At 41.3% G+C, this 72,089-nt stretch overlaps 2 protein-coding genes across 3 annotated transcripts; both read left to right on the forward strand.

Moving 5' to 3' along the window:
* The first annotated feature begins 2,721 nt into the window (after positions 1-2,721).
* On the forward strand, positions 2,722-18,249 carry LOC102296957 (arginine and glutamate-rich protein 1-B). Of its 2 annotated transcripts, XM_005919361.3 has the most exons (4): positions 2,724-3,279; positions 11,201-11,426; positions 15,324-15,407; positions 16,961-18,249. In XM_005919361.3, exons 1-4 carry the CDS (start codon positions 2,948-2,950, stop codon positions 17,123-17,125), a joined length of 807 nt encoding a protein of 268 aa, XP_005919423.1. In that variant the 5' UTR covers positions 2,724-2,947; the 3' UTR covers positions 17,126-18,249. The 2 variants fall into 2 exon arrangements, with proteins under 2 accessions (XP_005919422.1, XP_005919423.1); XM_005919360.3 differs by lacking the exons at positions 15,324-15,407; positions 16,961-18,249 and having other exon boundaries at positions 2,722-3,279; positions 11,201-11,789.
* Positions 18,250-23,252: 5,003 nt separating this feature from the next.
* Positions 23,253-47,197, forward strand: efnb2a (ephrin-B2a). The gene is made up of 6 exons (XM_042218578.1): positions 23,253-23,385; positions 23,570-24,124; positions 35,427-35,710; positions 42,377-42,469; positions 43,670-43,777; positions 45,464-47,197. The coding sequence occupies exons 2-6, from the start codon at positions 24,012-24,014 to the stop codon at positions 45,871-45,873; spliced, it is 1,008 nt and encodes a 335-aa protein (XP_042074512.1). The 5' UTR covers positions 23,253-23,385; positions 23,570-24,011; the 3' UTR covers positions 45,874-47,197.
* Positions 47,198-72,089: the final 24,892 nt, after the last annotated feature.

A 72,089-nucleotide genomic window follows, 5' to 3' on the forward strand; every position in this document is an offset into this window, starting at 1 on the left:
TGGGACAGAACGCCGCGGATCATTAAAACAAAAGTTAAAGAAAATCGATTATTTGGCTTCAAGCAGAGGCACGAGGAGCAGAGAGGGAGGGAGGAGATGCTGTTCCTGGACGGATCAACTGCGACTTGCCCTCAATTTGTGGCAGTAAAATCACCTCATTTCTGACTTTGCTTTAATTCAGAGGAAATTTGTATTTCTGAGGAAGTGCTCATACTCAATGTGACACCACAGGCTCACGGATGAATGCACAGCAGCTCAACACAAAGGCCCTTTTCCATCTGTGTGGGTATATAAGTGAGTCATCTGACAACTCAGTTCACAACAAGTAAAAGTGCTTTTGATGTGCAATCGAGGCAGCACGCAGTGTGACTCCCTGTGAACAAATTATTTCTTTCTACTAAAATTAGATGCCGCTGCAGGTAATTAGAAAAAACAAAAACAGAGAAAACCCTCTGAAGTAAGAACACTTTCATTTTGAGCTTGAGCGGTGTGACCTTTTTGAAGCTGGGCTGGTGAGTTATGTGTTTTTAAATATAGTAATGGCAGTTTATTTTGAGCGCAGCACTCCGGGGAGAGTTATCACAATGGCCTCATTTTGCCAGAGTGTGATGGCAAACGTTGCGTGCAGGATTGTGTCATTGTCAAGTTGGGTTTCTCTTTTTCCTCCCTCGTTCTGTCTGTTATCTGATGTTCGTGTCTCTATATTTACAAGCTTGGATAAAAGCGTCATTTTCAGCTCTGATAGTGCATGAAAACAGCTTTTAAAAATGGACACGGCGACGTTAAAGATAGGTCAAACAGGGACAAAACTTCAAAATCGCTGTCGAGCCCCTGCAGCAGAGCAACACGTCCAGTCAACTCTTTATAATTTTTACTGTTTAAACTTAATTTTTGTCTAAAATGAGATCACCTGCCAAGTTGGTCCCATATGATGTGGTTTGGGATTTTGTGTCAACCCCATATTATAACAGTAGCTTCACAAAAGGTATTGAATGACATTTAAATGTACTAACCTAATAGAGATTAAAGGCCCTGAATGACAGTGAGGGTAACATTTATGGAAAAAACCTCACATAACCACATGAAGAAAATAAACTGAGGAGAAATGAGTGAAAAGTGCCTGGGTTGGGAGTTCAGCTGGACTGGGTCTTTAAAGGCCCCAAAGCACCGTTTAATTATAAAAAAGAATGAAAACTAGTTTATCTCAAAAATTTAAAATGACTGAAAATCAACACTTGGAAATAACAACCTAGCTTATTAAAATAAACATAATATCACAGAACTAAATAGTTCAAAAAGCTAAAGGAGCTCAAGTAAACAGAAATTACAAAAAAGTGAAGAACTCAGAAAATTAGAGGCAAATATGACATGACAATGAGTTTCAAATGAATCTAAGTATTGTGTATGAGGTGATGAAAATTTGAAAATATGTTTTGAGCTAAGTGAGAAAGAGTTCAGCTGCATGTCCAGTAAATGGTGCAGAAGATGGTCTGGTTCCATTGCTTCAGTTCAGTTGTATTTACATAGAGCCAAATCACAACAACAGTCAGCTCAGGGCACTCAATATTGTAAGGTAAACCCCCTAAAATACAGAGAGACCAAAACAATCAGATGACCCCTATTAGCAAGCACATGAGCGACAGTGGGAAGGAAAAACACGTCAAACCTGCAGCAGAACCAGGATCAGGGAGGAGCGGCCATCTGCTGTGAACGGTTGGGTTTGAGGGGAGATAGGCAAAACAAGAGACATGCTGTGGAAGAGAGCCATAGATTTTTATCCATTCATTATAGTCTCAGTATTTTGGATTACCTCTCTGTCAGGCTGAAGAAACCAAGCAGCATGTTGATTCAGACTGGATTCAATCAACAGAAATAACAAATTCCTTCACAGAGTAATATGGATGCAATCCAGTCAATGTCCAGTAACATGTCAGAAATTACACCACTTTTTACTTTTCACAACTTATTTGTTAGGAGGAGCAAACTAAAGCTAACTTGGTGTCTAGCAACCTATCGATACACCTGCCCTAATCAAGAGATCACTGGAGCTGAAACAGGGGCAGGAAGAAAGCGACTGATAAGAGGATGGATGAAAGTTAAACGCCCAGCAAAAGGAAAAAGAAAAAAAATGTGTATGCATCTGACAATACAACCAGAACAACTGGAGACATACCAGATGGTACTCAGGCTGTTTTTTAAAGATACAAATACAGCTGTGTGTTGAAATGTCATCTTTATCGTTGGTGTGATGTTAAAACCACAGGCTAAATACAAATATAGATTTAACTGCCTTAACATCACCCACTTGGTTCTAGACTCCCAGAATTGACCACACGTCAAATGTCATTAGTGAATAACAAACAAATACAAGTATACATGTTTTCATTAAGAGAAAAAAAATAAAATCATGCGTTAGTTTAGAAAACTTTTTATTGAGTCTTCTAAAATCCAAAGTTCAAAATGGAATGCCAGAACTTTTCTTAAGCCTTCAATATGTGATTACTTCACTTGTGGAAAGATAAGTTTATGTATCCCAGTTATATATTATATATAAAATGCATTTTACACTTTTTTTAAATGTATAAATTATATACAAATCATATATTCCCATTCATAAAGGACTTAAATTTGTTGAAATGTTTTGGCTGGTTTCTGGTCTTTTCAGTCTATTAGTTTGCTTTGAGCGGGAAATGCCGAAGAGCGACGGAAAATCCCGAAGCCCGCGGTGCCTGCTGGGAAAACTCATCAAACCGCCATCTTTCCTTAAAGCGAGTTAGTAGGGCAAAACAACAGCTAGTTTGAAGGGTTATTTCTCCAAAATTAACCCGCTGGAGCAGCGCAACATCAGCTGTTCGTGTGAATAAGAAGCTTAAAGAGGAGCGGGCGGAGTGGAGGGCCTGATTCGGTACACATATCAGCCGTAGAATCCAGCAGTCCGCAGGGCACCATGGGCCGCTCTCGGAGCCGCAGCTCGTCCCGGTCCAAGCACTCCAAAAGCAGCAAGCACAGTAAGAAACGGAGCCGGTCCCGGTCGCGATCTCGAGACAGGGAGCGCTCCAAGAAACGCTCCAAGTCCCGAGAGTCGAAGAGGAACCGGCGCAGAGAATCCCGGTCCCGATCCCGGTCCAACACAGCGTCGTCCCGCAGAGAGAGAGCAGCCTCACCGCCGGAGCGCATCGACATCTTCGGCCGGACACTGAGCAAGAGGAACGCGCTTGATGAGAAGCAAAGGAAGGAGGAGGAGGAGAGGAAGGCGGAGATGGAGCGACAGAGGAAGATGTGGGTATATTTAATACAGAAACCGGCACGTAAACTGTTACATAACGATACTGAACCCCAGCCCGTGTTCGGCTACAAGCTAAGCTAAATGCTAGGCTAGCTGCGGTCATTTGCATGGCGATCGTTAGCTCACTGAGCTAGTTGGCTAACGCTAACAGGCTGCAAAGGCCGCAGCGCCTGTCAGAGGAAAGCTTTACCTGTTCAGGTGGATCACACCTCTAGTTCTACCGTCATTAATTCAGATAAACATAACTATAAACTCGTATTTTAAGCATCATGATAGAATTGTAAGGTTGTTCTCACTGACCTGCAGTTTTCACTTTGGAAAAAAAAACCCTAAAAAAAACCCGGAATCGTGCTGGTAAAGTTGAACTAACGAAGTAATGCATGTTGGATTCTCTTTTAACGTTTAAATATGTCAAATGAGTGGCTATTGGTGTGCAGGTCTGTCAGTTAATCCTGCAGTCATAAACTTCCTGCAGCAGGCAGAGATTTGACTCTCTGACCTGCACTGAAGGTCAGATCAGTAGTGATGTTGATGCTTCAGGAGATGCTGATGCTCAGTTACCGACATGCCTAATGTTTCCATGCTGAGTGAAGAGAAAGCGATCTGTGTGGGTTTAGCTCCAGGTTCTCCACAGACATCAGGGCATCAATTTCAGTGCATAGATTCTTGAAAATCCTGCATTTAGAATGAGGATAAATCTGGCACAGTTAGAGTGATCTAATAACATTGAGCCCAATATTAAACCAGAGCTGAGGGTGTACTGACAACACCTGGAGTGCTCACTAATGAATGCATGCATACATACAAATGCAAATAAATAAATAAATAAAAAACAAGAACACTGAAAGGACAAACAGCAGTGGAGTTGATGTAAATCCAGAAGAGCGAGGAGCATCACAGCCTCGTGTAAATAAAACAAAATCCCCACAATCTGCTCTAACTTGTATATAGGGCTGCTCGATTATGGCAAAAATGATAATCACCATTATTTTCACTGAAATTGAGATCTCGATTATTTGACGATATTTATTTAACCCTTTAAGACCTACCATAGAACCAAGTTCACCAGAGCTTATATTATATTTTTACATGCTGTAGTGCCATTTTTGGGAGCATTTCAAGTTGCTATACATCAATACAACTGTTATAGCCCATATTTTAATAATATGTATGCATTAAGTCCATAGTAACTACATTAATTGCAAAAAAGTGTAATAAACTACAAAAAAAATTTGAAAATTGTTTTTGTTTTGTTTTTTACATATATTTCTACTTGGAGAAATTTAAGAGGCTTATCCCTCAAAACTTTAAATACAAAAAGTTGCAAAAAATAGTTTACACCAACAGGGAATTTATTTTGAGTTTCTTCACAGTTTTATTTTGGAGATACAGCAATTTTTATATACTGCAGGAAAACCAAAAAATAATCCTATGATGCAAATTTGCAAAGAAAACAGCATGTGCATCAAAATAAACTATTTCCAGCAGTGCAATTCGAGTTCTAAGCATCCCAGAAACTATTCAGAAAAGTATCCGATTGTTAAGTGATGACGTGACGAATCCTACTTCCGGGCCTAAAGTAGTCTGCGTTTAATATGGCTTTTGTGTTGTTAACATGTTTAATGTTTTGTATTTTCTTCTATTTAATCTCAAAAAGCGGCACGGTGGTTAGCACCGTTGCTGCACAGCAAGAAGGTCCTGAGTTCAATTCCACCATCAGGCCGGGGGGTCTTCTGTGTGGAGTTTGCATGTTCTCCCCGTGTTTGCGGGGCTCAGCGTAAGGGCTGGGCCATATTATACCGTTCACGGTAATACCGGTATAATGTTAGGCAACGATAGGAAAATGAAATATCGCGATAGAATGGGAGTAAAACGCGCATGCGCAGTGCCTTTGTTTTCATACGCACATGGCCGATTGTTGAGTGAAACAGATGAACCAGAATTGGTTTGTAAAAATGGTGCAACTTCAGTGATGTGGAACTGGTTTGGTGTTTGTCCGTCAGATACACAACAAAGCACATTTTTTTGCAGAACATGCAAGCGGCCGTCGTTATTGTCGTATTTGTCGGACTAAGATGCTCTTAAATCTGGGAGTAATCTGGGTCCTAAACTCCGTATGCTTCAGGTCAAACAACACTGCAGCATCACTTAGAGTTAAAAACTGTCTAAATTCTTTCATCTTTAATAAAACGATCAGCATTGCTGCTTTACCAGGTGTAACTATAAAGTTTAACTTCCAGGCATCCATGAAAACAAAATTATTACATTTAACGGAGTTAGAAGTTAGCAGGAAGCTAGCGGAAGTTAGCTCGCTAGTTTCGCTAGTTACCTAAGCATGATATAGCATGTTCTGACTGAGAGATTTCTGAAAAAAATTCAAACGTACAGCTCTGCTATCACTTCCAACATAAATGAAGACAGGAAACTAAACAGCAGTGACGTTTGTAGGGTTACTGAAGTTGGGCTAGCTGGTATATAATGATGTGCTACGTGATCGCTAGCGACACAGCTATGTTAGCATAACATAAACAGTGAAGCTGGAGGACGAACACTAACACTTTTCCACTTATAAAAGTTAACGTGAAGGTTCTCATGGTTAGAGACAAATGCAATCGCATGGCAGGATGCTGTAAACGGACCAAACTTCAGTCAGGAGAACAACTGAGATAATCCATCCACAATACGAGGTTAGTCATTAATATACTGCAACAACATGGGAATAGAGCAGCTGCCAGAGAATTCAACATTAATGAATCAATGGTACAGAAGTGGAGGAAGCAAGAAGAATGAGTTTAATAAAGTTTGATTTATCTGACTGCTTTGTTTCGCTTAATGTGCCTTATAATCCCGTGCACCTTATGGTCCGAAAAATCGTACTGCACACTGCAGTTTAATGTTGCAAAGCACCTCTTTTTAACTTCAGTGGATATTATACATGGTTATGCTCAGGATATGTCAGCCCATTTCTACTGGAAATGCCTTTTGGTTAAACTTTCAGCAAGGAATTTGCATTTGCACTGTTACATTTTTATAAAGCTTTAATGTACATAAAAACCAGCTTCTTGTTTAAGTGAAAATAAATGGAAGGTTGTCTTTTTGCGCTAGTAATGTTGTGGAGCTGTATTTTGTCTCGCATCAATTATATCGTCGGTTATATCGTTATCGCAAATTTTCAAATATATATCGTGATAAATATTTTTGGCCATATCGCCCTGCTCTACTCCAGCGCCCCCCCCGCGACCCTGAAAAGGATAAGCGAATGGATGGATGGATGGAATCTCAAAAAGCTCCTAAAACAGTCAGTGATCACTGTTGACCTCCCTCGGCTTTTATTACCGCTAATCATTTATTTAAGCTCAGTTTTTAAAACCTTAGGATGTAACTACAGCCCAGCCCATGCAGCAGTATATGAATGACTAACCTCGTATTGTGGATGGATTATCTCAGTTGTTCTCCTGGCTGAAGTTTGGTCCTTTTACAGCATCCTGCCATGCGATTACATTTGTTCCTGACCACCGAGAACACTCACGTTAACTTTTATCGAGTGGAAAAAAGTTAGCTTGTTTATATTATGCTAACATAGCTGTGTCGCTAGCGGTCACGTAGCACATCATTATATACCAGCTAGCCCAACTTCAGTAACCCTACAAACGTCACTGCTGTTTAGTTTTCTGTCTTCATTTATGCTGGAAGTGATAGCAGAGCTGTACGTTTTAATTTGTTTCCAAAACCCCGCAGTCAGGACATGCTATATTGTATTTAGATAGAAGCTAGCGAGCTAACTCCCTGCTAACTTCTAACTCCGTTAAATGTCATAAATTCCGTTTTCATGGATGCCTGGATGTTAAACTCAATTGTTACACCTGGTAGAGCAGAACGCTGATCATTTTATTAAAGATGAAAGACTTTAGACAGTTTTTCAACTCTCAGTAATGCCATAGTGATCGTTTGATATATGGACCTGCAGCGGAGTTTAGGACCCAGACACGTCTAGTGACGTCAGACTGAACAACCGGATAGAGTCAAACATGACTTATAAAAACACCAGTATAGGCTTTTAAGGCCTACAAGTAAAAAACTACATTTTCCGCGAAAATGACGTCACTTCCGGTTTTGGACAGAAATGGCGGACATGCGATAGTTCGCGTCTGACGTCTTTTTCAATGTGGGAAGTGTTACGAACAGCTGATCGGATCGGCAAAGCGTGTTTCTGGAATATTATGTTTTTGTTCCTGCAAGCGCTTTTTATGCAATTTTTGCAAAGCTTTATGTGGAAGGAAACCGTGACCGTAGGACAAGCTGATGGCATAAGATGTAAGTACAACTCCTCCGGTTTCATATGCAAAACAAATTATTGCGCTAGCTTACGCGGTTCCGGTTCTACAGGGATTTAAAGGGTTAACAATAACAATGTATTGAATAATGACTTTAAAAAATAATATAAAATAGTGTGCAAATACTGATAACAGTGCAAATGTTTGCAATATAAAATAAATGAAAAATGTAAACATCTATGTTTAGTGAACTTTGCAGTGTTGCTCTGTGGTGCAGCTACGACACCGTAGCAAAGTTTACACACTATGTCTACTTGATCCACGTCTGACTCCGCGAACCCATAATGTTTCCACACCACTGAAGTTTTTTTTTTACCTCTCTTTTCAACCAACAGCAGTCACTCTCCTCTCCAAATAACTTCTGCTTAGCTTTCCGAGCTTCCCTCGGGTCCTCTTAATTGTTGTGACGCGTGTTCGAAATGCAGAGAGGTGCGCTCGATTTGCCACACGGAGCAGCGCGAGAGTAAAGCACGAGGGAGGGGCTAATAATCGGCTCAGTCATTTTTAATGATCGTTGAAAGCCCAGATCGTAATCGAGATTAAAATTCGATTAATTGAGCAGCCCTACTTGTATAGATGAGTCGCTTTATTTTATTTTAAAGCAAAGATGCTCAGAAAAAAGTTTAAAGGCAAATTTAAAAGTACTGTTCATACAATAATAAAGTTCCAGCAGTGGGGCTTTTAACTTTCCCCTCACAGGTGTATTTTGGGGTTGAATTGTTCTTGATGATGCTCTTGCATGATTTCTATGTTGAATGAGTGTTTTTCCTCCAATAAGCACTTTGATTTCTCCTCTGGAGAGATAATTGTATTAACATATAAACTGGAGAGCGAGACATTCAGTGAAAACCTCTTGGTTTATTGAATATTAACTTTACTCATTGATTATTTTATCTCACTTCAGCTGTAGCTGTACTAGTAATGAGTGTTTTTGTAGACACAAACAGCTGGACAGCTGTAGCTCTGAGCATTTGGAGAGAATGTGTTTCTCTTATAGAGAATAAATGCACAGATGTTGATGCCTGCAGTTAAAACCATCTGGATTGTTTATTATTGGTTAAGGCGGGTTTCTGTTGTGCTGATTTTTATTTTTATTTTTTTGTGAGGGATTATATACAGGCATCTGCACAGGGACTCAAACCAGAAACCTTCGATTTACAGTTTGGCTCATGGTGTTAGCAGGTATGCAGGTGCTGATTCCTGCTGTTCTTCAAACTCAGCTGCTACATCTCCATTGAAGCAGCTGGCCATCTTTTCTTTGGTCAAACACTCAGTACAAATACTGCTATAATCAGTAGTTCACAGTTGCAGTCGAAGCGAAATAAAAAGCTAAAAAACATCAACTGAAACCAAACTCAGTAAATGTCTCACCCTGTAGTCCACATGTGAACACAATGGTCCACTGAGAGGATAAATCAAAGTTTTCATTAGTGAAAAAACAGCTATTCTTCATGTCATTAGTCTGCTCGATTAATGCAGTACTCCCACAAAAGTAAGTAATACAACTTGTTGAATTTAAGAAACACAAATGTGAGTGAAAAGTGGATACTTGGCTTTAACAGGAAGGCCTATTTTAAAGTCAAATTCTATTGATATTTAAAACTTATTTGGTTTAAACAGGATGCAGAGAGAATCAGGACGCATTGAACAACCACAAAACCTGCTGCAACAGCTAAACATCACAAACTGACTTAAACACACAGCTTAAAAAAAAATTGAGTAACTGTGTTAACTTAATCCTCGTTACTGAAATAATCCTATTTCAGATTTTAATGAAGCAGCTGTGACCGTAAATACATCCATGTTGACTGCAGCTTTTCAGGTGCGTGTCTGTGTGTGTGAGAGCCTCCAGGTAATATAACACACAGCCCACACCTGGCTTCCTGTCTGTCTGTCCCGTCTCCTTTCTCCTGCTGCCTAACAGCCACAGGGCCCATTAACCGGGCATACAAATGTAAATATAAAGGATGCTGGGCAGGGCTGGGTCCAGTTTCTGGTTTCCACAGCCTGACAGAGTGAAACCAGATCCCTGAGAGGGTGGAGAGTGTGTGTTTACATCGCTACTAATAAGTTCCTGTTCACACAAAAAGAACAGTTTAAAGAAAAGATAAACAGGAGGGCAGGTGACTTCCATCTAAATTCCACAAAACACTCAGAAAAACAGTCTAAATTGCACCCAATCTCACATTTGAAATTAAAAATGTCCTCATTGTTGAATTATGTATATTTAAGAGCTGTTTAAAGCAGTTTAGTAAATTCTTAAATATCCATTTGAACAATAGCCTTTCTGTTAATTTTTTTTTTACCTGATAAGCTGTGTTGTAATATTGGGTTTGGTATGGCTCGTAAAAACCACTCTCAGGTAGGGATGGGTATCGTTTAGGTTTTATCCGATACCGGTGCCAAATCGGTACTTTTGAAACGGTGCCGGTGCTCAAACGGTGCTCAAACCGGTGCTTAAAGAATGGAGAACACAAAATTGGTCCAAAAACCTCTCATGTTCAGCTGGTTTTTGTAAAAAGATAACAATGTTAGCCTTTTCTGCAGCTATGGGGCATATATGGTATCACTCTTGGCTGGAAGCAGTGCTTAAACAATGGAAAAAACACAAACTTTGTCCAAAAACCTCTCATGTTTAACTGTTTTCCACTTTTTCTTTGGTCATTTTAGCCTTTTTGGCCAGGGTGAAGGGAGTATCTGCCATCAAACAAGAAGACAGCCGCATGTAGCTATGATGATGTTTGCTAGTTCACCTTACATGCATTAATGTAATAACGTGGTTAGCCTACTCAACGTAAATTACACACGAACAACATTAAGCTACTCACGCAGAGAAGAACGGCTGCTGCTGCATCATCATCCTCATCATTTCTGCTACACTGGCAGGGCTAGGGGCCAGGACTCTCCTCTTCGGGTTTTTGGGGGATGTTGCTAACTCCGGGTCCGATAACAGGCACCACACCCGCAGTAGATGTGCTCGGTGTGAGGTCTCGCAGAAAGCTATCAAATACGGAGCATTTCTGGGCTTTTAAAAAAAAACGCTATGCGTCGCCAGGTGTTTCATCGGATTCGAGGTTTTACCTCCTTTGACAGTATCACAGTATCAGCTTAAAGCACTTGTTGCTGCTGAGTTTGCATATTTTGCTATGAAGTACAGCCAGACTTTTGACCGCTTCGCCTTGGGCATTTTTAATCCGTAGCTCTGCATAAAAGAACGTACGTACCTGGACCCGCCTACTATCCTCGGAAACGTAAAATTATTGGCTAGAAGTGTATCACAGCTCAGGAAAAAAAGCACCGAAATAAAGCACCGAAATGTGCGCTGCTTTTCGGTCTGGTTACTACCGTTTATGTCAGAACCGGTGCCATCATGGCACCGGACACCGGTACCCATCCCTACTCTCAGGTATGATGAATTAAAAACTGGTTGGTTAGCTTTGGGTAAATACAGACTAAGCTGTTATTTTGAGATATTTCAAAGCGGTTCGGTGTGGTTTATTTGATTAGCAATTAAATAGTTCTCCGTTTTAAAACCGAAACACGAATTAGCGACATGCTAACCTTTTGTTCTTTCCTTTAGCCGGCAGCAGGAGATTGAGGAGAAGCTGATCGAGGAGGAGACGGCGCGGCGAGTTGAGGAGCTCGTGGCCAAACGTGTGGAGGAGGAGCTCGAGAAGCGGAAAGACGAGATTGAGCGGGAAGTGCTGCGACGCGTCGAGGAGGCGAAGCGCATCATGGAGCGGCAGCTGCTGGAAGAGCTGGAGCGGCAGCGGCAAGCCGAGCTGGCGGCACAGAAGGCCAGAGAGGTAACGCTCGGTCGTTTGGAACGCAGCCCCTCCCTTACCCCTACACCACCCCGTACCCAAACCCCTTCAGCTCCCTTCACCTCTCAGTTTCCCACTCTGACTGGGTCTTTGGTCTTTTATTTTAACTGTTTAAAGTGTAACCCAGCCATGGCACAAGTTTCACACAGTTGGATGCAGCTGTGCTCAAGGGAAGTGGCAGCTTTCAGAATAAAAAGAAAAGGGAGTACCTTGGCTTCAGATACTAAAGCAAATCAATATATCCAAGGGTATAATGAATGTTCTTCATTGGTGTAAATTACTGAAGTAATAATAACAGCAGTGACGAGAATAATAACGAAATTCCTGTCATTCACTTTTTTTTTTGTTGCAGTAGTTGCATTTCAGCTCAGTGTGGGAGTCTTTCAGGCTGTTAGCTTAGTTTCTCTTTTCATTAGTCAGTGAGTGGACCTCTCACAGTGAAAAACCATCCAATGGGTTTTAAATCGAAACAAACTACCATGTTACCTCAACTCTCCAGCTGTTTATCAAAAAAATTTCACTTATTCCTGAAATCATGGGTAAGGTGATATGTTTTTACACATTCGAGTATTTGAAAAATTATATTGTTTATGTGTTTATCTTGTGTCTACCCTGAGTTTGGTAGGATGTAACGTGCTACAGTTAAAAGGTTAAAAGTTTACATTTTATTTCTGTTTAAAAAAAATTATAATTTAAAAGAGATTAGAGGATAGCTGTGCATTTCTAACTTGCTGGTGAGAGTTTTGCCATGGCGGGTTTCAAAACAATATTCATTTCTTTTCTGGTTTACTCAAATTTCTTAGTTTTCCATTATGTATATATATATATATATATGTATATGTATATATATATATATATATATATATATATATATATATATATATATATATATATATATATATATATATATATATATATGTGTATATATATATATATATGTATATGTATATATATATATATATATGTATATGTATATTGTATATATATATGTATATGTATATATATATGTATATATGTATATGTATATGTATATGTATATATATATATATATATGTATATGTATATATATGTATATGTATATATATTTATATGTATATATATATATGTATTTATATGTATATGTATATGTATATGTATATATATATATATATATATATATATATATAGTATTTCGCTTATATTTGCTTTAAAATAAATACCTACCATTGCTGCCTGTCAGTGGTTATTTTAGGGTTTCTTTTGTTTTTTAAGGCTTTTTAAAAACATAAAAAATATACTATGCAATTATTACAAGTCTGACATTGTAACTGCCATTATTAGGGTGCTTTTTTTTTTTTTTATTTGCCGGGCCCCAAAACAAATTTTTCTGAATCTAACAATCGAAACCGTGATATAAAATATTCAAGGCGAAAACAAAACTTATAGAGGCAGTTACATAAGTCCTGTCTCACTGCTGGAATATTTATTAAATTGAAAGGTTTTTTTCTTTCGACTTTTATCAGAATAAGTGAACGTAAGATTTACAGACGTTCTATCTGCGAATCTTACGTTCAATTATTATCAGGGAAATCTTCAGTGGTGTGAAACGTGTTATTTAACTTGTTTCTGTGCATAGTCAAGGTATAGACCATGACTTTTTAATAAGTGGAAGAGAGACTTCTGGATTATTCACTTAATCAGCCAGGGATCTGAACTGATTTAGTTATTCATTTTAAAAAAAAGCCCACAGGTTTCTAATTGAATAATGAATAGCTAATTTGTTTGAATACAGGTAATTAGTCTTTTGAATTCAGTATTTCACAGTGCAGTTTTTATTTATTTATATTATGTAATCTTTAGCTCTACAGATGTTTTTGTTAATTTAAGTGTGAGTATTTTTATTCCAAATTTTACCTTGTTGAGATGTTTGTCATTGTATTGCACTTTAGGCTATTAGGCTAGGCTGTGTTTAACTTCATTTAGCTGATAAAGCTGGATTTTTCCAACTCTTGGGATTAAGTGTATTATTTTAATACATACAGACTTATTTTAAATTACCTGAATTTAACTTGTCTTAACTTATCTGAACTTACCTCAAGTTAACTTATCCAAAGCTTAACTTCTAGAACACAGCTGAGCTGAACTTATTGCAACTTACTGCACAGTAACTTACTTTTACTCATTATACTTGATAATAATTTTTGTGAAACTACTTGAACTTAAGTTCAGATTAGTTAAATTATCTTTAATTCTTAACTTAGCATAAGATGAGTTTAGATAGTTTTAGCTTATTAGTTGGAGCTTATCTTGATTTAGGCTAAACTAATCATTTCAGGTATCTGAACCACTACATGGTTGTTACTATATACACATACTAATTGTTTTGGTTGTTTTAGTTTGGTACTTGTGTGACATTGTTTGGTTCATTTGGTATTCCTGCTCATGTTTTAACTATCAAAATGTTTTGCTTTAAAACCTGATTTGTGCTGTGAATTTGTTGAATTTTGGAAGGTAATAAGCAGATTAATGTCGTTAGTCTTCAGTTGGTAATAGCCTGTATACCTGATGAAGGTCAGATGGACAAAAAACATTGTAATTTAATTTGTTTTCCAGCAAAAAGTGAGAGTTCGCACAGGAAAGATGCTAGGACATCTGCTAAGTAAGGTCTCCTGGGGTCTTGCCTTTAACTTTATTCAAACTGATTTCTGTTCAGATGCTTAGTCGCCCTAAAGGTTCCTTTTTAAACTAAGAACAAACAACCCTGGCTCCCCTCCCTGGGCACTATTAAGGAAAATGGCGTTTGTTTACATCACAGTATTGTGAATGAGCGGTCCAGCTAAAGCGCAGCGGCCATTGACTCGGGACTAATAGGCTAAGAAATGTACCCCCCAACTCTTTGTTTACCCTCAGGACTGCTAGGAAGAAAGGTCAGCGATGTGTAGAAATGTTCATCACGTCTGTTTTAATCCACCTCACCTGCTCTTTAACTCTTTGGGGGAGGGGAACATTACAGGGACGCTTCATTTCCTGTTTCCTGTCCTGACAGGTTAATCCCCTCTCACCTGTGTCACCTGTTGATGATTTTTGTGGAGCTTTTCGAACAAAATGTGTTGATTTATTTTTGTGCTGACAACTTGCTTCTCCTGTAGGCTCAGTTTGGAAATGTGTTTGTGCTGTTTTTTTTGTTAATTTTTTGGAAACACCACCTTCCTAACTAGCATTGACCTGCAACCTTTCAGCTCAGCCGTGACCCGCGTCCTGTACTGTAAGTGTACCGTGGGCGGGTCCACTTCGAACACACACTCTCTCTCTCACACATACACACACACACACACACACTTACATACTTGCACAAACACACACCTGCACACAAACACAGACAAACATCTTTGTACTGCACTCCTTCACCGCGGCTGCAGGCTAAGCCGTAAACTGATCAGTAATAAAGAGGAATGGCGCCGTATGGCAGAAACCCCCATATCTACCTACCCACACCAGGAGCGCTCCTGTCTCTGCAGGGGCCACACAGTCCGGACGAGACAGTAAATATTCAACCGTTTAACGCTTTCACCAGTTGTGTAGGTACACAGGAAAATGGTATACGTGCATTGGTGAGCCAAAACTATTCCCTCCTTTATTTTTCTCTTGCTTATAAACATGTTAAAAAGCAGCAGCAGCTTTGATTGTCTGTCTTTTTTATATATGTCTTCTATTGATGAGTGTAATCATGCAGCACTAGGTGTGTGTTAGTCTTTAATTTTTCTCTAGGCAGCATTAGAGGGATTTTTAAAAATGTGTGAGAGGCTGAACAAACTTGTCGTGAGTGTGTGAGTGAGCGCGTGCGTGCGTGCCTTTTGTGGCCTGTTCGTGCGCTAACATATCATCGTGTTGCTTGTTTAGGAAGAAGAAAAATCGAAGCGGGAGGAGCTGGAAAAAATCCTGGAGGAGAATAACCGCAAGATCGCAGAGGCTCAGGCCAAACTGGTACGCCAAAACGGACACAAAACTATCTGTCGTTAGCATCCACTGAGCAGTGTGTTCTCACCATCAGCAGTAATTTTACATTATCAACACATAAAAGTTAACGCAACTTAAAAATAAGGCAAAACTATTTAGTTTACTATTTAGATTACTCATTTAGGGTTTGTGAATAAAATATTCAGCTCGCACTAGACACTGAAAACTGTTTGATTATCGTGATGAATCTTCTCTTATTCAGAGAAAGATCTCTTTGAGTTAAAATACAAAAATTTCCAATTTGTCATCAACATGCAAATTATGCAATTTGGAAAAACGTTTAACGTTCTAATTATGCTAACAAAAAAATGGGCTTTCTTTGGCCACAATACTGGGCTGTATAAACGGGTATCGATAAAATAAATTGTGAAATTTCAAATCAAAGTAATGTTCAAAACCCCCACAGAGAAGTGTATGTTCTAGAAATCCTTGCACTGTTGAGTCGTTGCATATTTACATGCAAGAACATAGTTTAAACATTATTTGGTTTTGATGAAGGGACCCCGGGTCAGAAAGAGGTCTAGTGGTTAATTCAAAGACTGAAGTTGGATTGAAAAATTGGATTGATTTGAGAAACTGACATTCATCAGCTTTTAATGTCGTGACTACATCTTTAATCCAAAAATCAGGACGGATTGAGACCTTAAGGCTTTTTGCTATGACATTACTGGGTATGGCAACACTCCACTGGCAGGAAACAGTGTCTACGCAGTGGCTTTGAGTTGATGGTTATCAGCCATGGAAACGGATCTGCAAATAAGTGGGACAGGGGAAAAATAAATTCTGCAGAGTTTTGTTTATTTGAATCAGGGTCAAACTATAGAAAACCAGCATTCCTGTAATACTGCAAAAACCAAAATGAATGTTTAAGAAGAAAAAAAAAATTAGGACCAATCAAAATTGTGTATTGTGGTTTTTTGTTTGTTTTTTTTATTTTGCTTTTACAAGGGAGCCGTAGAACAAGTTACACAGTACAATAATGCTTCTATGATGGTGACGAGAAAGAAATCTAATTACATAATCTAAAAGTAAAATCACGTGTTGTCTAAATCTCAGTCGTATTTACTATTTAAATTGAATGGAATTGATTTTAACAACTCAATCTAACGAGTACGTGTTTATTGTTTAATAAAATTGATACGGAATTAATTAATAATTAATTAATTTCATTGTTTAAGTGTAATAGAAAAATAAATAAATAATTTATTATTATATTATAGCAGAATAAATAAATAATCAGCTAAATCTAACAGAATAACTTTTATTGCCTAAATTTAATGAAGTAATTTTACTGCTACTTACTAGTACTATTTGTTAGTATGGGGGGAAAAAATACAAACACCTGTTGTAGTTCCTTCAGCAGCAATATTCTGGGAAACGGCACATTTAAGGAGCTTCATTTACTTGGATTTACTTGATTTTTATGTCCAATGTTTTGTTTTTTGGATGACCTGGCGGTAAGTGTAATCATGGCCTTACGTGACCCCGCCCCTGATTCCTTTTTTGTGTCTGTCCCGCAGGCTGAGGATCAGTTGCGTATTGTGGAAGAGCAGAGAAAGATCCACGAGGAGCGCATGAAGCTGGAGCAGGACCGGCAGAAGCAGCAGAAGGAGGAGCAGAAAATCATCCTCGGCAAGGGCAAGTCCAGGCCCAAGCTCTCCTTCACCCTGAAGGCCACAGAATAAGACTGCTCCCCCTTCGTCCGCAGGTCATCCCCCTCCCCCATTCAGCTCCTTTCTCCTCCTCCTCCTCATCATTCAGCCCCACTCCTCCTCCTCTGTGGAACGCTCGCTTCGTTTTGGAAGTGCTGAAAGAAGGGGGGGCGCAACCAGCGTGTTAACTCGCTCCCTCCCAGCTTTGAAGAGGAGGCAGCTCTTCACCCTAGGACCATCGCCCCCTCCTCCTCATCCTCACCCTGCTGCACAGATGACTCTTGTGCTTCTGGGTTGTTTTTGTTTGTTTGTTTTGTTTTTTTTTTTTTTTTTGTTTTTTAGAAAACTTGAACTTTTTTTGATGTAGATGCTCTAACGTGTCCCTCGCCCTGCCACCCGGTTAAGTCTTAACTCTCGTGCTCTTCTTACGGCCTGAAAGGCAGACCTGATAGGCATCTGACTGTCTAGCTCGGCTCGGCTCATGTGCAGCATGGGAGTCGGCCTGTGGGTTTCCTGTTTGCAGACTCTGTGGTTACCAAATCACAGACTTTAAAAAAGCACAGCAAACTTCCCGTCCAGCTCGCCCTCCATTTTAAAAATCCTGCTCCTCTTCTTCTGTGGCTCTGCTTCAGCTCCGCCTGCCGTATGCATTTTGGCTTTTAAATGTTGTCCTAAGAGGAACAATTTAAAAAAAAGAAATAGAAATGAGGTGAACCCGCCGCTCGACTCCCAGACTGCCCATGATCGAACTGCCGGAACCTCCTGCAGGAAACTGAGGAGAGATGGCATTTTCCTGTCTGATGTAATATCATGTGCCGCCTCTCCCTCCTCACTCAGAGTTAAAGATAAAAATGTGTAGGAGACAAAAAGCCACAGTCTGTGTTCTGTCCCTCAGTCATGTGCTAGTAAATTAACGGGCGAGGTAAGTGTTGATTCGTAGAGGACTGATTCGCACAAGTTCAGGTAAGACGAGGATTGAGGTCAGCGCGAGCGTGGATGTGTTTTAAGTGTGTGTGAATGTGTGAGTGTGTGCGTGTGGCTGACCTCAGGTGGGTATATAAAGACTTTTTGTTATGTTGTGGCATTTTGAATTTGTCATGTAATTTCCCCCCAATTGTCAAGGGACTGAACAGATCAATAAATCCATTGAATGCCTACACTGACCCGTGTGATGCTTTCCTGAGCTTCTATCTTATTTAATTCAGCCCTTCACAGTTTCATCTTTAATCAGGTAGCCCGATCAGTGACAAATTTTAATGGCGCTGTTGGCACCACTTTGGAAATTTATTTATTTTTTTCTCAGCGGTCCATTTTCTCCTCTCGAGTCAATACATCACTGTCAGGTTAACCAAATCCCTGTAACAACATTGCCTAATTAGTTGGCAGCTGCAATTTGAGATTTTTCTGCAGCTGCTGGTTTGTTTCCAGCTCGTAACGGCAAGTGAGGTCGCTGCAAGCCGACCGTTCGCTAGATTACTGAGGATGACAAATGACCTCGGCAAACCCGCATTTCAATGCAGCTCAAACCCAACTCTAATGAATCCAATCGAAACTGTCAACCTGCGTTCGAGGGTGTAAGTGAAGCGGTGACGGATGGTGATATTAATGTGGCGAGTTACTAAACTCGGGTCACCAGGCTGAGCTCTGCTAATCGGAGGAACAACCCAAAATGCTGCGGTCCATTTTAAAACAGGCAAACCCAAAGTGTTTTCTGCTGAACGGAGATGGACCAGCAATATAAGCATAAAACCAAAGAGCAAAGCTTTACTTAAAATAAATTAAAAAAAAACAAAAAAAAACAGCTGAAGGAAAAATGTAACCCAAAACTTGACCGTATATACAAGAAGACCACATTTTTCTTTATTTTACTCTAGAAATGTTTAATATATTTGGAAATGTTTGGATTTCACATAGTAACATAAAACCAGAAAAACACCTGAACAATATAACATGCAAATAATAAAAATTAAAAATAAATTAATAAAACTACTTTTTTTTTATGATGAATGTCAGTTTAAAGCGTTAATATAATACTAAAATAGGTTTTATTTATTTATCTTTAATTATTATGGCACAGGAAAGCTGAGAGACCGAAAGCAATGGGGTAGACGGCAAATAACCCAGAGCAGATTCAAACTACTTATCCTGGTGAACCTACTTGAATGTTTAATATTTTTAACAAGAAGCACTGAGATTTCACAAAATATAATAAACTTTTTCCGTGTTTAAGCTTAGTCTTGCTAGCTAACACAATCTGGAAAAAATGTTTGTTAGTAAATTATTTTTATATTATTTAATTAGTTTTGAATGTCTGGTTGGGTTTGGGCACTAAAGCTAATTACTAAGAAAAAGATGGTGGTTTGATTTTTTTTTTCTCCAAGTGAAATAAGTTAGCTTTTGATAGCGTTCACTGTAGCTTAGCTAAAATGACCATTTTCCCTCTTTAAAAAAAGATGATTTTTTATTGCTGAAACAATTTTGTAATTTAGTTCTATATCGCATAAATGGTACTAAACAAAGAACGAAAAATTGCTAAATTAGCTTAGTGAACAGTAACCTAGCCGACCTTAGTTGCCTCTATTAGTTTTACCTGATTTTACATAAATAATTTATTTATTATTTCCTTTGTGCCTGTCCTTGTGTTTGTGGGGGGTTTTTTGTTTTGTTTTTAATGAGTACATGGGCTGTTATATTTATGTTCATTTTAATTTGGTTTATATGGCCGAGGATACTCTTTGGAAACAAATGTCGGCATCGGTTGCTATTTTCTAAATAACTTGGCTAGGTTAGCTAGTAATAGCTGTAGCTATAGCCTTGTTGATTTTTTTCCCGCACTTTAAAAGTGCTGCTTCTGTGCTTTTCTTTTCTTTTTTTCTTTTTTTTTTTTTCAAAAAGAATAAAAATAAATGTTTTAAAGAAATTAGCACCAGTAGCTTAAGATGGCCTAGATTAGCTAAATTATCATTTAAACTTTAAGTTGGGAGTTCATTTGTTTCAGTTTACCTCCTTTCAAACTAATAAAGCTCAAATCACAAGTCAGTCTGAGAATTAAATATGTAGGTTTAGTTTTAAATTAGTAATTTTTTTTTAAATGTTGAGGTTATGGACAGTTACATTGACTTGCTGTTTATTTACACATGTTATGCAGTTTGAATTATTTTAGCATGGTCAGTGCACATTACATATATTTTGACAATAAGCTGTTCATTTCTCAAAATAAATCTGAAACTAGAAAAGGTGCGGTGAGTGTAAATGTCAGAGGTAAATAACTGCTGTGTTTAAACATGTAAACCACCTTCAGACCTCACCCAAGTGTCTGCAGGCAGAACAAAGCAGCGCCATTAGGGCTCCACGGCTTTTATAGAGGCACTAAATAAAATTATTAAAACATGAATGGATGAAAGCTTAATTTAAGCCTTCAGTTTAAATGTAATAATATTTACAGAGCGGTGAGAATAGCTCATATGATTCAAACCGAAACCAAGCCTGCAGGTGCATGTTACAACTTACTTTGTTATTTTTGTTAATGCTCTCCAAGCGGTGCACAGAACCGGAGCTAAATAAAATATTGGTTCATTTTTTCATACTGTGACTTCCTGCCGGAGTCAGGCGGTCCCTCTGAGTCTGGAGCCACACGTCGGTGAGACTGTCACAGAAGCTGCGAAAACATCCACCGCCCGACCCGGGTGCCCGGCGGACCCACAGCCCGCGGCGGTGCGCTCCTCTGCGGGCTGAGCGCTGCTGCGTGTCCCGCTGCAGCTGACCGGAGCCCGGACCTGCTGGAGCAAGTTTAGGGTGTAAAAACACAACTGAGCCTTAGTAGAGTTCCTTAAAACACAGTGAAACGGGGGAGTTTTTAAACGACAGTGTGTTTTCATAGTTTTTGGATAAGAGACACATCCCGCACTGTTTCCTTTTACCTGGAATGAACTTATTTCCTCTTCCTCCTCACCTGTCTGCAAGAAAGTAAAGGTGTACAAGAAAAAAAAGGTGTTTTTTTAACTTGAATTTCTCTTGAACCGAACTTACACGAAACTTAAAACCACTTTTATTTCCACAAACTTGAATGAAATTAAGTTTCCACGCAACTCCCTACATCTTTTAACGCTGCTGAAAAAAACAGAGGCGAGTTTAAATCCTGTGCAGACTGACCTCCTGTTTCTAAGTGTCAGACAGTCACAGGTAAGTGCGTGTGTGTGTTTTACGCTTGTTTTGGCTGATCTTTGCGCACAGACGCTTTCGTGGCCCGACGGCTTCAGGAAGAGCTTTCAAGACTGGCAGAAGCTTCGTCTGTCCTGATTCAAACAGAAACAATTAGAAACATCAATAAAAACAAATAGTGGGGATTAAAGGCTGCTCATGAGGACTTTCAGGTGAGAAAAGGATGATATATTTCTTTTCCTGTAGGTTTGTCACAGACTAGAGGTGCAGCAGCAATAATACAGTAAAGCATATTTAGAGCTGTGCCCATCCGGCATCTAAATTCAATTAAAGTGAAGCTCTGACAATAAACATCCAGCTTCGAGTGCAGCTCTGTGTGTTGATTCCGGGCCGGTAGAGGAGAGGGGAGGACGGGGGGACTCCTCAATTATCTCCCGGGTGAAGATCCGCAAAACAAACACCCGCAATCCACTTTAAAACCGCAGATAGCGTGAAGTGTGAGAGAGTGTGAAAACTTCACAGAGAGGAGTGCTCATTAAATTAGAAGCTGTTTACCAAAAGTCAGCAGGTGTGACTGTTTCATTTCAATAAACAGATAAAACAGTAATAATAATGTTTGTAGAGTTAATTGAACGAAGGCTGAGCATGTTTGATGGCTGGAAAATATTATTTATTACAGGAAAGGAGTCCTAGGACACAGCATAACTAATTTTTATCCCCTGAAAATGTTTATTTAAAGGTGTGAATGTGTGTAAATTTAATTTACTGGGCAACACACAGGCGGGAAATAATGTTTTTAGAAGTAATTAAGCAAAGTCTGAGCATATTAAATATTTTTATTAAAGGGGGAAGTCCTGAAACAGAGAAATAAACTGGTTTGGGGCCTCTAAAGACGTTTCAAAATTGTCAAATGTTTGTAATCTCAATAAAAGGGGAATAAACGGGTAAAAAGTCTCGTTTTTATTATTTAAATCAACTGTGAGAATGTCGGAAGGCTGGAATTTTTATTTATTAAAGGGGAAAAACTTTAATCCTGTAAAACCCTTTTTTTTCATAAAAGTGCGAATGTGTTTCATGTCAATATACAGGTATGAGATAAAATATAAAAAGTGAATTAGACAAAGTGTGGGCATGTTAACAGTCTCTAAAATGTCTCCATTGGAGGGACCGAGTCCTGAAACGTCATTCCGAGCCTTTAAAAAACGTTTTAAAGGTGTGAACGTGTTTAATGACAGCTAAGAATGAACATGCAGGTCATGACTCATGTTAATCAGTCTGAGTTTCTAGAAAAGTGGAAAACGTTTATTAAAGGGCAAAAAAACTGCACATAGAAAAACTCCCTTTTAACCTTTAAGAGTGTTTAAATTCCTCCTTTAAATCCATTAAACTCTGTCCCGAGTCACTCCTTCTTAATTAAAACTATATATTTTATCCTTTTTTTTCTTTTTAAACTTTAATTTAGAAGTAAGATAAACCGAAATCTTTTTCTTCGGCTGTCTCTGATGCAGATTTTCCGCTAGTGGGCGCTCTTGGCTTGCGGAAAAACTCGACCTGCTGAGTTCGAGTGTGTGTGAGTGTGTACGTGTGTGAGCTCCTGCAGCAAACACACACACAGTCCCGTGTACGAGCCTGATGGGAGCAAATGTTTTCATGATGTTTCTTTTGCAATGAACGCGCTGCGGAGCAAAAACGCACTTTATTTACATGGACTCCGGTGCGCTGCGTAAACCTTTAAAAAGGTGAGATGAGGAGCTTTACGCTCGCACTCCCTCGTTTTTCGGTTTATACCTGATGCTAAAATGTGGGTGAATTTGCACGGACTCCGGCTGGACTGTGAGTCGGTGGGTTTTCGGCTCCCATTTCTGCGCACAGTCGCCCCTCTGAACTGAACCAGTTGCCCTCTTTGAGTGACAGCCCGGCTCCAATTGACTTCCCCAACCAAACGAGGACCAATCAGCGGCCGCTGGGGGCGGGGCCTATGCTCAGCAAATATTCCCAGTAGCCGTCCCTTGCAGTTACTTTCCATCCAGGTTTCGGAGCAGCCGCTGAGGCTTCATCCTCCCTGCGCGCTTTGGTTTATTTTGCGGGAGGACGGATCTGCAGGATTGCGCCGCAGCAGCAGAAACACTTTGGTGTGTGTGTATGTGTGTGTTTATATCCGTGAATGTGTGCGTTTTTTGGAGGGGTGTATAGTATGAGAAGTTCCATCCCAGCTCCTTTTATTTCTTTCATTCTCACATGTGATCATTTTCTTCATTTTGACCACCCGACCTCATTGTTTCGCCCTCCTCATTTCTCTGCTGCTGTCACCCACAGTTTGTTGCTCACCAGCTGAAAGAAAGAGGGAATATCTCACCACCACCACCACCAACAACAGCCACCACCAACCACCACCACCAGCCATCTCTCCTTTTCTGTGCTGCTGCTGGATTTTGCTGGACTATAACGCAGAGGGATTTATATTGGTATTGATTTGCTCTCTGATGGGATGTATTCCAGCCTTTACGCGCTGAGCGGGGAGAATACAAACGCACTGTGCGCCGAATGAACTGCTGCCGTTTGGTTTTTGGTGCATCTGGAGATGCTCTGATCGGGGTTTGTGGTCCGTGCGCATCCCCCCTGGATCGGGATATAAGCTGAAAACACTTTCCTCAGCCCTCTCTGTCTCTCTGGAGCCTTTTTTTGTTGTTGTTGTTTATTTTTCCCATTCTCCTCCCAGTGTGGACGTTTGGCTGGTTTGAAGGCGCATAGGCTCACCATGGGGGACTCGATGTGGAGATATTATTTTGGAGTTTTGTTTATTGCCTTGAAAGTGGACCTGTGCCGGGCGCTCATCCTGGAGTCCATCTACTGGAACACAACAAACACCAAGTAAGTGCCGCTCAGAACCCCCCCACCCCCAGACGCAGTAGTAGTAATAATAATAATAATAATAATAATAATAATGATAATGATAATAATTAAATAAAAATTATAATAGTAATAACTAGACTGAAATCCATCCCGTGAGCGCGCAGAGGAGCGGAACAAAGAGCCTCGGATTTTAATCCTGGGCTGGTATTCTCAGGGTCAATTTGACTGGGTTTCTGTCTCGTGTCGAGCGAGAAAAGCTGGGTTTTTTCGGAGTTAACCCTTCGTGTCAGCTCGCCTTCGAGCTTCACGTTAATGGTTGGTTAGAAAATAGCCCGCTTGTGTGCTCTCGCACTCCTCCGGCGCAGTTTCTCAGAGGTTAAACTCTGATCCGTGTCAGATTTGCGGCTCGTCGGGGCGTCTTTACGCGCAGCGTTCGGCTCGGGCCCGCTCGGCCGTGCGTCACGGCGGCGTGTTTGGGGCAGATTTCTGCGGATGAAGTGAAATTTTCACGCTTTGTTGTGATAATAATCTGCTGCCACGCGTGTTTGTGGTGACAGGGGAGAGGACAGGAGCTGTTTCAGTGGCTGAAATGTTAATGTTTCGTTTTACCGAGAAGCGGGGAGTCTCCGCGGGGGCAGTCGGGACGCTCCGCCGGGCCTCAGATGCTCTGCTGCGGGTTGTGTGTGTGTAGGAGAGTGCGTGTGGGGGGTAAATATAAAACAGTGAATTCAACCCCCTGAGCAATGAGGTGGATTTTTAGTTTGTGGGGTAAATGTGTTTAGGACGTGAAAAGTTTTTCTAGAAGTTGGAGTGAACCGGCGGCTCCCCAAACGCTTCCAACCGCTCCTCGCTGCTGCCAGACGGACAGAAAAGGCCTCAGAGGGGTTGAACTCTGCTCTGGTGAATATTCAGAGAGGCGGTTAAACTCTTCTAATGGAAATTAAAAAATAAAAATAAAAGAGGAGAGAGGAGGTGGTACTCCTGCGTGCAGCCCGGCGGGGGGCGCCCGTCTTTGTGGCCGTTTGGTCACGGGCGAACTCCTGCAGCTAAAATGCTCCAGAGCGGGAACGTTTTCTGGTTGGTGGTCGCACTAGAACAGGTGTAAGTCATGGAAATGTGCGCCTTTAACCTGACTGGCGCTGTGTTCCTTTGTGACGCAGAAAATCAGCGCAATTTCAGAAAAGACGCGCAAAAAATGTGCTTTTTAAAAATTTATTAAGACGAGTGTTGGTGCAGGGCGCAGTTTAGATGCTGGTTCAGTCTGGACCTTTAGAGGCTAATCTTGATCAAAAATATTATTTTATGTGTGTGCGCACTTTAAATAATTTAATTTATTTTTATTTATCTTCGGGTTATTTCAGAGATTGCGGTGATTAATCTTTAAATTAAATCTTTAAGTATTTGAAGTTTGCACACCTGAAACAGTGTTTAGTAAAAATACTTTCAGTTCAGTTTTATTTAAAAGACGTAGGAGCACCCTCACCTGCAGGAACTGGATTAGTTTGTTTTATTTATTTATTTTTTCTTATTATTTTTAAAAAGTCAGTTTTTATGACATTTGACTGAAAATGTCAAAAGTTTCCTTCTAAAAACTCCCTGATTTGGATCTAGATTAGCTCTGGAAGATCATCACGTCTAAGTTAAACTCAGTTCTTCAGATTTTTATGCAGACCTTTAAGAATAATCCTTCTGATAAGCAGACAAACAGGAGGGGGGGAGAAAGCAAAAGTATTCCTGTGTCTGAGTGGAGAGGTCAGAGGTCACACAATGATCTCATTGGCTGATTTTTCTTTTTCTTTCTTTTTTTGGTAGTTTTTAAACTCTCCGTCTTTTGCTTGGGTTGAATAACACCCTGAAAGTCCTTAGTGTCTTCATCAGCGGGTCGGAGCTCACCCTGCCTCCTCTTCCTCCTCTTTGACTATTCAACTGAGGATGGATGTTGGAAATCTGAAGGATTAAGCCTCATTGTTGTAGCTTTACTACTTTACTGCCCTCAAAAAACAACACCAAAACCCCCCCCAAAAAACAAGAGAATGACCCCCTCCTCCTCACCACCTCCTCCTCCTTCGTGTGGTAATCCATTTTGTAGTTGGGAGGGAGAAACAAAAGCGAGGCCTGCTTTACATGGTTTTATGTAAAAGAAGCGCTCCCTCTCCTCCTCTGCACTTCATTAAGAGATTACACAGCAGCCCCCGAAGGCCCTTTGTGACCGGGCAGCGACAGGGGCACCTCTCAGGGTCCTTTTGTGAATGTGGAGGGATGCAGGGAGGGACGGAGGGAGGGGGCGCAGAGATGCAGAAACCTCCTGAATGAGTGACGAGGAGTCCGATTCTAGTGTTTTTGTGTCTGTGAGGCCGTGATGGCGTGGCACATTAAACCCAGCTCGTCCTGCTTCATGTGCAGCTAGGGTTTATGTTCAGTTTATGGTGAATAAATACATTTAACCTAACTTTAAAAATAGGCTCTAACACGTATTTTGTCCATTAAATCAAAAATCATTTCTATTTCTGTCATTTTTAAAGAGTTTGCTCTTGTCCTGCTGCTGTAACTGAGTCATTCTGCTGAGTCAGACCAGAAACGCAAAAGTAAACCATTTACAAAAAGCCAAAACAGCACATGAAAACATACGAAAGCAGCACATTGTCTTATTCTTCAGATTTTTTGACTTTTTACCTTAAAATAGACTCCCTTTGCGCATTGCCTGATCCCTTTTAAATAATCTTAGCAAATTCAGCTCTTCATAGCTAACTGATCCTCGCTAACAAGTTTAAAGAAAACATTTTTCAAGTCTTTTGTTAGAGCAACTGAAATATAACTATACTACAGTAGAAAATAATTTTAAAAAATTGTTAGTAGTAGTATTTTTGCTAACTTATTTTATCCTTAACTGATCCTAAATAACACAGCTGCTTTTTGGTAAACTGAACCATGATAATTCAAAGATTAGCAAACCTTGCTGATCCTAGTTAACTGATCCTGGCTAACTTAGCTGGTCCAAGCCAGCTGATACCAGTCAACCTATCCTCTTCTAGCTAACTTAACCTATTTTAGCTAACTTAAGTAATTTTAGCTAACTTTCATTATCCCAAACCTAGCTTATCCTAGCTAACTTAATCTGTCTTAGCTAACTGATACTAGCTAAGATAGCCAGTTTTAATTAAGTGATCTTGGCTAACTTAACAGATCCTAGATAACTGAAATAGTAGCAAATTTAACTGAGTGAGCCAAACCTAGCTGATCCTAGGTAACTTAACCAGTCCAGGCTAACTGATACTGTCTGACTGGTAAGCTAATTGAGATGACTAAAGTTAGTGTTACTTCCTTGAGGGCAGTGGTGTAAAATAATTCATGTTTTATTTGTCATTAGTTATGTTAGTTGGTTAAGTGTTAGAGGTGTTTAATAAAACCACGAATGATTACATATACAGTGTAAGTAAAAATAAAATGCATGTGTTTGATGAATATTCAGTTTTTAAGACATTAGAAAATAAATAAATACTGGCCTGACATATTTACAGAGGAGGTTTATGTGTTGCCTCAACGTTGTTTGTCAGAGAAACAGATGCTCAACCAATCACAATTACAGCAGCTATAAATCAATGTTATTCCAGCGTCAGTGTCAGCATACTGGCTGGATTCCTCTGCGTTTTAACGCCAACCCAATGTTTATTTAGCATTTCAGTCTCAGGCATAAAGATGATTCAGATGAAAAGTTGGAGAAGCAGTTCGTGATTGCCTCTATATAATGAAAGAACAGGGAGAGAAGAAGAAGACGAAAATCTCTCTGGGTGATTACGATGGTTATGTTTAGCTGCCTAGGGTCAGATGAAAGATACGAGGCCACTACGTCTCATCCGACAGAGGGCGATTAACCCTCGCTGCAGCTAAACATCCAGCTCCCCTCGCCGTTTGCTCATGACTTAAGGGCCGCAGGAAGAGGTCAGCGGCTCCATTTGGTCACACAAATCCACCAGAAAGTCTGAAAATAGAGGGAGTGGAGGGACAAACAGGATGCTCCTCTTTCTGTTTGTTTTTCTTCTTTTACCATTGGGCTCCTTTTGTTACCCTGCCCTCCACAAACGCTAAAAACACTTAGAAGATAAACGAGAAAACAGATGTAAGCCTTTGAAGACTCACTCAGGTGTCGCCTACCTGTGAGCCTGATTTATGTCACTTTCATCACAGCAAAGTTAAACCTTTAAAAATCTTGAACTCCTTTTTGCTGCTGTAGAGATGAACCCCGTCTGTCCTCGCCTCCTCTCTGCGTCGTCACAGAGGCCCCGTGAGGCCCGGGGTCTCCATCCAGCTCCTCTCCCTGTGATTTTCTGCCTGTTCACTAACAGTTGTTGGGGAAAAACTTTTAATAGTTAAGTATTTTAACAGTTAAGTATGTGAAGTAGTAAAAAAGTTGGCAGTTTGTCACAACAGAAGTGTAAAGTAAACTAAAAGTGTGTTGGGGAGGAGTGAAAATCATTAATTTATGCCTTATGTGCATATTTTTAAACTAACTCCATTCTGATTTTATACTGATTTACATAGATTTAATGAGTTTTAACATTTAAGTGCCTCAAACAATAGAAACTGCAAAAACTCTGACACATAAATGAAAGAAATCCTTTTCAGCTGTAGCTTTCAATGTCTTCAGTGTGATTTTGTTGAACTAAATATAAAATATGCAAGTGTTATTTTTCTTCCCGCTGTTTTAAAAACCCACCTTGTCCACCTACGTGTTTGTGGTTTATTGTTTTGTGTTATTTGTTTTTACCTGCGCTTTACTCCAATCTGACTGTGTATCCAGTTATAACAGGAACAAAAGAAAAGTTGGCTCTTTGACTTTGATCTTTTTTTTCCTTCTGAATATGAATTTGTAAAGCTGTATGTGTGATAGTAATGATTATTGCTGTATGGATTAGAATTTTTGATTATTTTATTTAAACCGGTTTCTCTGGTCAGGTTTTGTTGCCCCGTAGGAAACTTTTACTGTCATTTAACGGCTTCCTAACACCCTCGGTCCTTTTACACACAGCAAGTATTTGACTTTAACAGGTTTAAATTGTTGGTGTGAGGGTGACACAAAGCTTTTCTGTAAACTTTGAAATTACTGACAGAAATCTAGCTGCTTTTTGCTGAATAATCAAACAAATAAATGTAAATATAGAAGTTTTTCCACAGTTTTCTGGAGGGTTAAAGGCTGAGACGTTGTGTTTCAGTGGTGCAGGCAGTGTTGGGATGTTTATTTTTAGATTTTTATTTTCATTTTACCAGGAAGTCGCAGTAAGATTAACAGACAGAGACGGGGCCAAGTTAGTAGTGTTATGAACTCCATTACATGCCCTTTAAGAACTTTTCTTTTTACACCTTTACTTTTGTTCTTTGCACTTTTAAATTCACGTAATTCCTCTGACAGCTTCAGCTTACAAGGAAAATTCAGATTTCCACAAAGAAAACATGAAGACGTTGTTCTCTTAAATAATTTCACTATGAACAGCATTCACTTGTTTACAGACAAGACGGTTAATAGAGGATCTAATCAGCTCATTTGTTAACAATAAAATCTATGTAAAATTCAAAATGTGCTCCAGTGGTGCAAAACTGGGAACTCCTGTTTTATTATGAATCCGATATGAAAAATCAGTCATTTGAGTCACAGGGACATTTTTCTTTTGATCAGTTTCAGTTTTTCTTGTCAAACTTGTGTAAAGTGCGTTTAGAGTGATTCCTGAGAAGGCACGGTTATTGTTCAGTTCCTGTTCGTGGGTTCAGCAGGTACGTGTAAGGATTTTCAGGTTCTTTTAGTTCATCTTTTAATTTTGGCTGTTGCCTGATACTTTAACATGTTTTCTCCACTGCTTCATGACTGAAGTGCTGTAGTTTGTTGTGCTCCAGTACATCCCCAACACAGGAAAATACTGCATTTTTACTACAGTAAGTTTTTCTGAGCGATTTTCACACACAAACATGTGAAGATCATTGAGTATAGCATATAACAAAGGAGGGGATTAGTGATCTGACAGAAAATTGGCACGTTAAGGGCTCTTACTACAGTGTTTTTCACAGTTTCAAACATTTTAATGAATCGTAACTAAAATTCGTTGATTCGATAAATCATAATCGAAGTCGTCATTAGTTGCAGTTTCAAATCCTGTTTTTAAAACGAATACGCAAGTGGGAAAAATGCAGTCATGTCATCATCTGTCTTTTAGTACTTTAACAGATGTTTTTGAGATTATACCTACATGTTTTTACTGCCGTAACATGTTGAATGCGGGGTGTTTTGAGGCAAGTTTATTACAGTTTCAAACTCAAAATGCTAGTTAGATATATTTGAAAAATAAGATTTTTGCACACAGACTGAAGGGCGAAAACAACATTTGGATTAGTGATTTTACAGTAAATTGATTACTTTAATGTGCTTTTGATGTCAGAGTTTTCAACCCTTTAATGAACCATAAAATCCAGTTTTTTATGGGTTAATGTGAGATAATAATCTAGTCATAGCTTCATGTATCTTTTAATACTTTAATGTGTTATTCTGGATAATAGTTAACTGCTTTTACTTACGTAACATGTTGAATTCAGGGCTTTCACTCTGCGTTAACAGTACTTAGCTTCTCCCTCCCGTCATAGAAAAGGCATTTCTGTTTTTATTCCATGTCAGTGACTAAAATGGAGGCAGTAGATTAAAACACACTTTACATAACAAATTTCCAGTTGATCAAATGACATAAACTAAAATAATGTGAAGTAAAGCTCCTGTTTAACCACCGTGGTCAAAAAGAAACAGACTTGTTTAGCATCATGTGACTTTTTACTGCAGAAACAACAGCAGTCCATTAAAGGTCAAAGGTCATCTTTTTAATGAGGAAATCAGCACCCTATAAGCTGGTAAACATGTTGTGGAAGTTCTTTTCTTTTATTCTGAAGAATGCGTGCCAGAATACTTGGGGCTCTTTTGGTTCAGGAATATTTATGATGGCCGGGGGGGGGGCACCTAAAGACGGGGTGAGGGGCCTTATAGCACGGTGGGGGTCAAATGCATTTACAATCATGAGGTGGAGGGGCAGGCTTGTTTTTGTGTGTCCCCATTTGGCAGCGTCATCAGCCTCTCTGTATTCGGCCTTACCTGCCCACCGGGGGGCCAGGTATCCGGTAACACCGTGTTGTTGTCCTTTTGTGTTTCTTTTTCAGCCCCTTTTAAGCAGCTACTGGTTTTCTTTTTTGCTGAACTCTCTCTTTATGAGCACTTTATCTGAAATATGATGGATGATTGTGTTTTTACCTCCGGCTAACGCATAAAGTGGTGACAAGGATCCCGCTGGACTGAAAATGATTCAAGTTTCTCGTTAACTCACTGTAGGCATTGCATTTGTTGATGCCGTGTTTAAGAGAGAGAAAGTAAGATTAATTATTTGAGTTTTTTGTCCCTTAATTATTATTTTATTTTGGGATATAGTTGTTTTTCTGTGAGTACATGCATGTAACTGTATTTTTTTTTTTTTAACAGATTAAGGGAAATAAAAGCAATGTAACAGCAATGCCACCTCCAAAATTCAAACTAGGCTTTTGTAAAACACTAAAAATATAAAACCTTCCTGATGTCAAAGGTCATTTTAGATCTACAGTCCAAAATCTCCTAAAAAGATTCACTTTACTGTCACTTTACTGTGGCAAATAAAAGCATCAGATAATGTCTGTTACATGGACTGTAATATGCTCTTTTGACAATTGCTGGGTTCTGTTTTTATTTTGTTGTCTTAAACAGGATTGCTTGTGATTTTTAAAACTGTACAGTAGCCCTGGGTGTTGCTATTTGTTTAAATTATGGGGCTGAAGTCATACTAAAGTGGGTGTTTGAGGCATAAAAGGAGGAGCCGGCGAGGTCTAATAACTGCTTAATGTTGGCGTTGCAGTGTATTCATGTGGCTCTTAAATATCTGAGTCATGCTTGATTTCTTGCTAGTAGCTAGCTTCCTGTAGAGATAGCACTGATGGCAGCAGAGCAGGAGTTCCTACACCCTGCTTGATAATATTGTTACAGAGGTTTTGATCAAATTTGCTATCGGAAAAACATCGGAAATTATTAACTCGCTTCATCTGTGTATGTGTGTTCAGGAGGCGTGTGCCTGTGTGTGGCAAAACACACGTTTTTAAAATATTTTATGTGAATTTAAAGTCGTGTTTCAGGTTTGTAGCTAGAATCAGGGTAGGTTTAGTCTGATTTAGCATAAAGGAGGTTTAATTGTTGTTTTTGAAGCCTTGATTTTGATCTTCTGGCCATCATTATCTGCCTTAAATAATGCCCTGTTAACGGGGAGCTTTTGTGCTCTCAGATACATACACAAAACAACCGTGTCCGTGCCTTTTAGCTGCTAACGTCACTGCAGCTCTTTAATAAATCCCAAAGTCGGTTTTCCACGGGTGCAGGCCTGTTAGTAAATCTGCCCTATAGACGTTTAAAATGAGCACATGCATGCCTGCCTGCTTTTACCCCTGTACAAACACACATGCCCACTTGCACGCATGAATGAACACTTCCAGTCACACACACATATACACGTCCATGTTTTTAAAGCGCACAGCTCTACAGTATTTGTGTTCGAGTGAAGCCCCGAGGCTCTTCAGAGGACCTTCCCTCCCTCCACATCCTCCCTCACATCCACACACGAGATGATGATGCCAGATGGTGTTGCATACCCTTCCTCTCTCCCTCTCCTCTTCTTCACTGTCTGTCCATCACTGGTCGTACTGTATCTTCACAGAGTGTGTCTCTGGAGGGGGGCGGGGGGCATAGAAAATATTCGCTCGGCCTAGTTATCCACTGCATGTGTGTGTGCTTGTACTGGAAGCGGGGAAGATGATGCAGAGGAATAATGTATGTGTGTGTGCATGTGGACGTTTCAAAGACAAAGAGAGAGCGATAGAGACAGGCAGAAGAAGAGAAGCAGCCACTGTATATGATATGACATACTGTATGTATGTCATGATTATAGTGCTCTTTTTAACAGCAGATATCTTTCAAGCCTTGACAGATTTGCAAATTTCTATATTTTTTTAAGCCTAAGAGAAAAGATGTCATTCTCCAGACGTCACCCAGGCTGAAGATGTTTTATTACCAGCAGTCTCATGGAAATTCGTGAAATAGTCATGAACTCTAAACTACTGAATAACGTTTCTGGACACAGATATTACGGGTTTTTCATGTTGCTGCAGTTATTGTTCTTTCTAGTCTAAAATGTTCCTGATTGGTGTTTGTGTACATTAAATTAATATTTTCCCTGTTTAAAAGGTAAAAGAAGTCCACATTCAGAGATAGAGACGACGTGGCTCACACCTGAGACCATGATTTTAGTCCTGGATGTTGTTTTAGCATGAAAAACAGGGAAAATCGATTACGTTTTCGTGACTACAGGACTTTACGAGAACTGATCATTGCTGTGGCAAAGATCATGGAAAGTTGTGTGGAAGTACATTTTTGTTTTTTAACATTGTTTTTTTTTTTCCCACTTAAACGTGATGGCTAACAGACCAAAGTTGCAGGATTAAAGCGTATAATAAAGCGTAGAAGTCGTGGAGGATGGGAAAAACAGCTCGACTATAACGATTCGTTTTGATGATGCTCCTTTTTGAAAGTCATATTTATGCGCATTAGAAAATGTAATAATATTTGCAATAGATAAAGGAACCAGTATACTTATGAGAAAAGAAACAGAGCCATTAAAACACGTATTCCTGTGTAAAATATGTTAATTATGAATCAGGTCTCCTGTGTAAAGGTTCTGCAGCTGCCCTGCGGTGCCTGTCTTTGTAGTCAGCTTTAAAGAAAAAAAAAAACAAAAAACTGAAATCCTGGAGCTCAGAGGACTGTTTTCCATCTCAGTGCTTCAGAAATGAGCCGACCCTTCAGGCAGAGGTCAGAGTTCACTCAGAGATGCTATGTTTACTGTAAATATGTATGAAGGGATGCAGGTTTGTGAGGGGAAAAACATGATGAGGATGAACGTTAACAAAGAAAGTTCTCAAATAAATATTGTTTTTAAAAAATCTTTTTGTTAATAATTTGTTGATAGTTTAGGGTTAAGAATTATTAAAATATTACCGTGTCCGTTACAGTATTGGTACTTTATCCAAACCCAATAATTTTTTTTATCCTACCTTTACTTTATTGCTATATACCATTATCACCATCCCAACTCTACCGTTTTGCTGGTTCATGCAACTTTTTCTATATCAATAATTCATTCCACATTTTCTTTATTGCTATTTTATACCATGTGTGCCTTAAATTATTTTATTCCATCTTCAACAAAAGCAAAAGAAAGATGCAGTAAATGATCAAGTAGCTTTTGTATCATTTGTTTATTTTTTTGATAGGAACTGTGCATATTAATGGTCAAAAATAAAATAATTTAAGAAGGAAACTTGCTGCACTTACACCCTTAGGCAAATTATACAAAATACATTAGAGAGACACATTATATACATGACAAGCAGAGAATACATGTAATGAGTCATGTCAAGTAAGACTCTCTGTTCAGCTCCATTTCTTTGGGGTAAAGACCCATTTTCCTGGTCGTAAACCCAGAGTACATTTCATTATTTGCTTTGCCTTCGTGTGTGTTTACGTGCACCGGTATTCGCAGCACACCGTAAAAAGCCTCCAGGGTGTCCGTGGTTAGCGCTCCAAATTGTGTTCGAGCATGGGGGAAAATTTGTTTAGCAGATAAATACGAGGCTTCACCTCTGAGTGTGTGTCTATGTGTGTGTGTGTGTGTGTAGTCACTGGAATGCTGCAGGGGCTCTCATCACTCGGAAACTAAATGACAACATTATTTTACTTTGGGAAGAAATTTAGGGAAATTCAGCTGCAACCCTCCAGGCTCTCTGCCTCTCTGTGACAGTATTGTTGTGGATTTGCTGAAACTCCGAGATGAGCTTTTACAGTTTTTGTTTTTTTTTAATTTCCTGTTTTGTATTCTAGCGATGTTCCACCATTTTCTCAACCGTGCCGCCTTCTCCTCATTTATCCAGTTAATTATTCGCTCTTTCCAGAAAAGCTCAGTGATTTTTATCTGCAGATACTGGGGTCACTTTGTACCACACACACACACACTCACACACAGCTCCCATTCCTCCATTATCCTTCATCATCCAAAATTAATGGACACAATCAGTAATTACCACATCAATTATTAAACCGACTTTTCTTTTTTTTTTTGTGAGTATGGAGAGGCTCAATGGCAAACACTCCAATCCACAGTGCATAATGAATGACTTTTCATCAGTTCTTCGGTGCCTCACTAACATCCCTCTCTCCTTTCAGATTCGTGCCAGGCCAAGGCGTGGTATTATACCCCCAGATTGGGGATAAGTTGGACATTGTGTGCCCACGTGTGGACGGCGGGGTTGGCGAGGGTGTGGAGTACTACAAGGTGTACATGGTGCCCAGGGAGCAGCTGGAGAGCTGCACCATCACCAAGGCCGACACGCCACTGCTCAACTGCGTCAAGCCCGACCAGGACGTCAAGTTTACCCTGAAGTTTCAGGAGTTCAGCCCCAACCTGTGGGGACTGGAGTTCTTCAGGGGAAGGGACTACTACATCATCTGTAAGTATCCACAGAGGGGTAGATTATAGCTTACATAAATTAAAGGGGGAGTTAACCTTAAACAGATATATACCTTAAATTTCAGAGTCTAGTTTGATCTCTGTAGATTCTTCAAATTCAGCGCAAAGACGGTGAAGAAGACTGTGGCTGATTGGTCCCAAATAGCCAATCGTGTTGTTGCACAGTACAGGTTCATGAAAATTGTATCAAGGCTTAAAGTTTGCAACATTAAAGGTGTGGCAGTTTTTTATTTCCATGTTACTTGTTAGATAATCACTTCTGGCTCAAAATCAACAACATGCTAGTTGCCAAAATGTTAATGTTTAAGCTTGAATCCAGTCAGTGATGATGTTGTTCGTTTTTATACAAAGTCAGCAAACTTTTTAAGTCTGGGTTACCATAGAGTTAAACCTGTGGCTTTATCCTCATTCATTCATCGTTTTAAAATAACTGCCCTGAGGTGTTGCCAAGATGGCCATCGAAACAGAAATGCTTCCAGGAGAAGTTAGGGAAAATCCAAAGTTCCAAGAAAAATCCAACTATTAAATAAACATATTGGATCCGTTTAAATTTAAAGTTGGGTGTTGTTTCCCGTGACTGTAAAATCATCTTTGATTACCTTGATGGTTGTAGTCCTGTGGGTGCAGGTGTGGCTGCTGACTGCTGGCGATGTGCAGCATTAACACCATCCTGGGAGGAAGCTGGTATGGGGCTTAGCGAGGGCCCCCTGGTTTGAAACACGGGAGGTGGACTGAACCATCTGTGTGGCGCTGACAGAGGACGGAGGGTGGAGGGTGGGGGGACCATCTGCGAGTCTCTGCCACTGCCATCTGTGAGCTGTCACAGAAGGGGAAGGCCATATTTCTGAGTGAAGGAAGGGGAAGAAAGCAGGGAGAAGAGGGGATGAAAGGAGAGCAGGAAATACTGCTTTTTATCCAGGAGGCCGAATGTTTGCAAAACAAACGTGCAGGTAACAGGTTTGCAGGTACAACACCCTCCTCTTAACTTCAAGCAAACATGTAAGAGTAGCTGCTCTAACAGGTCATAGCTGCAGGTTATTTGCATGGTGGGGCATGTCTGACAGGTACTTGAACTGTGTTGCAGGTGAGGTTTGTATTCAGGTAAATATAGCAGGTTAGATGTTTCTTTTAGCTTCTGTATGCTCACTTTGGTGTTAGAGGAGGTGCACATGGACTACAAAGGCTTCTGACTGACGCGATGTCTCCTCCTCGGCTCCCTCCACCTCAAAAGCTGATGTTAATTATTGATGAGCTGGTGTTTACACAGCGCGGAGCCCGAGGTTGCGTCCGCTGTGCGTCCTTCTCGCTCTGTAAATCCTTCAGTTTCACGCTAAAGAAACTCAGCGTCCTGCCGAGTCGACAAGTTGGAAGAGAAAGGGGCGGTGGGAAAGTTCAATTCTTAAAAAAGATGGTCGGAAAATCCAATTTTGCAGTTCTTGCAGATTCATCCTCGCTCCTCCCTTCACAGCTCCCCTCAAAATGCTAATACATAGCCCGAAGAGGGGAGAGAGGGAGAGTTTTACTTTTAATTGCCTCACTTTTCTCCTCTGTTAGCTCTGGTCCCACTTCTGCAGCTTTAACAGCTGCATGGTGGTGCTTTGCACGAGTAAACATCAACAACAACAAAAAAAGAAAAGAAAAAAGATGCGTGCAGTTGCCATTACCTTGCAGTGCTAAAGCGAGCCAGCACCTGAGACAGTGCTAAGTGCTTTTCCCGCATTTGGCCTTAAATGACGGCGCTGACTCAGGGCACGTTTGGCAGCCGCACCTGAGCCACAGATCCGCCTCATATGAGCCAGATGTCAGGTGTGGTGTGACATCTGTGTTCGTTATTTGATATGTAGCATGATTTAGCCCATGTAGGTCCACAATAAGCTGTGTGGTTCCACATTTGGCCCACATGTTAGCCTTGACTTTTGGGAGCATTTTAGCGCACATTAGCCACCATGTGGGGTTGACACTTAACCCTAATCAACACCATTCCAGATACAAATTAATGTTTGGCCCAGAGCCACCTTACGTGGATCAAATGTCAGGTGTGGTGTGGCCCACAAAACACTTCCTGTAAACCTTAACCCCCGCTTGAACTGAAGGTTGCCCGGATTTGGCTGAGTAGGTCTGCATCTGGGTAATCTTGATAAAACCGATTCAGGTCCACATTTAGCCTGTGTAGGTCCACGTTTGGGGTGAATCTAGGATAATACTTCCAAACATCCTTCTTCTACTTTTAGGAACGCTATAGGTCGTTTAGTCCACCTCTGGACCAACTTTGGACTTGGAATTGGTCCAAATGGACTGAATGTTAGGGCCAAATGTGGCCCATACTTGCAGTTTTCTTGGAGTCATGCCTGACAAGTGCCATAGCTGGGCCTAAAGTAGCCCTGCAGTCTGGCTTGTTTAAACTGAAAGCTCCTGTGTGTGTGTTTGTCAACTGATATACAGACTTCCATCGAAGTGTGACACAGCTTCAGGAAAGTTCACGCCGAGCATTTCATTAGTGTTTTGGAAAGCAGCGCTTGATACGTAATTAATTAAGCGCTGTTTAATCCTCCATTTCTTCTCACAATTGCCGAGGCCCCCGCACCAATGCCACAGATTTGGAGTCTCAACCAATTGGATTAGCTAGCGCTGCCTCGCGTTGAGTATTGTGCCAAAGCTCGGCCGAAATTAGACAGGCACGTTCGACCTCCCTGCTCGCCGCTCTTTACGTTCGGGGCTTTCTGGTCGGATACGTTTAAAGATGCAGCTGTGTGTCCTGTATCGGCCTGTGTGCCTCTTTGAAGCAGCCGCACACAATGCTGCTGCAGTTGGGAGCAGATGAGTTTGATGTGATTGTTTGCGGCAGCGTGGCCTGCAGCCGAGAAGCTTGCGAGCGAGATGATTACATGAGCCGAAGAGGAAGAAGAAAGGGAGAGAGAGATGAATGTGGAGGGAAAGGGGGCAGAAAGGGAGCTAACGAGGGAGAAAGGGAGGATAGCAGCAGACAGAGTAAGAGAAAGATGAACTAAAGAGGGCAGGAGGAGCAGGAGGAGCCAAAACTCCACCGTCACCCTTCTCCTCCTCTTTCTCGTGAGAAAGACTTTCCTCGTTAAATGTCTGATTGAAAGAATTCGAATGCATGCGTCAAAACGTGGATTTTTTTCTTTTTCGTGTTACTCTGCTTTTTAAATCGTATTTGTGAGCGAGCGTTGATATTCACGATGACCCGGCTCTGCCGCGACCTCTTTCCGAGGGTCACTGCCGACCCTTCCTGTCACGATCCATTAGGACACGCTGCTGTGACGGGCGCCAACCAGCCCGTGACCTGCACGACGGCTGGTAATCACATCTTCTATCCACCCATCCATCCATCCATCCATCCATCGTTTTTTTCCTTACTTTCCTCTCCGTCTGCCGCCATGTCTCTGTTCTACTATTTATGGGCGGCCCAGCTTTGTCTTTCGGCAGTGCATTGTGTATTAATTATACTCAGGGAATCTGGCAGCATGAGCGGGACAGTTTTACAAAGCTGAAATACAAATAATTAATCTTTTTGCTGAGAGTTACGTAAAACCAGATCAGGGGAAAGGCTCAAATCGGGACTCGGAAATGTCAAAAGAGTGGTAAATCCGGAATTAGAGGAACATTTTTGTTTTGAATGATCTTCAAGACCTCATAGTGCCACATTATCCCAGTCTGCATTTTGAGTGATGACATATCGACCGTGTTTCCGGATCTGAGGGTTTCTTCATCGTTTTTCCAGGAGTCATTCTCAGACAGCTTTTTTTATTTATTTATTTTTTCATTGTGCAGCACATCTTTAGAAACTCATGGTGTCGTTTCAGAGAAGAATCTCACTCGGGCAGACTGAGATTATGATCATGTTGTAGATGGATCATCTTAGACGTTCTTTTTTCTGAAGTTAGGTCTGTTTTCAGCATCTTCTTCCTGCCATGTCACACGTTTGTCTCAACCCACTGGGGAGAGGCGAACATGAACTATTTTACCCTCTTTCGCCATCCTTCCCTGTGCTAATGTGTTCATATTAGTCAAACCACAGCGGCTCTGAACCAGCAGAATCCAGGTAGTTATCTTCTGTCCCTCCTCTGCTGTAGTTTGTTCTTCGTGGTCTCTCTAAAGCATCACATGCTTATCATAGAGTCAGCTGAGAAATCTGGAGCCCTCAAGGTTTCCTTATTTTTGTTCCTGCTGTTCGCTGTTTAGGAGAAAAGAAATTAAAACCAGCTGAGAGCTGCTCTCACAGTCTTTATCTGGATTGCAGCTCAGCTCACAATTGACTGTCTCGTTAAACACGGGGTGATTTTCCACCCTCTTGATTTGATAAACAGGAGAAAATGAAGTTAGGAGGGTGAGGATGGGGGATTTGCTTGAGGCTGATTTCACTGAGTGAGGACTCTTTTCGACTCCCATTTGTTGTGAAGGTGTGTGACTTTACGAGCTGTCACAGTCTGGCCTTTCTTTTGCCAATTCTGAAGGAAAATCTGACCTTTTCCGCTCCTTTTCTCTCTCCCTGTGCTTCCCGAAGGTCACGCACCTCCTCTTTCTAGTGGTAGTTGGTGACTAAATTCATTTTCTGAGGGGTCTGTCCCATTCACCCCCCCCTTCCTTCTTTCCACCAAGCAAACCCCCAGCAGGATGGATTAGCTGGTTAATGCTAGCCAGATAGTGGGAAAAAGTGGCCAATTGCCGGGCTGGCCGAGGAGGGCCTGGTCATTCAGCCAGCCTGAGCCGATTCAACAATCACATTCTGTTTAAATCCAAGTCAGGCTCGCCTGGACTGCAGCCTTGGCACACGGAGAGTGTGTGTTTTCACATTTAAAGGGGAAGAAGAAGAATTTAAAAGTTTAAAATGACTCCAGATTGAAGTGTGTTTTTATTTGGTGCAGCCGTGTTTGAGAGGGATTAGATTACAAAGGGGTTTATTTTAAAAAAGAGAGGTGTTTCAGCTACCGATGGGTTAAATGGTGATATGGGGCAAAAAGGGGAGAAGAAGAGGAGGTGACAGTAGTTAATGCCTCACGGTGGTTAAAGATACTAAAACTCAAGTGTGTTGAACTAACAGGTTTATATAATCAGCGCTCACACTCTCACGAGGAGCCTATAAGGAGCTTTGTCTGTAATGTGCTTTTTGGACTCTCCTGGAAAGCCATAGGTCAGCCAGAGAGGAGGAGGAGGAGGGAGTCCTTGTTAACATGCTCTTTGTGTCCGCTCTCATCACCGTCTTATTGAATCCAGTGGATTTGGATCAAAATGATTGGTGCCTGGGCAAGGGAGGAAAAGAAAAGAGAGGAAGGACGAGGAGGAGGCACAGTTAAAATTTCAGACCTGTTTCGATCGGGATGTGATGATGTTTTTCAGGGAGTAAGTGGCGCTGAATGCGGGCCACTGAGCGCTGGCCGAAAGCCAAGCTACTAAGCCCCGGCAGCTCGTTAGCTCTCTGTGTTACTGACCTGATAGACCACAAGCTCCACTAACCCCTCCTCTTCATCCTCCTCTCTGTGTTTGCCTGTTCTCTGTTGTGATTCAGCGGCAACTCCGCCAGCGTCCTCCAGAGGCAGCGGAGAGGTGAAGCAGTGGGCCATATTTGTGCATGTCCACCTTTCCAGAGTTCCTGTTTCCTCGTATCTAAACATTTTTTTAAGATCTCGTAATTCATTTCATTTGAGAGCCATTCAAATATTTACTGCCATTAGCTATATAAAAATCAGGAGGTACTCGCTCTGAAGGTCAGTCTTACTGTGAGGGAGCCAGAAGTCATTTTTGGCCAGAATATACCTTTTAGCAAATCTGTAGGTAGGCTTGCCTTAGGGGTGTAGCCACTTGGAGTTGCACTAAAAAACTACTTCATGCCTTAATTAATATAATTTTTCTGGAGGTTACCCGAACTCCCTTTTATGGTTAAAAGGGAGTTCTGAATCCCCACCCTCACCAGGTGTTGCTCTCACGGACGACCGGTCCACGTATAGTTACGCCTGTTAGCTAGATAGAAGCCTGTTCTTCTTATTTCTTGGTATTTAATAAACAGCATTGTATTTCAACCTGGAGTAAATTAAAACCCACCCCACAGTCCTGGTGATGTTCCTTTGGAAGAAGGTCAGAACCTATTTGGTGGGTGCCGAAATATTTTTATATGTAGGAAAAGCCGAGCTTTACTTCTGGGACTGGGACTTTGTTTTCTAATTTCAGTTTTTGTTTTTTAAAATATAAATATTTAATTGTACTTGTGAACAAATCATTTAATTGTCTTTAATTTAGTTCAGTATTTTATCATATATTGAAGCATTTAATGTCTTTCACTATCTAAAAACTGTGTTCGTCTTTAATAAAGGGCTTACGGCTTACTCCAATATTCCTGCCTCTGAATTTTCAGCATGGGCCCTCTCATCTCAGTCCTCTTCTAACTGCCTCCGTGTCAGCACAGTTAGAGACATTACTGTCACATTTACTTGAGCTAATACAGTTTGTAGGAGGTGATGAACGGCAAATTGTGATTTTTATTAACGGGGGTGTGAGTCGTGTCTTGCCGCCGAGCTGCTGCTGTTGTCTTTGGCTGTTTTTGTGAGATAGCTTTAAGGCGTTCGTGGCTACAGATTTTTCCCTGGCGCTGGTGGCTAATTCAGACCTTTCTCTTTTTCTCTTTCTGCAGCAACATCTAACGGCACCATGGAGGGCATTGACAACCAGGAGGGTGGCGTGTGCAAGACCAAGTCCATGAAGATTGTCATGAAAGTAGGACAAAGTGAGTATTTCATAGTTGGATTGCAGGCTCGTGTGTTAAAGCATCGTCTCCATGACACCTGGGGCTGTGATGGGCCAGGAAATGTAATCTAGCAGAAGTTAATTCAACCAAACAGACACACGTAATCCCGTATGCTTCCATGCACTGGTAGCATCTGCTCCTATACGCTCTGGTCGAAGGCTTTCCAGTTTTCTGATCTGTGAGCCTCTGCATGCAACACCTCAGACATATTGGACCAATAATTATTCACCAGTCTGTCACCAGAGAGGTAATTTCCCGGGGTCGACCCTCTCTATTGAGGGTCAGGAGGAATTAATCGAAGGAAAGACAGAACAGACGGTGAAAATGGTTTTCTTATAAATGTTGATGCGAGCTCCGCATAAATCACTGCATTTATTGAAAGCGATGTTCGACAGAGAGCGGTTCCGGCACAGAGTTCAGCCCGGAGATTATAACAGCAGATGCTCGGCGAATGACTCCGTCATTTAGTGTGTGTTCGGCGTTTAAACCAGAAAACACGTACGCTGACAGACACTTTATCAGCATTTAAAACCATATGGGTTCATTGTGGAAGCTAAAACTCAACCATTAGCAGCTCTTTATGGTTGATTACAGTCATATCAGAGTCATGAAGGGAAAACAGCTTGCCTTTATGTGGAATCAGTGGAAAAGATTTGGCTGTGCCACCATGAGAAATAAAAAACTCTTTATAGCCTAACATTACTCTTTCTGTTAGATTTACCACCTTGTTTAAACCAACACAGTCTCACGAATGTTCGTGAAATAATCTCAGCTTTCAAAAGTTGAACTTTTTGATGTCTTTTGTGTTCCAGTCTCAAATCTGCTAATATATATGAATGCACTTTTACATTTTTACTTTTAAGGAACATCTTGCTTCTCACACCAGAGAGCAGTGCAATGAATCTTGCATTTCTCCATTAAAAGTATTACGAAAAGTATTATAAATGGCACTATTTAGGTAATAAAAACCATGCGGTACGGTAAAAAATATACATACTGTTTAATACTGGTAATAAAAATTTTTTGGTTAGGTTTAAGTATTAATACGTTTAGACAGTAAAAACTATCCTGTTAGATTTAGAAAAATATTAGGATTTGAGTTAAAATTCATGTTTTCTCATGAGATTTGGATTATAACAGCCCTGGTTAATCCTTGTGCTTCTTATCTGCATTTTTCAGATCCTTCTGACCCCGTCTCACCCAAAGACCCTACCAGAGTACCCTCCTCCCCCAAGCACCCAGATAACAAGGAGCCCTACAACCCCAACGACGTGCTGGAGAAATCAAGTAAGAATTACTCTAAATACAGAGACAGGGAGGTAATCGAGGGGAGGATTTATCGAAACAATTTGGCATTTGGGGCGCATGATTGTTTGCCCATCTCAGAGCAGATAGTGCTGAGTTAGTGTGTGTTTGTGTGAAGGAATGAAAGGTCAGCTAGTAATTGAATGTTGCCCATAAAACTGATAGGCATCTCCGGCCCCTTCAAGGACTTGCACAGTATCTCCAGACTGGCCCCGCTCCAGCACCAACCCGGGACATTAAGAGACATTTTTCGAGAAAATGATCTGATTGCTGTCTGCCGTGTCTTAATGACCCATTCTGACTCGGTTCTTGCAAGTTTCTACAGCTCTTATCTCTATTACAGCACAATCTCCCCATGTAAAAAATAAAAAAATGATACATTAAAAAATCAGGACTGGGCAATCAGGCAATTCCTGCAGTGAAGTAACAAAAAAACCAGGAAGGAGTTAAGAACAAAAACAAGCTGACCTACATAAGCAGTCGTGGTTCAGTGAGGGCGTGGCCTTGCTCAGCTTCTGCTCTCTGTGGACGTCAGCATCTCGCTCTCGTTTCTCATTTTCTTTTTTTAATATCAAATCCTTCCATCCTATCGGAGCATATGGGCGTCAGGGTGCTACAGGCTGAGGCAGCATAATCCTCTGGTAAAACAACCGAAGGCAGCCGCCTGCCATCCCATATCCACCTCCCTCTTGTTACCACAGCACTTTGAGGCCCTATGGGAAGTAGCCACAGACGAGGGGACACGATTATTCTGGCCTGCCCACGAACAAACTCCCATCTCGAGAACAGGATCTCTTGGGAGCACGCTCACCTTAGAGTTCTACTCCCTAGGAGTAAGAGCAGCTTGGCTTTCATAACTGATGTGCCATGATGATAACCTCAAATATTTCTTTATGATTTTCTTCCTTCGAGGGCAATTAGTCTGGAAAATTAAGTTGTTGTTTTTTTCTTTCTAAATGCTATTTGTCTAAGTGCCGTTTTTGCCTGCGTCTCCCCAACCGTTGTTTGTCCCCTCGGGCTGCGTTTGCCCTACTTCCAAGGTTGCTGCTTTCACTTGCTGAATCTGAATGGCCACCAATCGAATGTGACCTTTACAGAAACGCCTTCAGTGTATAGGCTTCACTCTCAGCTGCTCATGGCAGCAGCATGGTGAAGAGAAACACCTTATCAGCTTCGATTTTAACATTGAGCTATTCTGCTTTTCCTTATTTTCCCTCATATGCGTGATGGGAATTCTTATTACTGACGGCCAAAAAGCTCTCAGTTTAGAGATTGCAGTTTTTTTTCTATTTCTTGGATCTGTATGATGTCATAGGCACGGAAGCCCCACCCACCTGCTGTTGAAACCTACTGTTTATAAGGGCCAGCCATTCAGAAATGTGTCATGTTAAAGTGGGATGCATTGTAATAGCTTTTGGATTTTTGTCATTAGGTTATAAGAAGTATTACTAATAATGCTTTATTTGACTATTTCTTTGCTTTTCCTGGGATCTGGCAGACTATAATATGTTTAAAAAATTTTGTAGTCATAGTTACGGCTTTGGGAGGGCTAATGAAAATGATCTTAATATGCTGTTTTACCGCTTCTGTATTTTTGAGAAAAAAAAGCGTGTACGACAAATAATCTGACATCATCTTAATCATTCCTTCCGCTCTCTCTTCTTTCAGGTCCAGCATCCAGAGAAAGCAACGAAAACAACGGGAGCGACGGCAAGTCCTCAAACGTCATGCCTTCCGAGGTGGCCATCTTTGTGGCCATTGCCTCTGGCAGCGTCATCTTAATCATCATCATCGTCGTGCTGGTCCTGCTGCTACTAAAGTACCGGCGGCGGCACCGCAAGCACTCACCACAACACGCAGCGACGCTGTCTCTAAGCACCCTGGCAACTCCGAAGCGGAGCGGAGGCGGCGGGAACAATAACGGCTCGGAGCCCAGCGACATCATCATCCCGCTCAGGACTGCTGACAGCGTCTTCTGCCCGCACTACGAGAAGGTCAGCGGTGACTACGGACACCCGGTCTACATAGTTCAGGAGATGCCGCCTCAGAGTCCGGCTAACATCTACTACAAAGTCTGAGGCGGAAGCAGGAACTGGAACAATTCACGAAGCAGAGCGGGTTTTTGGCTTCGGCAGGCGCGGCCGGCACACCCTGCTAATGAACACTCTTTTTCTCTCTCACTCTGTCAACTCCTCCTCTCCTCTGATGTTTTGTCACTACTTTATTTTTCTTTCTGGGAGTTTTGCTGACACCTTGTCGCTCTGATTTGGCATGGACGGGAACACGTGGCGGCCCTGTAGTGAAGCCCACCGCTGCTGCTGCTGTTGCTGCCGCCGCCGCCGCCACTGCTGCTGCTCTCCGGGAAGCAGAGAAGACGTTCTCTTCTTTCCCTAGTGTTGTCTTGTGTTGTGCACTGCGGCAGCCGGCATTCCTGTGGGAGTGTTTGTGGGATCGGGAAGGTTTTTTTTCTTTTTGGAGATGGACAGACAGGTGTGAAGGTTTCCTGAGGAGGATGAGATAAGGAATTATTTTCTCCTCGCATAAAGAGAGACTTCTGCTTGGAAAGCGAGAAGGAGAAGAGATGGAATAAAATGAGGAGGTGGAGAATTAAAAGAGGATATGGTCTGACCGTGGACTCACCAAACGGCAGCCTCCTCGCCCCTTGACACTCACTGGCCGGAAAAAGACTCTGTGGAGCTTCTCGCACCCATCAATCCTCTCTGGGACTTTTTCCTGAGTGACTCACGGACATCACCCCATTAATCCTGCCACCCACCATCACGCACACACATCCACCCTCGGGCACAGACACACTGTCTCACCTCTCGATGTGAACTGTTTGGGTGTTAGTGTGGATCGCCTCATTCCCACATTTTGTCACTTCTCTTACTTGAAGGTTTTAAGAGAAAAATAGACCCCGCCCACACTCCTTTTACGGTTTACTGTTTTTCATATCCTGGTATAGTTCAGGTGACTCGGAATGGCAAGAGTGTCCAAAAAAGAAATAAACCCAGGTGGCTTCTGGGAAGAGTGGAGGACTTTCACATTATAGTGCAGCACTTTTAACCCCCTATTTTTTATTTCTTTGGCCCCTCCACTCTTCGCAGTCCACAGAGAGGTTCGCAGTGACGGATGGAGATGGGAGAGCAGCTGTATCCCGGCAGATTTAGTCACCTCTGATCTGGGCCTTGACACGGAGAAGTGATGGAATTAAAAGTCCAAGAGGCCCGAGATCTTGCAGAGGTTAGCTGGCTGAAACAGCTCTAGGTACTGTAACGTTTACCCCAAGGGGTCCAGTGATGAATAAAAGGGCCCCCTTAAAATAAATGGCCCCAAATCAGTGTGAACGGTGCTCTCCTTTAAAAAAAAAAAAACATGTAAAAAAAAAAAAAAGCACAGGGACATCTACTTACATCGTTACTGTTCCTTCATTAGCATTTCCATATGTGAGTTTTCGATTTACTTCCTTTTTTTTATTAAATAGATGTACATTTAAAAAAGTAACATTAAAAGATGAAAAATTACAAAAAAATAAAAAGCAGAATTTATTTATGATAAACACATACAGAGCACAGGTGTGGTCAGGCGGTAAGGAGAAGAAGTAATGTTAATATATTAATGGTATAAGTGCACAATATGCAATCTAGGTTTTTGATTATCTAATATCTCGGAATCCTGCTGAGGTCCGGAAAAGAATACGGGAGTCCTGTGTTGTTTCCCGCAAGTCAGCCGCTAAGTCCTGTATTCTTTCCACAAGTTAGCTGTTGAGTCCGTTATTTTTCTTTTTCTTACCCGGTTAAAAGTATAGTATTTTTTCCAGAATAGAGGTGTCTCTTTCCCAGGAGTTGGCTACCGGATCCCATATTTTATTTTTACCACAAAATCCTGGATTTTTTTCCCCACTTAGTAAAATAAACCAGGAGCTGGCCACTGGCCCTTGAACTGGCTACCAAGTCTCAGATTTTTACCCACTTGATAAAAAAAAAAATCTGTTGTCAGCCACAGACCACCATAGTTTTTCAACTCAGTCAGCTACGAATTAACAGATTATTAGCGAGTTGACTGCGAAGATGGAAAGAATGGAAAGAATACAGGAATCAGCCGCTAAGTCCCATATTTTTCCGGCTCAGTTTACGGTTGTCGGCCGTTATATGCGTATATTTTTGGTGATAGTTAAAGGAATACCAAGAGTAAACGGTTTTAATCTGAGTCCCGTATTCTTTCTGGCTCGGTCCTGGGAAGGAGGACCAGGGGAGGAGAGTTAACCTGACCCTAAATAGCTCACATTGGTGTACACAAGGGCAGAGTAGCTGTGTCTCCCACGCTCACTCAGTGTAGCATCTCCCAAAGGATAACTCCCATGAACACCCAGTGCGCCCGAATCTCCTCATACACACCCCTCATGTTCTCCGTGTGATTGTGCGAGTGTGTGCGTGTGCATTTCAGTGACTTCACATTCATGAATATCTTTGGCGTAGGCCTGCCCCCGAGCATATATCATCCTCATTCGTACATGATCAAATTTCACCGAAAAAGCCAAGCCTTGTATGATCTGAGGTTTGTGCCTCTGAGAGGCTACAAAATCTGCAAATATGCAATTCTTATTTATTTTTTTAAATCGATTCTGAGGAAAAAAAAAAAAACACCTATGGAAAGTGTTCTTAACCACTGAAAGATGTAACAACAAACCAACACCACAAAACACAAGCCTGCTGTTAGCTTTGAGTTCCTGCATCGTTTCTAGTATTATTTGAACCTCTTCTGTTCTGACCGTGTGCCGTAGTACAAAGGTAAACTGTGAAAAATGAAACAATTAAAAAGCATATGTATCACACCCAAACAGGTATTTAAGAAAAGAGAAATGGCTGTTTAGTTGCTGTCTGTCTGCGGCAGAATATGACAATCTTATTAGTTTCTTTGAATCTGGCGTCCTTTTCTTAGCTTTGCTAACGCTTTCCCAGCGTCGACAGGTGTGCTCCGACCTGCTTGGAAATATCGTAGCGACGCCGTGAGAGTCTCAGCACGCAAGCTAAGAGAAGCACCTCAGGCTACTGTAAAATGCCTTGCTCGTATGGTCAGCCCTTGGTCACTTGACTCAGTAATTTTGCACCGTACTTCTGTAGGTAAGAAACTGTAAATACATTAATGTTTGTATTGTATATGGATCCTGGGTTGTTACAATAGCCTTATTCACCTTTTTAGGAACGTAAATGGAAGCGAAAAGTACAGAAAAATGGAATTCACTTCAGTAAAACAGAGCATACTACTTTTTTGGTAAATAGCTTATGTAAATATTGACCAGAACCCAATAAAATCATTTTTATAAACTCTTAAAGTAAGATGTTTTGTATAAAATTTGAATTTTTTGCTATGTATTTTAGCTAGCGCTCGATGGAAAGCCCGTGTCCTCCCCACTCCCTCCCCTTTTGCACTGTTTCCATTGTAATTTGGTTTAAAAAAAAATAAGAAAAGAGAGAAAAGTTGCCAAACTGACTGCTGCATATTTGTGCCATAAGTGTGTACCATAAATATTTATTGAATTAGTTTCTTTTTGTTTCTTTCTTCTTTTTCTTCTGTTCTGTTGATAATTTGAGTTCAGTCCGGTTTGTCAGTAACACAGTATTATATTTGCATTGTTTGTTCGTCCCCCCTGGTTTTCTTTAGTCATGTCATGGTTCTCCCCTTTTCCTCGCAGTATGAGATGGCCAGGCTGTGAAAAATGGTTTTAACATTCAAAACTTTAAAACAAGTTCAACGTGAGGATAAATGACACACATTCCACCAGTCTGTTACAAACTGAAAATGTTTTTCAATAAAATGTTTTTCCTATGGATGCGCTGCTGCCTGCTTTGTGTTTCTTACTGCATGAATAAATAATGTCTGTTTTTGACTGTTTCACGCGGCGACTTTATTACAGTTTCACTGGCTTCTTTTAGATGTTTATCACTGCGGAGTTGCTCTAGAGGACAAACTTCATCGCTCTTTGTTCGTTTTGTCGTTTACGTTTTTATTTATACAGTATATCTTCCTGCCAAATATTGGTGGGAAGTGACTACAGATAAACGCTTAAAAGATGTTGGATTCCTGCAGGGATATGCTCCCATTCTGCCACAGGAGCATTACTTACGTCCGGGTGTTTAGATAAGGTCTTACTCAGAGTGTGTGTTCCAGTTTATTAAAGCGGTCCTGAATGGGTTTGAAGTTAGGAGTATTGTGTAGGCTACTCAAGGTCAAATTAAAATATTATCTACAGTGCTGTTCAAAAGTCTTGAGTCACCCCTCATTCCTTTAATATTTTGCAAGAAAAATAGGAAATACATGAGGTGATTTACTGAAACGTGCATGGAAACACAGTATATGAAAGCTATTCTGTTCTAGCAAGCTGGTATTGCATGGTGGATCAAAATATGACAGTAGTTTTTAATTTTTCATCAGTTTTTATAAGATCCTCAACACTGGCTGAAACTCATTGCCAAACCGTGACAGAGCCTCCACCGTGCTCCATACATGACGACTCGCTCCATCAGACCTGTTGTCACTGATTTTCAGTTAGTTCTTGTGTGATTTGGAACTTATTTTTTTTAGGGCAAGTACTTCTAACACTTAGCAGATACAAGATATGGCTTGAATATGAGTGAAAAAGTAGTCAGTTTTGAAAGAAAGACCTTCAGAAAGCCTGGAGAACCATTACTTAAGACTACTTTAAAAAGTTGTAAGAAAGTCTGGCTCTTTAGAAGCAAAATCCAAAGAAACGAGGGGTAGCTCAAGGCAAATAATTTTTTTCAAAAAAGTTGGAGCCAGTCACTAAAAATAGTGGGTAAAGGGCTTAAATTTTAAGTTAGCAGCTATAAGCTATAACTAAGAAATGTTAAGGTCAAAGTTGACTTGATCTTGTTTTTATAACGAGAGTACAATTAATGTTGCAGTTGTAGGATTTATATTCCACTACTTGACCTAAAGGTGATGTTCACGGGGGTACAGCTGTATGGTCCTACGTCAGTAATGGAAAGAAACCCATGTATCAGCACATGACAGACTAGCAGCATCCTGTTTCATTTATGTAACTACATCCTGGCGCCATTTGTGATATGAGTATAAGCAGTTCTTACACGTCTCCTCTGTGAATGGGCCCAGGTTGGGTTTTGGTTGTTTTGTTGCGACACATCGTGTGGAGCAGGGTTAATCTGGTATAAATGAAACAGAGAAGGGTGGTGCAGTACTTAGTCGCCTTTCTGGGTTGGAACCTGCCAGCTGGGTTTCCTCCAGGTGATCAGTTGTCCTCCCACAGTCCAAAGACCTGGAGCTAAAAGGCTGACTGGCTCATCTGAAATACCTGTGAACATCATGAATGCTTCCAATGCTGAATATGAAACGGTGTGAAAACAGCTAACAAATCTAACTTTCAACATGACCACTGCACCAAAACATGAGCATATTTGTTAACATGGCCTGAATAAAATGGTGAAATTGAGACCTGCTGGCTTTTTTTCAACACTGGAACTGCATGACTTTGGTTTATCTCCAGAAAGATGCATGTTTTTCAAAGATTTTACTAGCATGAATGGTGGCTGGTCTCTGTGTCAGACCTGTGGGTTGTTGGTTTGCCTCACTGGCTCAAAGAGTTGGCAGGTGTAGTTAATGGTTTGACAAACAAAACAAAGCAACACAAAGATTTGACATGTTGTGTAAACTTCAGGGTTTTCATTTGAGAATTACCAGATTTTGTTTTGTTTTTTGCCTGATTTTTGTTTCTGAGAAAATGAGATCCACATATGAGGACATTTGTTTTAAATTTCGATAGAACAGTGGCAGTATAATGTCCTCGTGAGTGGATATCAGGCCCTTGTAGAGCAAAATGCTGTATTTTGGTCTAGACAACCCAAAATGTGATGTCCACATATGTGGACGCCAGGTCCTAGGAGGTTAAAGACAAATTTCATGTTGGTATAGTTGATATGTCAAGCAATATATTGTATTTTCTGAAACTAGACTTCATTAGCATGTGGCTGAAATGCCTCCTTAAGCCTAAATCTTGGATTATACTCTTGTTGCAAACATTGACAGCTGGGGACCCGGTGGCCGAGTAGTCATTGCTGTTATACTTGTTTGAAATTTGTTGCCTGGGCACATCCCTAGCTAGTCAATTGTAATCAACATTCTCTGTAGAACAGTCTGTGCGGTCACAAAAAACAGGCAGCTACACGGACATTTGTGCAAAGCCTTGATGATGAAATTTATGTCGTTGGGACCCAAGCAGACACAGACACGGAAAGTATAAAACCTGGTCAAGTGGTTCTCTGTTTACCAAGTGGATATAACAATGGACAAACAAGGAGATGTCTGCAACAATGGGATTATCATTGCTTTTGGTGATGCCACGTCCAGGAGGAAGGTCCCAGATAATCACCTGCTGTACTCTCACATAGACACAACTGGACATCAGAGGAGTCTGTACTAAGAAGGTAGTAGATTCTCAAGATCACTGTCTGAATGTGAATCCAAATGGAAAAGGTTTTTAGCAAAAATGCCAAGGTCACTGTGAAAGGCTTAATCTGAAAAGTACTTCTACTTTCTGAAAACCTGCCCATTTAGCATGTGGCGACAACAAACCCCAACCCTACCCTTAATCCAAGATGGGTTGATGAAGACCTGGTGAATTGTGAGAAGTTAAAGACCACCATGAAGACATCTGATTCCAATGAACATGACATTTATATTCTCACACGAAACCACCATCTGAAAAGTTCAAGGCTGTAGTGAAACCAGCTTTTCAGCTTAAGGCACAAAGATGCCCCGGAAGACATTAAACAAACCCAAACCCCAGATCAGTCGCCCATAATCTGGCAGCTTCCCCATACTGAGTTTCACCAAGCTGCAACTTGTATTTATTCAGACATATGACAACCAATGGACTTGAAACAGGATCTATATCTTTCTCTTGTATTTCCTGCACCATCTTATTTCCTTTCAGCTCTGTAACATAAGAGATATGACGGTGGAATGGTTTTGGTTGCAGGTTAATGCACTGTTAAGACTCACAGTATACTGCACAACATAGCAGACGAACGCAGTCTGTATGAAGGTGAGGGTGTGTCGGCTGGGTAGGTTGGCCCACTCTGTTGATGTAATGTGGACACAGTGATTAAGGAATCCTGTTTTCTATCAGCGGGATGATGTTACTCTGTGAAACAGCACCAGCACAGGGCCAAATTGTCGCTAAGCCGGTGAGTCAGTCTTGTTTTGTCGTCCAAGATATCCAGGCATCTAGCCCGTATAACCAGCCGCGCTGCCAGTGAGTCAGGACAAGGACCTGCCAGAACACAGCCGCAGAAAGCCAGGCATCACTTCCACTATAGCTGGCTAGAAACCGCTCACCAAATCAGCCGTCAACTCGCCACCATAACTCTCTGTTCCGCCAAAGCTTGCAAGGAGGGGTATCAAGCAACAGGCAAGATTACTGCTGTGACAGCCAGGCATCCAGCAGGCCAGCATTTATGGCCAAATCTAGATTAGGGCGGTCAGATTCTTGGCTTTACTCTTGTATCAACACTAAGTCACAGAGTCTCTGTTTGCTTTCTGATAAATGATGAAGCACAGAATTTCAGATTAAAACCTTGTTACAGGGTTGGAAGCATCAAGCATAAAGTTCTAAATGCAGCCCTGAAGCCATACCTTTTGCTCTGGTCTCTGCTCATGTGGCTGTAATCAGCCACTGGATGATTAGGATAAGAAGACCATTACAATTTCCACGATTTCAGGAACCAACAAAATAACAAACATCCGACTGTGTAATGTAAACCACACAATAGACCTCCAACACATAACACCTGTGCAAAACAACCCCAGAGTGCAAATGGTGACTACACAGGAAGTTTCTGCTACGTTACGCTCCACAGCAAGTCATGAATACATCCTGTCACTCCTGTATCGGCCTGTTCAACCGTGCCCAGTGCTGTACCAGAACCAGAACCACCACCCAGAGCACAGTTCAAGTTTCTAACACTGAGGTCTGTTTTAAGTTCACCCTCGTCTCATAGTAGAAAGTTCACTAGTCAGGAAAAGTCATTTGTTTGATACAAATTTTCCGAGGACTTTAAAAAAATGTGGTTTCAGTTGGAAGTAGAATGCTTAACAACTATTACAACTCCACCCAAGGTTTATGTCACAGCTTCCTTAAATTAACAGTGTTAGTAATTACCTAAAAAAATTAACCAATATACCAGTATTCCCAAGCTTTTTAATCAAAACAATATTTTTAATGCTAATTTTCAAATTTACTGTTTTACAAAAAAGCAGAAATATGTAGTAAAGCATATTATTATTTAAATAAGATGCCAAATTACACTTACTTTTGTTCCTAAACAGAAAAAAAAAATGTTTTAGTTGTTGGTGTTACGCTTGAATTATTTCTGAATTCTCAGAGGAGCCCAATGTGCCGCCTTAAATTTGGGTACAAAACATGAATTCAGTAAGTTTTGGTTTTAGACAAGTTTCTAAAATATTTTTCTGATCGTCACTAATAAAGGAGTTTCAAAAGTTTAAGTCTGAAAGTGAGTTCAATGGACTAGTGCCATAGACATATCATGATTTCACTATTTAAAAGTGAAAGATATTAATTTCTTTATACGTGAACACATTTAAGTAGATAGTCAGATGAAAGGAAGCATGAAAAGTCACGACCAGTTCATGATTTCTGTGCAATGACTTATGGGACTTGAGTTTGATTAACATCCACCTCATTTTGTAGAATTCTCACGTGTAAACCTGAATGGAACTGCTCAACATTCTAGACCCGTACTAGTTTCCCAGATAGCAAACAATAACTCAAAGTATGTTAAATCGGTGTTATTCCAATGTAATTACTCTTACACTTACACTTATCCAACATTTCTTTAGCACTGAGATTTCAATCTTTACCATAATGATGATTCGGATTAAAAATCATCATTAATTCATCATATCATGTTGCTGTCTGAGTCCAGATTCCTGAGAATTCTCAGAAGAAAGTGGAAATCTGAACAATCTAAACAACTGAGTATAGGTAAAAAAGAAAAACAAAAGGTAAACATTGATCTGACGACCTGCACTCACTATAATAATGGTGACCACAAGGTTTGAGTTAACATAAAATATCAAGAAATATTTAATTGTCACCCTTTTTGTCATGATTTACTGCTAAATGTTAATGTTATAAAAAATGCCACAAATATACAAAAACATTTTTGTACACAAACAGTAGTACATGCATCTTGGCCCATCACGGCCATTATGGGGTGCAGGGGGTTAACTAAAAACAACAAGAAGGATTATTAAGACAAAATGAATAATTCACACTTAATTTGAAAGTTTGAAATTTTTAATTTCTGAAAAATTATTGAATACCTTTATTCCAGGTGTTCCTGTTATTTTGGCTTCACCCTGTATTAAGCCTGATAACGGTAAAAAGCCACCTTGTTATTTCGGGGTGAAGCATTACAGGCTACAAGAAAAGTCCCTGAGGAGCACAAAGCTCTGAGCTGATGGACTCGCCATCTTTTTTCTTCTTTTTCATCATTATCCAATACACCCCTCCATGCTCTGCCACATCGGCGGCGAGCATTAAAGATATTAAAGCCACAGGCTACATATTCATCATTTCTAACCACATTGTCTTCACAGCCCTCTGTTTATGAGGCGGCAGCTGAAAATGAAAATACCTTCATGACGGCCGCAGAGCTCAACGCCTGTTTATCGGGAGAAAAAGAAGGAGAAGAAAAAAGAGGAAACAAAAAGAGAAAACAAATTGTGAGCCTCAAATCATGGCGGTCTGTCATCTCCTAGCATCTCGTGCTTTGATGAGGAAGAGGGGTGCTTTCTGATGTTTTTCCTATTTAACTTTTCCTTTTTATCTCCCTCGCCTTCATGGCTTGGACCGCCGAGCGCTGCAGAGAGGCGACGAGGCGTTGCGGGTGTTTAATGGGTTTTTCGTTTTGAGGAGTCTGAAGAGTTTATCATCAGGGAGTAGTCAGATTTTTAGGCGCTAACCTCCCTCCACATGTCTGTAATTGAACATTGTTGAGAACAGAGGGCCACAGTCTTAAAGCCCAGGAGGCTCCAGTGTCAGCGCTGATTACGAGCTCGGTGGGAAATGAAAGTTTGAGCCTGAGTGGGATGAAATCTCTCTGGAGGCCATTGAGAACGCAGACCTGTGCTTGCGTTGGCTTGCTGTACATTTCTTGCTTTTTCGAGCGCTCTCTTTGCATACCAAACACAGTAACTTCAAAATGCTGCGCTCGGAGGGAAACTCCTGTATGATCCGAGATGCGTTTGATTTTCAGCGTTCTCCTTTGCAATGTTCGTGGGTAGATACAAACCGGACTCGGCTGCAGCTGAGTGAGATAATTGCTCAGTCATGCATGCGGCTGTGTCGTGTGTAAACAAGTAAGTAAGTCATCAGGGTGCATCTCCGTCGCACAATAAGAAGATAATCCACACAGAAACTCTTGATTCCTGTCGTGTGACTCATCCAGGAATACGGATTCCAATCATGGGTGAGCCCACGTGGGAGATATTCATCATGTCAACGAGCGCCGAATGCGAAGAAGCAGACTGTTTGTGGTCCTACGCAAAAATCAGTCCATTGTTGCACACTGCTGTAGCTTTGCAGAAGAGCTTTTCAAACACATGTAGACATTTTGCCTCAACATACACACAATGGTCACTACCGAGTTAAACCACTGTTCTGCTGTGTAGCTCAGGGTAAACGGTTCTCTGTTGGTCACACGAGATAAGCCTAGATTAACAGATTTATTTATTTAAGTGCAGCTTTGAAATGAACTATATCCTTCCTGGTAAGGTGAAGACCAATCAGCAGCCTCAGTCCAAAAGTTGCAGTTCCTCTAATGTCCACTTGAGGCTCCAGCAGTGAATCAGATCCGATGTTACAATGTCCAACTTTTTTTCCCCCATGTACTGGCTTTTTGTCATGCTGTATTTGGAATATCAAACCTGCTGTGACGCTGTCTTAACTCACATGATTTTAACCTCTAAAAGACAAAATTTATAAGGGATTCAGACTGTAGACGATGTTGCATTTACAATAGAAAAAGCAAGAATTTGTAGCCTAGCCTAGCCTCTGAAAAGTTAAAATACTCCTGCAGAAAGACCGGCTTTGTTAATTTAATCCGAGCCAGGGATCTACGCTTGATCTTTTATAAAAGCAGAAAAAAAGAGTAACATTTTATTTACTTTACTATACAGTGGTTTGTTAAACTTTACAGCAGAAATAAACATGTTTACAGCCTGATATGAAAAAGGTTGCAGTATCTAATTTTCCACCTTTAAAAGTAGTCTAAAGGGGGTGAATGTTTTATAACTCACCAGACTCAATATCTGACAGATAATATGGGTTATTTTTCCATAAACTGTCACCTGTTAAAGTCAAAATTTCATGCTACTTTTCTTGTCTGATATCAGGAACAGATAATTATGTATATAAGATCAGAATTATTGGAGATTATTAAAACACAATACAGAAGTTAATGCCCAACAGTCAGGAGAACATGTTGTTGTATTTGTAGGTTAGATTTGGAGTATTTTCACTGACGTGTTCTTAGAGTCTGAGGTAAAACTGATGTAGAAATAATATTTGACCTTTAATATGTGAAACTGAAAAGTGAAATACACATTAAACGTGACAAAACACAATTAAAGCCTGGACTTTACTACAGAGGTGTTATGACGTTTTACTGCTTAATCACACCTGTTGAGACATCATTAGAAAGTCATTTTAGTTTTTAACGAGCCAGCTGAAAGCTCTCATCATAATCACGTGAATCACTGAGTGAAACTACAGCAAGAAGCACTCCCTGAAGTCCTGTATTACGGTGACGTCGTCATGAGTAAAAGCAGAAGCATGTAGCAGGGATGAGGATTTGGGGGCCAAGGTGTGTTATTAAATTGACAAAATCCAAAAAATGCAGGCTGGGAAGAGTCAAAGCCAGAGGAGGCCCGGTGAAGGGATTAAGTGGTTTTAAAGCTCCTGCTTTTGTTCCCCTCTCTGAGATGGAAGCTGCAGACACTAACACCTTCCATTCATGCACACAAAGGTGAGGGGTGGAGCTGGACGTCCTTACAATGCCTGAGCAGAGCAACAGGTGAGAGAGGCTCGGCTGGCAGGGAGCAGGCACACATTTTTATCAGCTGTGTGTGTGTACAGTCAGGACGATTAACCGTAGGTGTTGGCTGTGTTTCTGTCGCTGTACCAACAACGTGAACACCCAAAAGTTCATGAGTAATACCTGCATGGTTTGTTGTTGTCCGACTGCTCAAACAGAAACTGAAACTCTTTGTTTGGTAACCATGGATTCATCGACATCACCAAATCATCAACAGGTGATCACAAGAACCTGGAACACCTGTTCAAGAATCCTTTCAACTTTGACTTAAGGAATGTGTCTAGAGTATCCCCTACAAACCTGTGATGTATAATGCTTTGAGATTCACTTTTTCATAAGTCATCAACAGAATGAAACAAAGAAATTGCTTGTTGGTAAAGGTAAATTCAGAACCAGTAGATGCAAATCTGGACTTTAGGGTTTGGACAATAAGGTCTGAAAGCCTGAAACAGCAGGATCAGAGTAACCTGTTTTTAGTGAAAGTGCCATCATGCATTCAAAACCTTTATTTAAGCCTGGAAACATCAAGATGTTGCGGTTCGTGTAAACACGTGCTGTAACCGCACACTTGGTGTAAATAAACTCGCACGAACACAAAACCAAGACCTCAGATCTTCACATTATAGTAATCCATCATGCAGCGTCATCAGGGAGGCATCAGATACTAACGTCAGATAGATGTCAGATACTGAAATAGGTTTAAAATCCACAGAAGACTGTGGCAGCTTGTCAAAGGTGATTTGAACAGTCGAACCAAACCCAACTGAATCCAATCCCGGCTGAGCCACAGCAGTTAAACCAAGACTGGATATAAACTGGTTTGGACTACTCATTGTTGTCTTGTTGTTTTTGTGAAGCCTGAAACGACTGTATTTGGACGAGACAGTGGTGCACTAACTTATGCTACAGTCACAGCATTACCTAAATTATTGCAATCATGTGTAGTGAATTCACAATGTCGATGTCTTTTAAATGGTTGCTTCAAAGATGGGGAACAGGTCTGGGATTGCTCATAGTTGCCATCTTCAACGCAACTTTGGTGCATCAAGAAGAGGAGAAAACGGGAATACAATGGTGCCGCCCTGTGAGCTCACTGCGTCACCCCTCCTCTTCAGCCGGCCAAAGACCACGCCCCCGCCACAAATGGAGTCAGTCGATGATCGAATGGAGTCAAGTTAGCAATTGCATGCAATTTGTTTGTGATTAACAACAATTAACTGTGAAAAATCTGCAAAAATTGAAAATCCTTACTTACGCAGAAATTCACATTTACTGCTTACAGTCAGAACCTGAGAGATGTGAAACAAATCAGAAGTTCCTCCTTTGATAGCGACATAGTTGCTACAGGATAGAGATTTAACTATAAAATGGTTCAACTGAGTCGAATACAACAAGTTGGCAACCAGCTGAGTCGAGGCTCCCGTTGCAGAATGGCGCACTGCAGATGTGTTCATCAGTGCAGAGTTTGTCAGATTGATTGCAGTGTTAACAATATCTCTGAACGTATAGATTTGCAGTTATTTTCAAACCTTAATTTTTCAGTCTGAGAGTGATTGCAGTGAATCTGAGTTGGGCTGCAACTGTTTGGAGACAGGTTGCCTGCCAGAAATGGTTCCTGGAACTACCTGCAATCAGTCACTGAATGCGGAAAGAATTCAATCTATTACAAGGCAACCATCAATATTTCCAAGCAGAGACTTATTGGACAGTGCAATTAACTGCACATTAGCCATATTATTGGTCAGATAATTGCATTAAAAATTAACTCATTCATTCACCTCATTTCTTATCCACAAATGTTTCTACTTGGTAAAACTGCCACAAAATGAGAGAAAAACTTTTCTTTCTCTTTTAGTGTAAGGACATTCAGACCTCTGGCTTAGAATAAAATTCCAGATAAGTCATCCATGGTGCTGCATGTTTAAAATCCCATGTTTACGTTTTCTATGCAACAATTTTAGTGCCTGAAATACAAAAAGCAAACAAATTACGTCACATAAAGTGTCTAATTTTGGTAAAACTGGCCTTTAACAGACAATAACAAACACCTTTTTTTGATCTCCCAACTGATTCTTGGACCTCAAAGCAAGCAGCGCTGAGGCTGTGTCACCATCATCTGTCAATCAAAACTCGCCGACATCGGATCACAGGGTGCATCGGTGCAGGCGTCAGTCCCTCCCGCTGTCCGCGGCGGCCCGGGAGCTGTCAGTCATCCCGCCATCACGGAACAACCCTTCTCTTGAACCGCTCAGCTACCTACACACCAGCATCATTAGAGCTCTCGCCATAATGGACCCCCGAGGAGGTGGCGGAGTGTTTTGAAGTTCACCGTGATCTGCTGGCGTCCCCAAACACTCAGAAACACACTCACACTGCGGTTGCTGGTTTAATGGCGAGGTCATGCTCGTGTTTTTGTCCTGTTCTGCTGCACAAAGAGAGTTTTTCCTCTAAATGACATTTTAGAAACAGAAGATACTCAAATATGACAGAAGAAAATGTAAAATGTTAGAAAGTAGGCAGCAAATAATTAAATGTCATCCGTTACCAACATAAACATTTCATAACGACTTTTGTAACCTGATAAAATTTCCAAAGACTGATTTTCTACCTTCTTATTAATATTCAGCAGACCTCTGCCTCCATTTCTCTGAGATATTTTTAAGTGTAATGTCTTTTCCAACCATGAATTTCTCAGCCAGCTTCTCCTACAGTTTTTTTTTGTAACATGAATCGATCTGTGGGTGTTGTAAGGCTGATGGACGGGGAAAATGGGGAAATACATGTCTGTTTCATTTTTAAAACGACTGTTTTGTGAGAAACAACAGAGGATTGTCTACATAAATGTCTTTCGTTTCTCCGTTTTGGATAAAACCGACTGAAGACCCTAATTACTTTTACATTAGAACATTTTTTAACATAGAAACACTACAGATTGCAGAGAGTCACTATAATGTCTTAAAAATATAGCCGAGGACTTACGTAATAGCCTAACACAGAGTTAAAAAGAGCAAATGGAAGACTATTTTGAACTTTGAATCATGCAAAGCTGCTCTAATATGGAGGAAAATAAAGTATATTTATACACTTTAACAAATTAATAATTGAGAGCACCAACTCGAAAGGTAGGAAAACCTCTGCAGTACTAAAAGACTGAAGCGTGGTGGCCGTGCATGGGTGACGTTGTTGTTTAAGACTTTCTGTGAGCCGTCGCTCGGGCTGCTGAATGTAAAGTAACTGAATCACCATTCTTAAATTAATCTACATCACCTCGGAGGGGATCATCTCACAGCGGGGACAAGGAACGGATGCTGTTCTAGCTTTTGCTGCCCCGCTTCCCTCGGCCTCATTTCCAAAAGGAGATTGACCTTCTTACTCCAGTCACCCCTTCTCCCATTCCCCCATCTCTTTGTAAAGTACCTCGTGTTACCCTTTTCCCACATAATCACATCCCTTCTCCTACATCTTCTTCTTCCTGGGTCTCTAATGCGATGGTGACAATAGAGACCCCCGCCTGCCCACTCCTCCATTCTTCTACTAGCAATCCTTTTCTCATCAGCCTCCTCTGAAAGCGTCAGTGGAGGGTGGCAGATTGCTTTTACTCCCTGTGAAACTCTCTGTGATGCTGTCGGATGATCATGTTCTTCATTTTCAGGAAGCTGAATTTTAAAGTGTGGAAGACGTAGCAAACAAACACTTCACATTGTTTGACTTTCATTGTTGTTTAAACTCCTTCCTAAGTTAGAAGAAAGCTGACACTTGTGAGACTTTATCAAAGGTGTAAGCATCACAGCAGATCCCTTTGTGTCAAAGTAACTGAGGATAAAACACAGAAAAACATGACGGAGATTTTCCTGGTCTGGGTTTTTATAGCAGATGACCTTAAAAATATTGTGCAGTAGATCAAAAACGAAGTGAAGCAGAGCAAAGTTACAGAGGTTTGATTAGAGACACAGCTAAGCATTTTGCAATTTTGCATAATTTTAAAAAGTTTAAATTTGTTCAGTATTGAACAGCAGAAATGAGGCTTTCTTGTCGGAAGTGAGTAAAAAACAAAACAAAACAAAACAAAAAATAGCGGCTGGCACCGTAGACTGGTGGGTAATAATAAGTAGGGGTGGGTTTTGATTATAGATTTAGAGATAGAGCTCTACATGAAGTGTGATTTTATCGTGGTGGAAGCAAAACAGCAAAAGTAAGAGGAAATTCGTGATGAGTTTTATGTGAAGCGAAATGTGAAGCATAGTTTGGATCGTCTTTGTCTGCTGGTTCAGTCAATATTGTTTGGAGAGCGATACAACCTGCAGCTTCAGAATCGAGCGCAAAAAGGAAGTAAACACAAAGCGCCCGCCGACGCTTCAAAATCAGTGAGCTGTCGGCTTTCAGCCCCGACGGCGTGTCCGTGTCCGCACATGCCGTCGGGTGAGAAAAGCGACAGTTCACTGATTCGGATGCGCTGGGTGTGTTTTGTGTTTATGTCTTTGTGCAGAATCGTGTACCTGCTTTCATTTACTGTTTTAGCTGTTTGGTGGTTAATTAATTATGTATCAATTCGAAAAGCACCTGAATGATAATTTAACAGACCTCTTTGAGTCTCATATTAAAGAACAGAGATCTGTTGTTCGGGATCCTTTTAGTGGTCAGTCTCACCTTGTCTCTCAGGCCACCCGTTCCTCATTTAGTCCTCATCTTCAGATCTCTGATGTTCACCTCATCTGCCTTAAACCGGTTGTTATCTCCAACCGTGTGACACCAGCACAGAGATTCAGATCGGCATCTATCTTAATAGCTTTAGTGAAGAAAAGCAGAAAACTGAGAAGTTAACAGAGCAACTCAGTTTGATTTGCATTGTTTTAATCGTGAGGTGGAGGAGGTTTTGCATATATACATATAAATGGATGAATTAGCTGAAAGAGGGAAAGCCTCACTGACAGGTCTGTCCTCTGCAGTGGAGACAGAGGAAGGAGGAAGCGAGTCCAGAAACAATAGCTTGCTTTTCTTTTCTCACGTTCCAGCAGGATCATCGGCACTGATCCGTATGATTGGCTGATGATGAGGTGCTGGGACGCGGCGCTAATCGCAAGCAGGGTGACAGACGATCGGATATTATGGTGGAATAATGAGAGGACACGCGGCGGACAAGCAATAATGGGGAGTAGGTAGATCTGAGAAGATGGAGGACGGTTTTCTGTATTTTATTTATTGGTTTATTTAAAGGGAACGTCCACATTAATAAACATTGCTGTAAATGTTCCAAAGATAGCACACAGGCCATTTTTCATGTGGACAGATGGTACAAAGTCACCCTAAAAACTGAATATTAGATGAAAATCTCAGCATTATGGAGATGGTTTTCCAGCATGCAGGCCAATAATAAAAAAAAGAGGACACTACATTTCCAGCAACTATTTAAAGCAAGAAAAAAGGCACAAAACATATAAATGGAATAATTAATGGATGTATGGAAGGCCACTTTACACAACCCTCTGGGATTGACAATTAATAATGACCCCAAACCACCAACCCTTATATGGAGATGAGCAGAAAGAACTCTCTGGTGCATCTACTAGGAGGCTGAGGGGTAGTAGCACTGGCAGCTGTCAGTATTTTTTTCTTTTAGTGTTTATAGATGAACACAAAGAGACTTCAAAATGAACACCACAGTGAGTCTCCTGCAGAAACAGGCAGAAACGGTAAGATGCTGAGCTGAGGTCTGCATACACTCTGCTTTAACATCACTCGAGCTTATGTTGCGTTGCTAATATATAACATCCAGATGTTTCTGTCCCGGACATAGTTTGGAGTGGATTTCGGCATCTTGTTCTTTTTTGTACTTCTTGTCTTGTGTGTTTGTGATCCAACAGGACAAACATGGTCCACAGGTCCAGATCAGGGACTCACAATTAGCTGGGGTGAAGTCTAGCAGCAAGCTAGCAGCTACAGCCATCTGCCTGTCAGTGAAAGAAGCCACACCCCTAATAATGCAGGCTTTGAGGTTTATTACAATTTAAACAGGTGAGTTAGATAAAGTAAGGTCAATTATTTATAGAGACCAAAACAGTATTCTTCTGGCTGGGACTGAAGGGTGTAACACACAGGAAGTGGTCAGTGTCTGCTCAACCAGGTGAGCTACAGTGCCACGAAGTCTGTGGGGAGTGACTCACTTTTGGAGATAGCCTCAAGTGGACATTAGAGGAAGTGACGTTCTTGACGAGTCATTACATCACATCTAGTGGGTGTAATCTAACAACCAACACCGTGAATTGTATCATCTGAAGTGAGCAACTGCTTAAACACACTTAAGAATGACTCATGAGTTTCCATAAAACAAAACAACTGGATAATCTGGGACCCATCCCTGTTGATGCTGAGCTGTGACAAATTTCCAATAAATCAAATTACGTATAAGCAGTTTCTGTTGAGTGAAACTGTGACTTTATTTTGGGGAATTTTTAATGCAGCCAGGATAGAGAGAGCCAACAAGCGTAACAACAAATGGACACATTACAAGAAAAATAGAAGACAAAGAAGGGCATTCATGCCTTCCCCTCTAAGCTTAGTTTACACAAGGCTCAGTCCACATAGCTGAAGGCTGCACTGTCTTAAATAAGAGTTATAAAAGATGCAGGCATGAAATTATATATTCTTATATGTGTGTAGTTGGCTATAAATCTCAGTGAGCGTAATCCTTTATTGTAATATGCCTAATGTGTCTTAAAGCCTGTGCAAGGAAATTCACTTCGCCCTGACTGTGCTGCATTAAAGAGAGAATAATCCAGGCTAAAACGCGCATACATTACTCTGCAGACATTACTCTGCAGACATTACTCTGGTTTATTAAGTGCATAAACAACTCTTCTTCTCTTGCTCACTCAAGATGCAGTCCATGGGACCCGGAGTTCATCTGTGATGTCACCCGCCAGATGAAAAGTGGAGCTGCTCCTCGGAGAGTCGTCAGGAGACAGACGGGAGAGTTAGGGCGAGTTTACGCCAAAGATGTTGGGCTTTGTTCAAACTCCAGAGCTCCTCCAAAACAGCCGCGCCCAGACGGCAGCTAACGTGGGGTTTCAGTTGACTTCCAGGAAGACTGTCAGAGTTTTTATCCCGGCCAATGAGCGGGAAACACTGCCAGAAAACTGAGACCCAGTGGGTGATGATGGAGGGAGGTCGGGTTACCAGAAGTCACCCCGTGCGCCTGAATCTGAATCATCTTTGGAAGCTCTAGCTCTTAAATCTGGGCACACCTCCACTTTGGATGGAAAAGAGAAAAATAAAGTTGTACAGCTCAACTTAAGATGCCTTTAGATTAAAGATTGAACAGATTGTCATAAAATAAATATCACAGAAACCACCAAACCTCTCATTGACGGAGAAGACAGGTCTGAAGATTTATTCTGTCAGAAACGGTGACTTTATCCTGTAACTTCTAACATTTATGACAGCTTTGTACTCCCCAAACACAGAGACTTGGAAATCACTAAAACACTTCAGTCTATTTTATTATCCCCGTCCATGTGCAGCACATCTTTAAAATTGTAACGTTTTTAAAATGTCTCAGAGTAGCTACAGTCCACCACCTCACAGGTCAGGATCAGGACTTTTCCACAGCGAGCAATCCACACCACACAGCAACATTTATCGACTAACCTCAATCTGTGGATGGATCATCTCAGATGTTGTCATGGCTAAAGTTTGGTTTATTTCAGTGTTCCACGTGGCGTCATGAGTACATTTCTTGGAGTTTCTCCATCATATTAGTTGTGAGACAACCAACAGTTGCTATGGAAACCTGTTGGTTTCTGGATCTCGCTTGATGAAATCAGCTACAAAGAATTTCCTCCGCTAAAATTGCTTTGATTGCCGGAAGATTGCCACAGTTGCCTGTAGTTTTTCATGTTTGCCTACAAACACTCACAAAGTACTAGCTGAGTGGTAGTAAAACTTTACAAAGTGCAACACAACTTTCACTTTGAAACTACGACAGAAGCAACATGTTCGCAACCAAAGCAATCAGAGGGAGGATTATCATTTTGATTAGCTTGTTTTAATAGTTTGGTAAGCTTATATTTGACCTATAATTTCATTAACTGCTGAGCCCTGAGTTGAAAAAGTGGCACAGAAGGTCGAAATAGACAGAAAAACACAAATCTTTTGGTGCGTCATGGTGGACATGGACCAAGCCGAGCTGCCTTCAAGTGATGCCCGTGAGAGGCAAAGTCAGTGCTTTCAGACCTTTGCTCTTGCTGGTGGCCTCTCAGGGTGAGGCTGACGCCAGAACGAGCGGCTCCTCTGCAGGATGATTGGCAGGTGTCTGAGCCAATTGCATGAGGGAGAACTCAAAGCGAAGTCATTAGAGGTGAGGAGGTCGTGTAATCGTGCTGAGGCTGTCAGAGAGTCCAGACAGACGGCGAGAGGTTGGCTCACACGCATCAATTATTTGCCCGTCCCGGTGTGCGGCCTTAGTTGGAAGGAGTGTGTGTGTGTGTGTGTGTGGAGGATAGATTAGGATGTGCCAGGACTGGTCAGGAGCAGAGAGGGGATCAATGGAGTAGCTCAGTCAGCTGTGACCGTCGACTGTCAGACACTCGGCGGATGGATCGGTGCGTCAGCAGGTGGGGATGTCTACACACACACACACACACACACACACACACACACACACACACACACACACACCTGAACACATACTTCGACAGCCATGTTTCTGCTGCCGAAGATCAAACTTTTCCTGATTAAACACACGACGTCTCGTGTTTACATTCGTCACCTGAATTCTCACATTTGTTGTTGTTCTTCTCCTACCCTCAGCTGAGTCAACGAGTCTTCACTTAAAGAGATGAACTGAAGCCAGAGCAGCAGAATATATAAATCAAGGCCATGAAATGAGATGAAAGCAGGTTAAACAGTTTATATTACATCAGGTTATGCCTGAAACTCGTGTTTTAAAAGGCGATTTAAAAGCTTGCTCTGATCCTTTTGCTGATCTTGGCTTTAAAGCTCTCCGATTTTTTAATTCCCATTCAGATCTGGTTCCAGCGAAGGCACTATCGATCATCCCACGGGCTGTAACGCAGTCCAGGATTAACATCTGCACAATGAGAACATTCCTGAGCTAATTTCAACATATACACACACTCATGAGAATAACAAGCCGCTGAACACGAAGAAATCCCAGAAACAAACGTGTTCCTGTTTTTTTTGTTTTTTTTTAAATAGATGCGAATAAGATCATTTCTCATGGTGACAGGTTTCGCAGATATTAGCCGAGTACGGCTCAGTTTAAACATGAGTGAGTCTCTCTGGGAGGTGCAGCATGAGCCGAGAGTGTACACTCATACATACAGATAATATGCATCAAAGAGGAGGCGGGTGGGCCATGGGGTGTCTCAATGTTTCGAGGCTCATAATTCAAATTACAATAGCTACTTATAGACCAGAGCTTCTGCTTGATGTTAATGCATGCAGGATGTGAAGGGAACCGTGCAGAATAATCCCTCGACTGATTTATGTCGCGCTCACTCGCAGCACCGCTGTTAAAGGGACACACCGCTGATTTTACACGCCATAGTCAATTAGATAGTCACGAGTAAGCGAATGCGAAAACAGGCCTGAAGGGTTGTGTTTGTTTTAACCATGCACCAACCTCAAAGAGCTGGACTGTGACAGCAAAAGCTGCAGTTCCCCACCCCAACTTCATACTGGCTGAACAGGGGGATCATTTATTTGTAATTCATCTCTTTAAATTGTATTAAGTCTCAAAATTAACACTATTAGAGGCGTGGCCTCTTTGACTTACAGGTGGATGAGTCAAAGAGGCCGCCGTTGCCAAAGTGCTTGTTAAGGTTTTCTCTGTTGTGTTATTTTAGCGTCTAACTTACAATATAAAACGCCTTGATGTGACTGTTGTTGTGATTTGGTGCTGTATAAATAAAACTGAATTGAATTGACCCAGGTGGCTATAGCTGCTAGTTGTCTGCTAGGCTTCACCTCGGTTAACTAGAATCCCTGAACTGAACCAACCAAACTGCATAATCAGCAGTGGGAGTCGAACCTTTGACCTGCGACTGCGGCTTTGCTTTCTGAGTTTGGACTCACAGCAGGTCAACAGGAGCTGACTCAGGATCACAAGTTTCAAGAGAACCAGCGATTCCTCACCTGCTCCAACACAAACAAAATCACTCTCAGTGCTGAAGATGATGCAGTGGGGATAAATGCTGACTCCAAGCAACAACAGTGTGACGACGCAGGTTCGAATCCTGTTCGAGGCATCAAAAAACTATTAGATGTCCCTGCATGAGGATATGATGCTGTATATCTCTAAAGTTGTGGTCACACTAAAGCCTCAGTCACACTGGTTGGAACCCCAATGCTGACCTTCAGTCGCTAGATGCTAGATTTGCAAATGGTTGCAGCAGGTTGAAAATGCAGTGTGATTCGCAGCACTGAAATAGTTTGCAAAGAGGGCGCTTTGGTTTCTATCTGACTGTTGCAGTGGAAGACGATGACTTATCTGCAAACAGCCAACTATCTGCCACCAAATGAGTGGTAATTAACAGAGAATAGTTGCTTTCAACGTTTAAGTTGTGCCTACCAACACGTTTCACTTCAATTGGGAAGTCAGTCCAGTTTTATTTATATAGCACCAAATCACAACAGTCACCTTGAAATTGTAAGGCAGAGACTCGACAACAATACAGAAAAAACCCAGACACTAAGCTGACACCGAAGAGCAAGCGCTTGGCGACTGTAGGAAGGAAAAACTCCCTTTTAACAGGAAGAAACCTCAAAAAGGTACAACTTGTACTTTGAAGGTGAGCAGTCTCTGTAAAAGGGAGCCATGTTTGTCTTTTAGGAAAACTACAAGCAATCAGGAAGAGGTTTCACTCAATACTGCTTTGTGACCAAGTTCACTCAACGACAGTTGGCAACCTGCTGCGACCTTTTGCCAAATGGTTAGGGAATTTTTCCCTAACCATTTTCCTCATTGACCATTGGTTATTAGGCAGTCAGTGATTGGTCTCTAGAGCTGTGTGAATGGAGCTGTTCAAATGGTGGACAAGTTAATGTCATGTGGTTTAAAAGAGGAGCACTGTTGAAGCCTCGTGCTCGCTCCTGGGTCTAAACTCTCAGCCTGTGTCAGCAGCACTTAGAGAACCATTTCTGTATCCACTCAGGAAGACATGAGCATTTTTGAAAGACAGCAGTGTATTCTCTGTATGACTAAACAGTAATGATTCTTCATGTTTTCATGTGTGTGTCCAGAGAGCCTGAATCATCTCCCATCGCTGCAGGGTGGAGGTATTTCTCTGGAGCTTCTGCTCAGTTTGTTTAGCCAGTTAGATGCTAATATTTAAACCTGAGTGGCTTCAAACATCTGATAGAAAACCTCCTGTGAGGTACAGTTTGTTTGAAGTGACAATAGGGCGCAAAAGTCCACGTGAGGGTCCCCGCTGTGCCTCTGATATATGTTTCCTTGACATCTCCATAACTTTCCATGAGTAACGAGGCGAGGGAAGCTCGGCTCTTTGCAAATCTCCACATCCTCTGACTTCCCCGGTGAATTTCACATTTTTTCTGTCCTGATTTACACCTCTCATTATTCCGTGTTTCTGAAATTCCACAAGCAACGGGAAACCTGTCGAGCCAAAGCAGAGGGGAGCAGACAAAGACGGGCCTGTGCAGAAGGGGCGATAGCATCGCAGCTCGAGTCAAAGACCCCGTCTGTCTCCCCCGACTCTCAGAAGCACGGCCAAGCAGAAAGAGAGAGAGGAGCTCAGAGCAGAGGGAGATGAGACAGAGGGAGTCCAGATTCTCAGCGCTTTCCACATGATGGTGATGACATGCAGACCTCATCAATTATCATTTTATTTGAATGTGAGCTCAGCTGTTTGGCTCTAGAGTCCACGAGATCTTCATCGCCGCTGTGGACACTGGAGCTGCCTCTTGTTAGCTTGTAATAAAGAAAGTAAAAAATAATTTTGAAACCCTGAGGGATAGAGGAGATAGTGGAAGGAGGAGGAAAAGAGGAAGACCTCAGAGGAGGTTCACGGATGTAGTGAAGGAGGACACGCAGAGGAAAGATGGTGAGATGGAAGTAGAAGATATTCTGTGGAGGCCTCTGAAAGGCGCAGCTGAAAGAAGAAGAAGAAGAATTAAAGGTGCGGCATCCAAACAAACAGCAACACCTACATACAGTCACACACTGCCAACACTCCTACCTTCGTCCTGATCTGACATCTGAAGCGAACAGAGATATCCCAAAAGCCCCGCCTCTTCAGTGATGCCCTGATCCGGGTATCTGATCACGACAATGCCATCTTTGCCGGCTAACGCGGGGGTATAAACCTCATTTCAGTGATTCATTTAGAAAACAAATGATGCAAACTGTGCAATGTGCTGGCACACAAAATATTTCTTGATCACGTCATAACTGACAGATCATAGCTGAAAGGCAGCAAACCTTCACGTGTAGCCAAACAGCTCGTCTGGATCTAGAAAGACTCAACTTTCTTTTTGATTTTTCGTCACCGCACTCTGCCTTCCCAGCCGGTTCCCATCTTTAGACTTGTGTACATGTAAAGAGCCAAGTGGAAACTCTGCTGCGTGTATAACAAGGCCAAGAAAAAGACTTCCTCCAACAGAATCTGGCTGAAGAAACGAGCTTTCCTCTAATCCCCCGCCACGATTATTAAAACTTGTTCAGATATGTACAGACTGTTGTGACACGGTTTGTTTTAACATAAGCTTAATCTCTTTCTGAATAAGGAGAGAAAAATGCAGCTCCTTACAAAAGACTGAGTGCATTTAGACCAATAAACACCTCGAGAAACTAAAGGCAAACATACTGCATACACTGGCACCAGACCCTGACTCCACGCCTCGCTGCTAGCACATGTGAGTGTAAAAAAACCTGATGGAGTTTCTCTGAGCTTAAAGTTAATTACAAGGATTATTCTCTTCTTTATTGTCCCTCTGAGCCCCCCTGCAGCCAGGTACGAATACACACCGTATATCAGGGGCTCAGCGCCGGGGCCAAAAGGGATCCTAATGTCTTGAGGCAGAAAGAAGCAGACGGCTGACTGAGTGCCTGAGGTTTGAGCTTTTCTTTAAATAATCAGACATTTAGAGACGTTTAGGTTGAAGACTGATGCAGAAAATGTCAACTCTCTGGAAATAAACACACAGCTATAATTAATAAAAGTAAATTGACAGCAAAACACCAGTATATTGATATTTTATTATATCTTCCTGAGAACCGAGGAAAAAACAACCTTCCCATTTAACTTTTTTTGTGATTTCCTGCCTCTTTGGAGCTAAAAGAGGCCACCCAAACACGTGAGATATCAATGGAACGGCCAGGATGTCCTCTATTTAGTACATCAGGACTCAGTAGGGTAGCTTAAATAGACATAAACCAAAAACAAATGTCTATTACAGAGGACATAAATGAGCAGGCTGGTTTTTAGGAGGATAAATAAGCAGTAATGTTAATATTTAATAATCATTTAGTAAATTTTAGTTATTATCATTTCCTTTTGACATCCATTTAACCACCAGTTGGTCATTTATTGGTGCTGCATTCAAACTTTGGTCAAAGTGGCAGCGGATAAATGAGTCCAGGCTCTCTGGGAGTGAATGGGAGCAAATGAGACGGGATGGGATTCCCCGTTGTAAGCAGAGATTATTAAATTCTCTCCCAGTGTGACTGTGGGGAGGAAATGGCCGTCATCTGCCGTGGAGAATTCCAGCAAATTGTCCGGTCCGTGCACGCGATGTGTGCGGGCGCACATTGTGGGAGCAATTGAGCAAATGGGCGTTTAATTGGTTTTGCGGACTGCTCACATTTTGACGCGGATAAACAGATTTCTTTGTCTGCCGGCGTCAAAGACGACAGAGCTCAGATAGTCGGACGGATCCGCGCGGTGACTCACGCCGAGGAGAAGCGATTAGGATACAGACGGTTAGCGCTGGCTTCAAAAACGGTTGGTGTGTCTGCAGGAGGAACATCAGCAGTCGAGCTCAGCGTGAGAACAAAGGTTTTTACTTAAACAGATAAAGATTTCTGTTTTATTATCATTGTGTGGCTGAACAGTTCTGCCCAGCTACGTGGAGGTCAAGCAGAACGCTGACAAATCAATACC

This window comes from Haplochromis burtoni, unplaced genomic scaffold (genome assembly GCF_018398535.1).
Source record: "Haplochromis burtoni strain Fernald_Lab_line unplaced genomic scaffold, NCSU_Asbu1 Contig_20, whole genome shotgun sequence".
Classification (NCBI taxonomy): Eukaryota; Metazoa; Chordata; class Actinopteri; order Cichliformes; family Cichlidae; genus Haplochromis; species Haplochromis burtoni.

Bases quoted from the DNA above. Each gene is read 5' to 3' on its own strand.
- LOC102296957 (XM_005919360.3), top strand. From the start codon at position 2,948: ATGGGCCGCTCTCGGAGCCGCAGCTCGTCCCGGTCCAAGCACTCCAAA. The intron at 3,280-11,200 runs GTGGGTATATTT...TCTTTCCTTTAG, and splicing joins ATGGAGCGACAGAGGAAGAT to CCGGCAGCAGGAGATTGAGG.
- efnb2a (XM_042218578.1), top strand. From the start codon at position 24,012: ATGGGGGACTCGATGTGGAGATATTATTTTGGAGTTTTGTTTATTGCC. The intron at 35,711-42,376 runs GTAAGTATCCAC...CTCTTTCTGCAG, and splicing joins AAGGGACTACTACATCATCT to CAACATCTAACGGCACCATG. The intron at 42,470-43,669 runs GTGAGTATTTCA...TGCATTTTTCAG, and splicing joins TGTCATGAAAGTAGGACAAA to ATCCTTCTGACCCCGTCTCA.